The sequence below is a fragment of the Macaca mulatta genome, chromosome 5 (genome assembly GCF_049350105.2).
Source record: "Macaca mulatta isolate MMU2019108-1 chromosome 5, T2T-MMU8v2.0, whole genome shotgun sequence".
Taxonomy (NCBI): Eukaryota; Metazoa; Chordata; class Mammalia; order Primates; family Cercopithecidae; genus Macaca; species Macaca mulatta.
Window position 1 is genome coordinate 28021367 of NC_133410.1, and position 72089 is coordinate 28093455.

At 35.2% G+C, this 72089-nt stretch overlaps 1 long non-coding RNA gene across 1 annotated transcript; it reads left to right on the forward strand.

Annotated features, from left to right (window-relative positions):
- The first annotated feature begins 41902 nt into the window (after nt 1-41902).
- On the forward strand, nt 41903-59203 carry LOC144340900 (uncharacterized). The gene is made up of 3 exons (XR_013417445.1): nt 41903-41990; nt 53246-53329; nt 58933-59203. It is a non-coding gene; the product is annotated as an uncharacterized LOC144340900 (long non-coding RNA).
- Nucleotides 59204-72089: the final 12886 nt, after the last annotated feature.

Below are 72089 nucleotides of genomic sequence, written 5' to 3' on the forward strand. Positions count from 1 at the left end.
CTTATGGTGTAAATACTCCCAACATAGCATAGTTTCGACTGCCAATGGTAGATATTATTTCCACTAGATACAGCAACTAGATATAAACAACTTCATAGACACAAATATTAATAAAGAATAGAAAACCATTAGGACATGATGGGTTTTGAGAATTCATTTCCTTTTTAAATATTATATGCTTAATCATAAGTTTCTATAATTAATCTTTAATGATGGCTGTATTTAACAACTAGAAAGCAAAATGACTGAAAAATGAATGATTGGCTCTTGTGAGCCAAGATGAGCTGGCTTCAGCACAACACTGATTTTGTGATATAATCCATGGATCCGATAAATGTAAACTCTTGTTCGAAAAAACTATTTAATCAATAGTAAATATATTCAAACTATTTAATCAATAAGTAAATATCTACTATTCATGATATTTCATACTGTATTAGATTATTTGCAGAAAGAGAAATAGAAACAATGAAATACATAACAGGTTTTTTGAGAAAGCTGCATAAAACATGTTATACGCCAATATATTTTTCAATTTAAGAAATCTTATTTATAATCTAAAAATAACTTTATATTTGGTAATAAGGTATAAATAAAATTTTTAAAATATATTTCAAATCACTCTACAAAGAAAATCTCAATACAGAGTATTTTCTCTTTTGATATTGCACAATTCTTTATGAAATGAGTTAATTTATAACATTAATGCTGATACTTTCTCATACATTCACATTTTAAAAGTGATTTATAAATTAAAAATTATTTAAGAAGTAGCTTTTGTTAATCAACTAATTTTCAAGTGTTTTATAGCTGCCAAATTGTGTCACAAACTGGTATCATTCTATGGCAGAGTTACAAAATAAAAATAGAACAGAATGTTTAAGTATTAGAAGTGTTGATTAGTCAGTCTTCAGCAAAGGCTAAATCTAAATTGATTAATTTTCTTAAAATTTGACTGTAAAAATTTTTTTACAAAGTTAATTATAAGCTACATCTTCTAAAACCAGGGGCACAGTTTCATTTAAGACATGAAGTTTATTTTTTATTTATTGATGTGCCATCATCCCTTTCTCCATTTAACAGAACATGCTGCATTTCCTGGCATATAAAGATATTTTACAGAATATTTTTATTTATTTCCTTATATCTCTGTCTTTTCTAGTATATCAAATGAATTGAATCACATAGTGTGTAGCATTTTTTCTGTCTGGCTTTTTACATTCGGTATAATACTTTTGAGATGTATCCATATTGTTGCACTTATTAGCAGTTTGTTCTTTTTAATTGTTTAACAGATTTCCATATTATGGATGTACTTCAGTTTCACAATAGTTCATTCATGATGAAATTGAATTGATTTTGATTTTTGGTAAATATGAATAAAGCTGTTGTAAACATTTGTATAGAAGTCTTTGGGAAGACATGAGCTTTGATTTATCTTAGATAATAAAAAGGAACAGGTTTACTTGACAGTATGGTGAGTGTATATGTCTAATTTTGCAAGATACTACCAAACTTTTTCAAAGGGGTTGTCTCATTTTCACTTTTATTATTATTATTATTATTATTATTACTTTAAGTTCTGGGGTACATATGCACAACATGCAGGTTTGTTACATAGGTATACATGTGCCGTTTTGGTTTGCTACACCCATCAACTTGTCATTTACATTAGGTGTTTCTTCTAATGCTATCCCTTCCCCAGTCCCCCGTCCCTTGACAGGCTCTGGTGTGTGATGTTCCCTTCCCTGTGTCCATGTATCCTCATTGTTCAACTCCCACTTATAGGTGAGAACATGCGGTGTTTGGTTTTCTCTTCTTGTGTTACTTTGCTAAGAATGATGGTTTCCAGTTTCATCCCTGTTGCTGCAAAGGACATGAACTCATCCTTTTTTATGGCTGCATAGTATTCCATGGTGTATATGTGCCACATTTTCTTTATCCAATCTACTATTGATGGGCATTTCCTCAAGAAGAACAAACCAAGACACGTAATCGTCAGATTCAGCAAGGTTGAAATGAAGGAAAAAATGTTAAGTGCAGCCAGAGAGAAAGGTTGAGTTACCCACAAAGGGAAGCCCCTCAGACTATCAGTGGATCTTTCCGCAGAAACCTTACAAGCCAGAAGATGGTGGGGGCCAATATTCAACATTCTTAAAGAAAAGAATTTTCAACCCAGAATTTCATATCCAGCCAAACTATGCTTCATACGTGAAGGAGAAATAAAAGCCTTTACAGACAAGCAAATGCTGAGAGATTTTGTCACTACCAGGCCTGCCTTACAAGAGCTCCTGAAAGAAGCGCTAAACATGGAAAAGAACAACCAGTACCAGCCACTGCAAAAACATGCCAAATTGTAAAGACCATCAACGCCATGAAGAAACTACATCAACTAATGGGCAAAATAACCAGCTAGCATCATAATGACAGGATCAAATTCACACTTAACAATATTAACCTTAAATGTAAATGGACTAAATGCCCCAACTAAAAGACACAGACTGGAAAATTGAATAAAGAGTCAAGACCCATTGGTGTACTGTATTCAGGAGACCTATCTCACATGCAAAGACACACACAGACCCAAAATAAAGGGATGGAGGAAGATCTAGCAAGCAAATGGAAAGCAAAAGCAAAAAAAAAGCAAAGGTTGCAATCCTAGTCTCTGATAAAACAGACTTTAAACTAACAAAGATCAAAAGACGAAAAGAAGGGCATTATATCATGGTAAAGGGATCAATGCAACAAGAAGAGCTAACTATCCTAAATATACATGTACCCAATACAAGAGCACCCAGATTCATAAAGCAAGTTCTTAAGAGACCTACAAAGAGAGTTAGACTCCCATTTTTACTTCTATAAGGAATGTTGAAAAGTACAAGCTGTTCTACATCTTTGCCAGCACATGGCAGTGCCAGTGTCAGGAGTAGTATTTTTGGTATAAGTGTAATTGTATTTCATTAAAGGTTAAAAAGCAAACAATCCTTGTTAATTGTGTACTGTATGCAAACATTGTTATGTATTGTATTACTTCTGTATGGGTTTGTACTAATTAATGCAAAACTGAATTTTTATATCTCTTATGACTAATGACAAGAATATGTTCATGAAACCATTTGTCATCCATATATATATTTAACTGTCAGTTCAAGTTTTTTGTTTATTCTTAAATGGAATTGTTTATTTGCTTATTATTAGGCCTTGAGATGTCAGTATATATTCTGGACATAAGCCTTTTATCTTATATGTGTTTCACAAATATTTTCTTGTATTCTGTGGCTTGTCTTTTCACTCTCTTCATAGTGTCTTTTGAACCACAGGAAATTTCGATTTTAGAGAGTTCCATTTATTTACTTTTAAAATAGTTGTTATTATTTTTTTTATATAACAAGATATATAATGCAGTTCAAGTTATTTTTTTACATGGGGTGTGATGTTAAGTATATCTTAGAGTTTGCGTGTGTGTGTGTGTGCGTGTGTATCGATACTTGAATGTTTTTGGCTCTGTATGTTGAAAAGATTATTCCATCTAGCCATTAACTGGCAACAAATATGTGGTTCTAATTCTTGACTCCCTATTCTACTCCATTGATCTCTATATGTTACTCTTGTATAAACTATTGTACGCTTATAAGATATTTTGAAATCGGGCAATATACAAACCCAATATTATTCCTCATGTTAAAAACTATTTTTGGGTTATTGTAGGCCCTTTTTTTTGATATAAATTTTAGAACCATTTTGGCAATTTTTAGAAAAAAGATATGTTGCTCTGATTGAATTGAACCTGCATTGACCCTGTAAAGAATTTGGAAATAATTTACAATATTATAAGAGAGAATTGAAGATAATTTTATGATATTGATTTTTATGATCAGGAACAAAAGATCTCTCTCTGCTTACTTAGATGTTTGATTTCTCACATCACTATTTTATGGTTTGCATCATATAAATCTAGCATCTGTTTTGTCAAATGTATTTCAATGTATTTGATGTGTTTTGATGCTATTACAAATGGTGTCATTTCAAATCTGTTTCTGATTATTTATTGCTAATATAGAGAAACATAATACAATATCTCACACACCCATGCACAACAATACAGCTGTGGGTCTCCTCTTGACCAAAACCTTGTAACTTTGTGAATTTAGTTCTATTATGTTTTATTGCATCATCAGCCTACTTATGGTTAAACATATTATATGTATTTTTTAAATGAATTCTAATGTAAGTACATGAATGAATATATAATTTATCTGTCTCTTTTTTATTTGTAGGGTCAAAATGGCAGTTTCATTTTTTCTAGACCAAAAGATTATAATTTGAAGCAAATATATCACTTACCACTTGAATATTATGTCAACATTTTAAAACTGAAGATTATTAGTTTATGTTTTTCATCTGACTTTTTTTCTCATCGCTTGGTTTATCTAATATTTGGCCTCTGTCTGATAATTCTCAGAAACACTCATTGATGAGTTTTGTTAATGCTGTTATTGATACAAAGACAAGGTTACTGAAAAGGGAAAAAGAAAGAAATGACTGCAAGATATGATTTATCACACAATTGATCCTGAGTGTTTAATGTTGCATCTTGCCTGATTCATGTTGTATTTTCACCCTTTTAATGTTAGTCTTTATATTAAATGCCACCAATATGCACAACATCCAATACACTAGTTTACTAATTGCAATTTCACTGAAGATGATTTCACCAATGAGGCCTTAACAAGCATATTCACGATTATCGCTAAAATTCAAAGCATGTTGTGTAAGAAAAGGAGTATTCAAATGAGGAAGGCTGACTCTGAGTTTAATGACGATAGGTTTGAACTTTTTGGAAAAATAAATAAGAATGTTGAGGTTTGGGGGCTCAGAAAAACAAAATTCCAAAATATGCACTTTGGTGTGCTGAGTACTTTCGACTAAAGGAGATTGATTGGAAGGCCTCAGAGGCAATGTGTCTCTTCGATCTTCTCCAACCTTCCTGTCTCCCAAGCCTCTTTCTCCCCTGAAACGAGTCACACAAACCGGAATTCTGCTTCTACAGGATGAGTCATAGGAAAGAACTTCTCTCCCACAAAGCAAGCCATAAAACCTAGAAAGGTGATTCTTCTCCTTCTCCCTTGAAGACCATTATTCTACACGGATGCTACCCCATACCTGGGAGGAAGGAATCTCACCCAAAATGACCAGAAAGAATCTTAATAGATAAGTCTTGTTGGAGTTTCCCCTTCAGTCTAATAGATTATATCTTGTCCAATCACATTTTCACATGACTGTTCATTCTTCATCACACCTAAGCATAACAATTGCCAGTTTTTCCTGGATCTTTAGGTGTTCATTTCTGAAGGCCCTGTGTCACAAAAAATTTTTTGATTAAATACATTTATTATATTTGTCCTTGTTTACCTGCTTTATGTTATAGGACTGTTGGCAGTTCCCCTTATGATGTTGAGTAAGGGCACCACACCTTTCCACTCCAACAGAAGCAAATGTCGTTAAATACATTCTCTTCCTATCAGCAAGCAGCTGGTTAAAGGGACAGTGAAGGAACTCGTACGTAGAAAGAAACTAACTTTTATTTGAAATCATTGATTATTCATTTATTTTACTATTTGCTAAAATTTATTATTCTTTCAGTTCTTAAAAATGTGTCATATTCTGAAATTTGCATTTATTATCCAGTGTATATAACAGTAAGATTATCATTAATATTAATTGTAGAATCCCACAATAGATCATCTTAGAACAAGTCTGAGAACTATTGAATTTTTAATTGTATATAGGCTAGCTTAGAAACAAAAATGATGGAATAGTAACAATGCTAACTTCAGAGACTTGTTAGATTGCTGTTATATTCTGAGATTCAAGTTAAAATGATCAAATGAAATCACTAGGACATCTTGTTCTTATAGGACACAATGTTTGCAATTTTAAACATCACTTTTTTCTCTAGCACTCCCATGTGTAAGAGAATCTATAATACAAGAAGAATTGAGCTATGAAAAAGAATGAAATCATGTCCTTTGCGACAACATGGGTGCAGCTGGAGGCCATTATCCTAAGCGAATTAATGCAGGAAGAGAAAATCAAATACCACATTTTCTCACATAAGTGGGAGCTAAACATTGAGGACACATGCACACAAAAATGAGAAAAATAGACATTGGAGAACACAAAAAGGAGAAGGAAGGGAGGAGGATAAGGGTTGAGAAACTACCTATTGAGTGAAGTGCTCTCTACTGGAGTGATGGGATCATTTTTGTCCCAATCCTCAGCGTCACAAAATACACCATGCAACAAACCTGCACATGTACTACCTGAACCTAAAAGTTGATTTTTTTTTTTTTGTAAAATAAAATAGTAAAATAATTGGGACAAGACATTTTGTTTGTCATTACTCATTCTAGTTGATCATGATTCAATTATTGAGTAACTATATGATGTCTTCTTGGCTGCTACATAGAAGATACGCATTGAGGTATGAAACAATTTATACTCAAAGTCCCTTTTAGTTTACTTGACTTATCTCCATCTTCCTTAACCTACCTCTAGTGTACCAGAAATTTTTGTCTACTTCAGCTTCTTGACATATCTGACTTTTGATTGTTCATTGTGACCTCAGTGGCTACCCAAAGTCACAATTAGCCTTGTCAGAATTTCATTAAACTCTTAGAGCCTCTTGCCTCTATCCTTGCTCTTATACATTCTATTCTACTAGAGTCTCTGTCTCCACTCCTACTCTACCCCTTGAAGATAAGCAGAGATTTGTTTTATTTGCTTCCTAAGTCCTCAATACATAGAACCGTGCACAACTAGTGTATGTGTAATAAATATTTGTTGAAAAGAATAAATGAAAGATTTCTAGTAGAGGCTGAGGGGGAAAAAAAAAATCCACACACGGGATTGTAAACTCATCAAACTGTGCCTCCCATTTACACCCTAACAATAAAGAGTAGATCATCAATTATATCAATCACAAAACTATCTCAGTTTTAGCAACTGCAGTTTTTGGTGAGAGAATAAACAGACATAATATTAAGAGGGAAATGACACATATTTCAAATTTTGTAGAGTGGTAGTAGATGTCTCTTTCTCATTGGCCAGGACTACACTATTCAAGACCTACAGTATCGCCTTTACCATTCATAGTTTTATATAAAAAAAGGCAAGGGATATGAACGGCGGCGTCACTTTAAGGATGGAGCTCTTAACCATTCTTAGCTAGTGTTTCTTAAGAGAATTAAGCTTTGATATCCTAAGACATCCATTATATATAAAAATTACTAACTTGTCTCCTATACAGTTAGTGTGATATTAGTTACTACTCAACCATATGGGGAAATGAGAACATAGTCATGGAATCAAATGTTGGGTAATTGAGAACATAGTTATGGAATTCATCATCTCTTTTCTTTGTTTCAAAAGAGAAACTCTAGTTGATAAAGGCCTGATGGAAGTGGTAAATTATGTCATATCAACATTTATTGAAGCCTACTCATCTACTGGAAGAGCGTATAAAAAGGTTCAACATGAAGTACCAGTTTCAAAGTTTGATTGGCATTTTATTGTAGAAAACCTTTACATTACAGCTTGTAGCTACCTTTCCACATTTCCCTTATATAGACGGGGCTTTTTTTTTTTTTTTTTTTTTTTTTTTAAGACAAACACATTGTTGTACAGAGAAGATCATAAGTATTTAACCCCCCTGCAGGCTTGCAGAAGACTTGCAATTTATACTTGCCATAAAATTGCTCTCATGCATGAGAATCACACCAATATGTATTTTCTTTAACTATATACAATTTTATCACCGCAAATATTTTTCCTTAATTTACTTCTACAAATTTTCTCTTTTCTATGTGCTGCCTTTTAACAAGTCTCAGGAGAAGGTAAATGCTGTTTGAATATCTACCACAATTGCCCCCTGAAACTGAGTCATAAGAAATAAAAATTTTCACAGCATGTTTCTAGTAATTATTTAAAAATAGGTAAATCAGTGTAGTTCAAACTCTATTGTTATTTGTGTCAGTAAGCATCCTAGAATAAAAGTTTGAAACTGTGCTTACAGTTTTATTACAAAAAATAAAATTAGGTAATTTGCAAAGGAGGAAATGTATAATATATTTACTTAATGAAACACACACATTGGCACACACATTCACATTTTCCTTTTTCAGAATTATTCAGCTTTCAATAATTAAATTATACTTAATAATACATCACAGAACAAAAATTTTATTTCCCCAGTAATGAATGTGCATGACCAAAGAATCAATCAAAGAGTATTCTTTTAAATTTTAATAGACATGAAACATTCTAATGAACGCGAATACCAGATAACAAAGATCCTTAACCCAGCGTACAAACAAAAAATGTAAATTAGCAAGGCATGCGACATAATTATTGAGTGAAATTTCATCCAATTATCAAAGGTACTAGTAGTCCTCTATAAATTAGTCAGTTTCAGGAATTGTGTGGTTTCTTTTCTGTTTTGTTTTATTTAAACACCAACATGATTTGACTATGAAACATATGTGACTTACCAGCTATTTCTTGTAGTTGCTTTCCTGTCTGGGCTGCTTTGATAAAAGTTAGTCCTTTTATTAATCATCCACCTCAAAACTCTTTTACTTTGAGATAGCTCTTCTATTAATCCACAATGTCAGTAAACGTAACATCTTTAACTTCATAACCCAAAGGAATTGGCTAACTACATAAAAAGTGTAAGGCCCCAAGAAAAGGCTAGACTCTACTTTCTTTCTTGGCTTTTTCATGCTGAGGAAATAGTCCTCTCATTCTAGCTTAGGAAAAGACACTCAGAGACCTAAACAAATGTGAAATTATACCGGACCCTATGCATACGCCATCTGAACAGTGAGTGGTCTGCAAGCTCTGAATGGTTTTCCAAGGACAAACAATAAGTGACCTTGTGGGTTTGGTGACAGCCACAATTTGAGATTTTGGTGGAGAGGAGTGAGACCAGCAATGCCTTTAATAGTTTTAATTTTATTTCAAAATGTTATTTTTTTTTTTCTGTGAATTTAACTCTGACAGAGTTCAAGAGGACAATTCTAAACCAAGGGAGTCGAAATAAGGAACATATTTATGGCAAGATGTAGTGAAAGCCTTATCTAATATGTTAGAGAGATATTGTATAATCACAATTGTTATTGGTTGATTTAGCATATAGCAGTGTGTTACTCTCTTAATTCTGTTTTCTATCATTTAAAAATTTAATATTAACATGAAAGATTTTAGCATATATAGGAAAATCTTTTATCATGCTTTGTTAATTTGATTAAGTACTATATAGCAATGAACAATCCTATATTATGTTACTAATCTCTTTGTAATGTAAGACAGAAGGTCATGGTACTTAATCCTTATCATTAATGAAAATACATGGAAAAAGTAAAAATAAAACTATTTTGCAAATCTGCATTTTATTTTCTTTCTTAATTTATTTGTTAAACATACTAAACATTATACAGAACATATTTTTTGAAACACAGTTTCACTTACAAAATAATTTTTGTTCCCCTTTTATTCTCACTCTGCTATTTAGCATAATCATAATACATGATTACTTTGGCTTAAAAATAGTCCCAGCTACTTGGGAGGCTGAGTTAGCAGGATAACTTGAGCCCAGGAGTTTGAGGCTGCAGTGAGCATTACAGCCCAAGTATAACTGCACTTTAGCCTGAACAACAGAAAGAAACACTGTCTCTAAATAAATAAATACAAATTTAAATAGAGACTACTTAATAGTTTATAAAAGTTAGTTCTGTAAATGTTTATATGACTGTCTTTTCTGTTTCATAAACTCCCTAGTCCAAACAAGCATAATTGAGATAATATCTTTACATTAGCTATTTCTTTTAGTGGTAGACATCTAGATACCAAATCTAGTATTTCAATACTTCCTTTTCTTCAAATCAACCTAATGAGGTTAAACAATATACAATTTTATGTTTATTCCTCAAATATTTGAGATGTTTCTTATTAAATAGGTTTTTGTCCTATAGTTTGAAAAGTCAGAAAATAGAACAAAAAACAAAATGACAGAAAAAGAATTTCATTCTTTATGGCAGTCATTTCCCTTTACATAAAGCCATATTTCAATCATAAATAAAGTGAACAGTCTGTTCCATATGATTTTCATATTCATGTAAAATTGACTCTTCTTTCCTAGAGGCAAATGTGTTATATATACACTATTTGCTGCATATCCCTGGAACCAAAGTATTGTCAAGTTCCTGAGTGGTTTTATAACAGTTAAAATATTATATGTATTAACTGTAACTACATTGTGATAACATTGTGACAAATGAAAAATTCTTTTTCTGTAGTTTCCAATTTTTGTTTTCCCCTGTAGAAAACTCTTCATCAAGCTCTAGATTCCCTTAAGGGTAGTAATCTCTGGGTCTTATTGACTCCAAGGAGGATGCTGTTCTGTCCCCGTGCTCATCTTATTGAGACAACAGGTACACAACTCTCCCCTGCCGCTGTTTCTAATGCAGTGTGGCGTGATGGCAGTTGGGTATTTTCAGTGATGGTTAGCAGCTTAGTCATCAGAATCCTTCTCATGGGGAGCTAAATAAATGAACAGCAGCAGTGCTTAGACTTCCTGAGAGAAACTGGAAAACAGTGTACTGTAGAGACAGCAGTTAATCACATTCCATACCTGTGACTCCATTAAACAAAGTTGACTCGGCCGGGCGCGGTGGCTCAAGCCTGTAATCCCAGCACTTTGGGAGGCCGAGGCGGGCGGATCACAAGGTCAGGAGATCGAGACCACAGTGAAACCCCGTCTCTACTAAAAATACAAAAAATTAGCCGGGCGCGGTGGTGGGCGCCTGTAGTCCTAGCTACTCAGGAGGCTGAGGCAGGAGAATGGCTGAACCCAGGAGGCGGAGCTTGCAGTGAGCCGAGATCGCGCCACTGCACTCCAGCCTGGGCAACAGCGTGAGACTCCGTCTCAAAAAAAAAAAAAAAAAAAAAAAAGTTGACTCATCTGTGTAATCTCAGAGTTACCTTCCAGAGAGATTCTAGAAAGCTGTTCAAGTCTTGGAGTTTTAAACAAGGCTCAGGGTGAAAAAAAGAGAGAATCAATACCCTGTGGCGATTTAAAATATATATATAATTTTTAAAATTGTGATCAAATGAATAAATATTTCTTTTAATATATTTTTTAAAACAAATGCAAGGATGATAATCATAAACCTTCCTTAAAATAGCATTAAAAGTATAACTTTCATGGGACATAATACTTAATTATATCATTCAGGGAAATTGTAGAGTATTTTTCAAGAGGATCATTATCTTGAACTCCACACTTGCCCAAGGACTACAGACATCCTCTAGAAGCCGGACATGAGAAGGATATGAATTTGCCTCTAAAATCTCCAGAAAGAAACACAGCCCTACTGACACATTGATTAGCCCAGTGGCACCCATTCTGAACTACATAATGGTCAAATAATAAATGTGTTGTTTTCATCCACTACTTTTGTAATAATTTGCTAGAGAAGTGATAGAAGGTGGTTTCTGATTTCCTTACTCTGTTGTTAAATCATTGCATCTTAGAATTGAAGAAAATAGGTTACATTATATATGACTAAAATAAACATATGTGTATATATACAAATGTCTATATATGTGTGTATATATATGTCTATATATGTGTATATATGAATGTCTATATATGTGTATATATAAATATCAGAAATTTAAAATTATATATATGTGTATATGTATAAATGTCAGTAATTTTAAAAACATGTGTATATAAATGTCGATAATTTAAAAAATATTTGTGCATCAATTATAAAATAATGATTATATGTGCATATTATACATGCATGCATATATATCAATGTCAGTACTTTAAAAATGTATGTGCATCAATTATAAAACAATCTTATTTTAAAACAACTTTAATTCATTTAATAATACTTCTTCATTATTCCTAAGAATTTGAAAATTTAATATGATTCCCAGGATAAAAATTATTTCATCTGAAAATAATGAGAATTTTTCAACTTACTAATGATTATGCTTCCAGGTTTTTTTTTTTTTTTTTTTTTGAGACGGAGTCTTGCTCTGTTGCCCAGGCCGGAGTGCAGTGGTGTGATCTCGGCTCACTGCAAGCTCCGCCTCCTGGGCTCAAGCCATTCTCCTGCCTCAGTCTCCTCAGCAGCTGGGACTACAGGCACCCGCCACCACGTCCTGCTAATTTTTTCTATTTTTAATAGAGACGGGGTTTCACCGTGTTAGACAGGATGGTCTCGAGCTCCAGACCTCGTGATCTACCCGCCTCGACCTCCCAAAGTGCTGGGATTACAGGCGTGAGCCACGGCGCCTGGCGCTTCCAGGTATTTTTTAAAGAGATACAGTGGCACTTTATTGTTTCAGGTATTGTCACTTTTGAAGCAGAATTAGATAATACTAGCTCATGGCAAACGAGTTGCCTTATTTCTGTTTCCACTAGAATGCCTCAAAGCTTTTAGCATGATGCGTGGTTTACACATTTAATTCTCTAATATTCTCTCTTTCTGACATTTTTATTGGTTGATTGATTTTTAAAGCAATATTTTTATTACTTTTAGTAACATTTTTATTATCCCCTAATGTGAGAATGTAGATATTGTCTGTTGAATATAGTAATATTATGAATTGTACTGTTAAAAAATAATAGTAAAAAAAAATCCCCGAACTCCGGAAACGATTTCTATTATCATCTATTTTAATTATTGCTAGACTGAATTTGCTTGTATTTCATTAAATATTTTGTTTATATCTATTTTTAAGTGGCCTGGAGGTAATAACGATATTAGCCAGCACTCATGTAGCACTGACCACATGCTATAACTCTGATAACTCTCTTACGTTTATGACTTCCTTTGGCCTTCAGAACAGCCTTTAAGAAAGTATTCTATTAATACCTCTATTTTACAGATGCTGAGTGCTACGGATTGCATTGTGTCCTCCCCATATTTATATATTGAAGCTCTGGAACTTCCAACAAGATGGTTTTTGGAGTTGGGGCCTTGGGGAGATAATTAGGTTTAATGAATAATGAATACCAAATGATGAATTAATGAATAGTCAAGTCATGAGGTTGGAGCCCTAATGATGGTATTAACATCAGGGCTCTCCCGCTGCAAGATGAAGACACAGCAAGAAGGAGGCCGTCTGCAAGCCAAGAGGTGGGTCCTCACCAGAAGCTGACCATGCTTGCTACTCTGATCTCAGCCTCAGCCTCCAGAACTGTGAAAAAACAAATCCCCGTTGGTTAAGCCACTCAGTTTATGGTATTTTTTTATGGTTCTTTGGGCTCACGAATACAGTGAGAAACAAAAAAGAAAAATGACTTACCTAATATTACAGAGCACATAAGTAATGAAGACAGATGGAATCCAGTCAGGTTGGTTCCAAAGCATTTACTATTAACCACTTTTGGTGTGAGGACTATGCTTACTTCAGAAAACACATTGGAAAGATATCCATATATTCCATAATCATGTAAGTACATACATTACAAGGAAATAAACTGATTCCATAAAAAATCATAGTGCAGACTTTAGTGCTTGTTTTGCAATTCTTTTTGATAAACTATATTCCTCCCTGTATGTTGGTGAAATACATGTGATTTCTTTCTTTCCTTTATAAGTCAAGTATTTTACTAAGATACAGTGTTTTGTTTTTTTTTCTAACATAATTTGTCATATAAACCAAGGGCACTTTTTTGTTGTTGTTGTTTTGTTTTGTTTTGTTTTGTTTTGCCTTCAGAGTCAGTAATTCAGTTTAGAAAATATTTTCTCTATAATAATTTGAATAGTTTATTTGCTCATTTGTTCCTTATTCAAAGTATTTTATTTTATTTTATTTTATTTTATTTTATTTTATTTTAGACAGAGTCTCTCTCTGTCACCCAGGCTGGAGTGCAGTGGCACGATCTCGGCTCACTTCAGCCTCTGCCTCCCGAGTTGAACCAATTCTCCTGCCTCAGCCTTCTGAGTAGCTGGGATTGCAGACACATGTCACCATGTCAGACTAATTTTCGTATTTTTAGCAGAGATGGGGTTTCACCAAGTTGGCCAGGCTGGTCTCAAAGTAATTTTAATTATTGGCTAATAGAGTTCTAAACCTAACTTTAACTCAACACTTGCACTAATTCTGAATTCAGTTCTAATTCTCTTCCTAACATTAACCCATTGAGGTTTCATCCTCTTTTTTCTGTTGATCTGTATTTTTCGTCTCCCCCTCTTGGATTCTCAACTAGGACCAGAAGTTTGTTCATTACATCACATATTTTAGTTTTTATGTTATTTATTTTATTCTTAACATCTTTAAATATTTAAAAACTATTTTTACTATATTTTAGTTTTATTAAATAAATTATGTCTCTTCCCCTAATATCATTTCAATCAAATCTTTGATCTTGTCATATTGTCTACAACAATTATGTTGTAGATTTCATGTTTTCTCTCAAATTAATGAAAGCACAAATCAGAAACTTTGTTTTACTTAAGTTTTTCCAAGTTATTTTTATTATTATTGTTGTCTTTTAAGAGTGCTTTGTTTTATGTCCTTATCATCCTGGAATCATTTTATAACCTATACTTTAGTTTTTATTTTGTTATTTTTCATTGAGTGATGAAATCTTATTCAAACTTAGTATCTTTTACCAAATCAACAGGAGTATCTTATTGATTTCCTGTCCTTCTTTGTTCTCCAATTTCAGATTTTAAGCCACAGGCTGATTATCAGGTGGCAAGAGAGTCTGTTGTTTAGAAAGTGTTTTAAAAGAACTTGAACTGGGATAACTCAGTGGGTAAACCAGGAAATGAACTACTAGTTTCACAGTGATTCTCTTTCTTCTTTTAATTTGAACTATATTGGATGATTTGCTATTTTCATGAAGAATCAAACTCTTCAGTAATTCAGTCTCTTTTCAGGTACTTTTTTCTCTCACTAAAAATGTTCTTGCCATATTTCAGGAACCAGTTAACTCCCACTCATCATTTAAAGGTAATTTTGACCATTATCTTTTGCTAGAATTGTTCTGTAATGTCTCTGTCTGTGCCAGGTGATAATCTCAAATTCCATGGCAACTTGTGTGTGCTTATTTCATGTACTATACCATGAAGGCTTTTATCACTATGTACCTTCCTGTAGACCATATTTGGTTTACCATTTTTTTTTTAGCTTCTGATTAAAAATAGTTTTTCCTTAAAAATGCTTTATTAAAAATATATTAACAATTTTACCTGGAATTTCAGCAGTTTCATGAATTATCCCAAGCATATCTGTGTACAACCTAACATTTCAAAAACCTAGGTAACCACTCCAGGTAGGTGCCTTTTGTTACAGAGGCCCATACAGACATGCACTTTATGATTTTGATTTATCAGAATAAAACGAAACAAACAGGACAAACCTCAGCAAGAAGTGAGGTGACTTCCAGACATGCAGTTCTAGGGACACTCACAGTAATATCCTGTCTCAGAAACAGACAACTTCATTGTATCTTTTCTTTATCTTTGTACAGACATGCAGCTCTACTGATACTTAATAAAACTTGGAATCAGTGAGGTTATATCCTCCAAGGGAGGGGAAGTAGTGTCAACCAGCAGACAACCAACTCTGATAGCTTTCTAAGCCACTGCAATCTAGTGTACTTGAATGAGGTCCCCCATGATGGCATAAAGATGCCTGTAATACATTATCCTATTTCTTATTTTCATCTTATCTACTGTCTGTCTCATACATACATGTTCAAAATATGTTTTCTAAAGAATGTTTTTAAAGTTCATTCTGCCTATTTCCCTCAACTTCCACATACAAAAATTGGTATCTTATTTACTGCGAATTATTTTTTAAATTTGTAAACCCTTTGGCCCTCACTTTTAATTTTATGTGGAATTGGTATAATGTCTAATTATCAAGGCCACTGTACAGCTTACATGTAAAATATGTGAAAATGTAATCATTGAATAAAAAGTGTTAAGATTGTTGTTGCTATTGCAATTGTTAGAAGCATTTAAGTCCATCAATATTGAATTGAGTATCTACTATCCACTAAGCACTGTGTTAGGTTGAGATCACATGCCTATCGACTCTACATTTAGAAGCATTCCTATTCCTGACATGATTATACTTTTTTCTTCTATAAAAGGATAATCTGTTACTATTACAAATGCACATTTAGAATCAGTTTATCAGCCCAAGGAAATCTATGGGTTCAATTTTAGGTCTTATCAAGAGAATGGTTTAATTTTCATACCATGGCCTGGTCACACATTTTAGAGCTAGTACAATTTTAAATAGCAACTTTAGAGGTTGCCTGGAAACGACACTGGTTGCACATTAAGCATCAGTGTCGAAATACTTTAAGTGAAATCATTTGTTCTTTTCCTCTTAAAGAACTTTGTACCACACTCATAAAAGAAATGCTGGCAATTGTTTACTTAGATTCTTTTATCTGAGTATTGTTTTTGAAAATTTATTTGTTTACATTTATCCAAATGTTGTATTTATTGGAGATTTCTAAACAAAGACAAGTGCATTCTTCATATTAATTTTTTATATTGGCTTCTAAAAGAAAATAATTAGAATATCAACAAAATGAGGAAAATCATTTGAAAGGTATAATACAGTATGGTTAGCTGAAATTGTCCTGCAAAAGAGGAATATAGACCAATGTCAGAAAAATGTCTGAACTTGGTCTCTTATCATCTCATACATTTAATACTGACAGTCACGTGTCACATCTCTAAGACTCAGATTTTCATCTGCAAAATGAGGGTAGAAATTCCCCACTATATGCTTCACAGAATTGATTTATTAGACTCAAAACATGTGACATGCTTAAAAAGCACTTATAAACTGTGAGCCTCATGAATGTAATATATTTTTGCTCATATAGTCAAAGTCATACATTTGTTCATGAATATAACCAGTAAGCTTTCCTGTAACTCTGATTGACTGTATTGAAAAAGTTGCACTATTACGAAGTAGGGAAAAATGATTGAACACAGATGAATCAATGTAAATCTACTTCTGCAAGTGGAGAAAATTGAAAGTGTTCACACATCCAAGTTTAAGCAGTGTTTTTTTTCTGCATGAAGAACTGTCCCCTGAGTGTCTTTACAGTCCCTAGCAGCTAGAGATTGCCCAATAAATGACAGTTATTACTGCTATGTGCCAGGTGCTATGGTAACAATCAGTAGATGGCAATCTAAGCTGTATTATTACACAGTTGAAATAATAACTTTAACAAACCTACAAGATTCTTAAGCCAATGTTGTAGCTGAGGAAAGTGAAAAGCAGAGAAGTCAAGAAGATTGCACATAACAACCTGGAAACTCATTGGCATTAAAAAAAAAAAAAAAAAAACTACCATTTTATTTCACAATTTGTAGGTCATATCAGCAGGGATTATATGGTATTTCTTTGTGTTTCATATGATGTAAATTATAGTCACTTGGTTATTTATCTGGAAGCTGGCCTGGCTTGATCGCTTCAAGTAGACTTCACTCGTAAGTCTAGTGCCTTGTGGGAACAACTGTGAGAAAGGGCTCAAATGGGTTATATTTCTCCGCATGTAGTCTGATATTCTTTCCTCCTGGTCTCTGTAGAAGGTAAATCAGCCTCTGTACACAGTGACTCAGAGCTCTAGGAGAGCAAGACAGAACTTGCCTAGGGTCTAGATCTGGAATAGCATCATTTCCAGTGTGCTTTACTTATTCAGGGATTCACACATTGAAAGGGTGGTGTATTAGTCTGTTTTCACACTGCTAATAAAGACATACCCAAGACGAGGTAATTTATAAAGAATAAGAGGTTTAATGGACTCACAGTTCCACATGGCTGAGGAGGCTTCACCGTCATGCTAGAAGGCAAAGGAAGAGCAAAGTCCGGTCTTGCATTGCGGCAGGGAAGAGAGAATGAGAACCAAGCAAAAGGGGTTTCCCCTTATAAAGACACCAGGTATCCTGAGACTTATTCACTACCATGAGAACAGTGTGGGGGAAACCGCCCCTATGATTCAGTGACCTCCCCACTGGGTCCCTCCCACAACATATGAGAATTATGGCAGCTACAATTCAAGATGAGTTTTGCGTGGGGATGCAGCCAAACCATGTCAGATGGAAGGTAATCCTTTTGCATTTTCCAAGGGATGGGGCAAAATATTCATCTTTCATTGGAAGAATTTGTAGCTGAACTGAATCTACCACAATGTTCAAGTCATTTTGGTCAGAATATTATTTTGTCCCAAATTGCTGTGTATTAATCAGGGTTCTCTAGAGAAAAGAGCCAGTAAACTGCATAGAGATATTTAAAAGGAAATTTATTATGATAATTGGCTCATGCAATTGTGGGGGCCAGAAAGTTCCATAATCTTCCATCTGTAAGCTGCAGACCCAGGAAATCTGATCGTTTCATTCCATCTAAGTCCAAAGGCCTGAGAAGCAGGGGAGCAAATGGTGTGACTCTCCATCCAAGGCCAAAGGCCCAAGAAGGAGGAAGTATGATGTCCAAGAACAGAATAAGATGGAATGTCCTAGTTTAAAAGGACAGAGAGGTCGTTTACCTTTCCTTCACCTGTTTCTTCTGTCTGGGCCCTCAGTAGATGGTAAGATGCCCACCCACATTGGTGAGATGGGCTCTTCTTTACTCAGTCCACTGATTTAAAAGCTAATCTTTTCCTGAAACATCCTCACAGATAAACTCAGGCCTAACGTTTTACCCGATATCTGGGTATCACATAGCACAGTAAAGCTGACACATAAAATTAACTGTCATATGTTCTTGTATGTATTTAGTGAAATCCTTCCATCACTTTATCCAAGATATTTTATTGGGTGACACATAAGACTAATAACTTTTAAAAAATATTTTGTGTTATTTTAAAGTTATATCCCTGCCTTAGTCGAATGATGTGTCCTGGTCATATACCCTGCTTTTGTCACTAAGAACTTACATGAAAACATGAAGTGCTCACTCGGGTTCATTTGGCCAAAATGTAAACGTCCTTAAAACTGATTAATCGGAAATAAAATTTCTAGATTAAATGTTATTCTATACATTTGTTCATAAGCATCCCCCTTATGGTCACAAATACATAGGATGTTTTTCTCCATAATATGACAAATCAATATATTTTAAAAATCAAGGCCGGGCGCGGTGGCTCAAGCCTGTAATCCCAGCACTTTGGGAGGCCGAGACGGGCGGATCACGAGGTCAGGAGATCGAGACCATCCTGGCTAACATGGTGAAACCCTGTCTCTACTAAAAAATACAAAAAACTAGCCGGACGAGGTGGCGGGCACCTGTAGGCCCAGCTACTCGAGAAGCTGAGGCAGGAGAATGGCGTAAACCCGGGAGGCGGAGCTTGCAGTGAGCTGAGATCCGGCCACTGCACTCCAGCCTAGGCGGCAGAGCGAGACTCCGTCTCAAAAAAAAAAAAAAATCAAGCCTTTTTTATACTATAAACATTAAACTTACAAAAACATTCTATAAAAATTTCAAAATGCTCTTAAAATCTTTTTATTACTTAATATTTTTAGCCTCTGAGAGCAAAACTATAGAAGATTTATAGACAAATTGCTATCAAATCAAATTAATCAAATAAAATTAATTTTATAATATGTTTTTAACCAGTCTTTATTCCACAAAAATGTCTTGAACAAAATCCAGAGACTCACTGCCAATGATTAGCTATGTGCTTCTTTGGAAGTTAGGATACTAAAATGTATTTACTGTTTTATTAAATCTTTAATCTTGACACAACCTTGTTCTAGAGGATAAACCATATAGATTTCCTCTTTCTTGATTGTTCTTTAATATCTTTCATTTCCAGAAAAATATGTGTGTTAAATGCAAAATTCTGTATGGCATTGCATATGACCCCAGTGCACTATGAGTTCACAACTGAAGATGACTTTTAAGTGTGGATTAGCTAGTGTGTCACATAATGGAACCTGAGGAAGCTTTTTACTATGTCACTCCCTAGACACTCACTGTCTCACAACTTCTCCAGGCATAAGGGATAAATACTGCCTTTATGATTGCTTGGCAGTCCTTGGGGACTCTGTTTCTGGAGACTGATATTTTCCCCAAACTTACATATTTCTGCGTATTTGTATTAGCAAGGGAGACATTATGCAGACCCAAATCCTTAGAGTATTTGGATATTCCTATCCTTTCCTTAAATAAATAAGACTGTGTTTCTGTACACAGTGGCACTATTGTTTGAGCCATTATTTTTTCATTCCTATCAATAATAGCCTATTAACACTAAAGTTCGATTGCTCTGTCACTTGGGTAAGTTACTTTGCCTCACTAATTCGCATTTTTCTTTTCATAAAAATACTTATCTTCAGCTCATAGCTGGTATAAGAATCAACACAATACGTGCAAAGTTATTGTTACAATACATACCACATAGCAAATGTTGATTATATTTTATATATCACATTTAATATCTTGGAGATCTCCCTCTCATTAACATGACACATCCATTATTTCAACCAATTTGACAACTATAGTTGGTTTAATGCCTTTTCTCTAAAATGTCTCTTCATCTCTTTTCTCATTGATGGATAATTTAAACTAATTATTGCAAAAGCCACCTATTTTTTCTAACATTAAACTTTTCTCTCTTTCTTTAATTAAACCTTTATACTTCACTCTGCTTTCTAAAATGATGATTTGGCATATTTCTCACTTGCATTCCAAGTGTTAATAAAGTTCCTTTTCCTTCTAGGGTACACGTGTTAATTTTCCATTACTGCTTTATCAAATTTTCACAAATTTAGTGGATTAAAACAACACATCCTGTAATGCTGGAGGTCAGAAATCTATAATCAAGGTGGTAGCAAATCTGTATTTCTTTTGGAATTACTTCAAAGGTGAATCCATTTCTCATCTTTTTCAGATTGTGGAAGCAGAACACATTGCTTGGCTCTTGGCCTCCTCCTGGTATCACTGGTGCCACTTGTTGCTGTAGTCACATTTCCTATCAAAGACTGATCCTTCTGCTCTCAGAAGGATTCTTGTGTTTATATTGGGACCATTTGGTTAATATAGGAAATCTTCCCATTTCAGACTCTTTAATTTAATCACTTATGCAAGTCCTTTGTACAACATAAGGTGACATATTCATAGATTTATAAATTCACAGACATCTTTTAGGGGCCCATTATTCAGCCTACCACCATATATATTCCAAAATTTTGTCATGTTTTTAAGGAACTTCATCATCTTCTCTCAAGCTGTCTTTGGATGCTGTCCCATCAGTCCCTTCCATAATAATTGTATTCAATGACTTTTACATTTCATGACTACACATCGAACTGTGAATATATAATTTACTTTCCATCTGTGTGAGTTTTTTCATGCTTTCTTTTCTCAACATGCGTTTCCTCTTATTTTGTGCCTGGTGAAATAGTACTCAGTTTCAAAAAAAATCAGCCAGAATGTTTGGCATCTTCTATGCTTTCATAATACACTAATATTTGTGTCATATTAGGACACATTTTGCTGTATAATCAGTATACATGTATTTGTCCACTTTTCTAGATTGTTAACAATTTGAAAACTGAAATCTTTCTTATTCTGTGTTGTTATTCTCATGTTAAACATAGAACCTTGCAAAAGCCTATTGCTGTTTATGAGATTAATGAATCCACTTGCCACAGCTTGCCTGAAAATTTAGACCTGGAATGACAGCTTTGAGGGCCACAGTGCATTGATTTGTTATTCTTCATATCAATTAGGGGTCTTAGTTGCAAAACAGCAGAATCCCCTACAGCTGTTTTATGGAGAAAGTGAATATAATAAAGAATGTTAGATAGCTCATAGACTTTCCCAGAAGACAAAGAAATAAGCTTGGGGGTCATGCAGCCAGGAATAATAGCCAAATCATACTGTCAGGCTGCTCCTGTGGGGCCCAGTAAGATGCTATTGCTACATACAGACACCTAAAATCACACACCACAAATGTTACTGCCAGGACCTTGGCTACTGTTGCCTCTGAAAAATAGACTCTCCCTGCATCCTTTATAAGGAAGGATATCACAAGGTTGGAGGATCTGAGTTTTTCCATGGGAACACCTGATACACAGAACCAAGGGCACATGTCTGCACCCCTAGATGTATAGAAGGCATTCAAAACTGTTAAGTTGTTAAAGAGTTGGGGAATTTCAACTATGCCTTTTCCAGAAATAATGTAGAATTAGATAAGCCCATTGCATATATTTGTTTTAAAGAGAGAACTTGAGAAATCAAAACTATAGCCTGTAAAATAATGACATTTGTCATTTGCAGCAAATTTCGTTTATAATTTTATGAAATACTCATATTTATGTAATGGTCCAGTCAACTAGGTAATGCTGTGAGACACACACTTAGCAGAAGTATTGAACAGTGACTGATTTGCATTAAAATATGATAAAACTTGTCTAGAGTAGTAATGTATAGTTCATTAGATTAGCAATAGAATTGTGGTCCATTTCCCTTTAGGTTACCAATCAAAATCCATCACTATGTTTTAGACATGAAATCGACTCTTTTTCTGACAGGGTTAATCACTTAGTCCAGTCCGAATTGAAATAGCTTCCTTTTTAAAGAACCAAAATGCAGTAGGAGGATAGGATTAAAAACACTGGGCTTCAAGTCAGGAAACAAACATTCTGGTGGGCCAGTGAGAAGTTAAAGGACATAGGAAAAAAATTAAAGTTCTATATCCTTCATGTTGTCATAGGTAGAATTTAATAAGTAGACTACAAGTCTTGGGTCTCTGATTGGTTTAATATTATGTGAGTAATTGGAAAGCTATTTCTCAACATATATTATATAGACTGGAAAATGAAACGTGTAATGCATTGAGAATAAAATGTAAATTTTACAGGAAGTAGTGTTCTATTTTCTGCACTCAATAAGGCTACTTTTATTTCTGGAAAATCTGATTGTAAAGTACACAGAAAGTTTTGGTTCTTTGTCCCAATTCCTCTGACCTTATGCAAGGAACTGATTTCTCTCCTTCTCAGCATTATCTTAAAAAAGGGTATAACCATGTTGCTTTCCTTATACCACAGGGCTCTGGCAAAAAATCACATAAAGAATGCAGAAAGAAGTTATTATCTTAACTGAAATGTTACATTGTTTTAAGAGTCCTTTCTGGGTGTGTTGCCATCATTGCTCTGCTACTGCAGGACTTCAGTGCCAAACAAATGCACGATAGCTTAGTTAAGATATTGCCCTGCAAAGGCCAAAATATGTGAAGGTATTCAGTTACAAATAGCTGGTGAGTATCTTTGGCTGACAAAGATTTGAGAAATAAGGAATGTGGGGAAAATTTTAATTGTTAGTGGAATTAGTAGGTTACAGAAGTTTTATATTATGAAAATATAGCAAGACACAAAATTTTGTAAAATGCCAAGCACATACTGCCTACCATTAGGCATTACCATTACACACACCCACACAAATACACAGATCTGAATGTCTGATATTATATATAAAACATATGATATATATTATATATAAAACATAATATATAATATATAAAACAACATATGATATATAAACATATGTATTTATATATTACAACATTTATATAATGTTTTATATATATGTTTATATATAAACACATATATGCGCACACACAAAAGAGATAAAATAGATAAAAAAGAGATTTATACATACACACATACACATATAAACATTGACTTTTTCTTATTAGAAAAAAAGAAGAAACAAAACAAATGATCATCAATACAAGAATGGTTACTCACATTATGGCATGTATATGTATGTATATACATATGTATAAACTTTATGTGTGATTAAAAATAATTGAGAACTGTATCAGTTGATTGTGTGTATGTGGAAGGGGAACTGTTCACAAGGAATATTTTAAGTGATAAAGGAAGATGCAGAAAAGAGTGTAAGATAACCAACAATTAAAAGGGAATGTGTATTTGACTTTTAAAAATCAAAACATCATGTTGTAAGCCTTAAATATATATAATAAAAAAGAAAATAGGTATAGTTGTATATGTGCAGGAGGCACCATGGGCGATCCCTGAAAGATAAAGCAAAATGGTAAAATAATCTGGGGCCACAACCTAATGGATACATTACACAACTAAGGTTAAAAATAAATAGGACTCATGCAAATAAGAGGATATAGCCGCATTATTGGACCAGGGTTTACAACAGATAGTGAGTCCAATCATTCTTCCAAGGATCATGAGGTTCCGTTGTCTCTAGACCAGGCAGGAGGCAATGAGGTATCTGATTGAGAGATGAGTAGAGTAATTTCCGTGGTAGTTTTAGAACAGATGAAAAAGATGAGTTACAGGAAGTAAGTTTCAGTTAGTTTCTTAATCTCTTCTGGCTCCTGTGATAGAATACCACAAGTTGTGTAATTTATAATAAACAGATACGTATTCAACTCACCAATATGAAGGCTGGAAAGTCTAAAATCAAGGGGCTGGCATCTGACAAGTGTTTTCTGGCTGTGTCATTCCACATCAGAAGGGTGGAAGGGCCAGCAAGTGGGTGCAAAAGACAGAGCCCAAAGGTCTGGGCTTACTTTTACAGCACCACACTCCTTAAACTGATGACTACATGAATCCATTCATGAGGACTTTGTGCTAATCACCCAGTCACCTCTTATTAGGCCCTACCTCCCAATACTGTTGCACTGGGGACTAAGTTACCAACATATACATTTTGAGGGACACATCAAAACCATAGCAATTAAAAAGGGTGTCATTTTGAAAGTGATAAGTAGGTCGTGTTCCCCATTCTATATACTGAGGTTTAGAGCTGAGCTCTATATGCTGGTATGAAAATGTTTGGTTTCACCATTCATTCAACTTTCTGAGTCCTCCTAGATTTATAATTCAGTGATAAACTTTTTGTAAAACACAGGGTCAACCCTAATAGAATATATTTATTTAAGATTAATTTAGCTTTCTATTGAGTTTTCTCCTACTTCTTGTAAATATTTAAAAACTTATGTTAAATAAAAAGATTTTGTATTCTGTAAATTTTCCTGGGAAAAGTGGAGAAAAATTATTTAAAAAATTAGATAGCTAGCCATACTTTATTTGTGGGTAGTGTTTAATGAATAATAATTTATTACCTTTATTAATTAATACTTATTAATTACCCATGGTGCCTCCTGCACATATACAACTATACACATAATAAGTTATAAATAATATTTTATCCAGGAAATCTATAATTTGGACCTTCATGAACCTAAATGCTATGACCACTTCATTGAGTGGTTTATAGCTCTGACTCTGGAATTACAGAATCTGATGTTCTAATTCTAACTCTACAATTTACTAGTTAATACATTTAGTATATTCTAATACATTTAATATGTTCAAATTCCAGTTTTCTCATTAAAATTATAACTTCAAAGGGATGTTGTATTTATAAAATAAAATAATGTAGACGAACACTTACAAGAACTTGTCAAAAACTAAATAAATGGCAAAAGTGGTTATTCCTAAATTAAATTATTAAATTATATTTTCATAATTATTTTAAACTTAAAAGTCCATAAAAATAGTTTAATTTTAGGTACAGAGGTAAAAAGAATTAGCATTAAGGCAGCGTGGCCAAAAAAAAAAAAAAAAAAGTGAGATTTGGAATAAATTAGTCAAACAAATCCTGTGTATATTTTAGGACTGAAAAAGTCACTGATGTGACTTTTTTCTTTGAGGTGATGAGAAATACATTGTTCATTTCTCAGCTTTAACTCAAGAATCAAATGACACAAAATTTGTTAAAGTACTTTTAAAATTGTAAAGCAAGATACCAATGTAAGCTTCTTATGATTATTTTATGTTTCAAATGTCTCTAGACTGACTTATTAGAACTCTACACTTTCTAGATCTTTAGAAAGTGCATTCATTTGGTTATTACATTTTTTAGAAAAGTTTGGGGCTAGGCAACACAAGAGAGACATGACTAAAAATAGCAGCAATGCAACAAACCTTACATGAAAGCCAGCATTTTGAAGATAGCAGGAGCCTATCTGTTAAAATTAAACCCCAGGGTGGTCTTGAGAGGCAAAGATTAAATATGATGAACTGCAAGAACTTCTCATCCCGTCTACTTATCCATTTCATAAAAACATTTTCCTTTCATCAGTAAGAAAATTTTAACAGGGATTGATGCTTAACTGTATATTATTTTCAGATAGTTCTATATAAAAATCTGTAATACCGCCCGTACTTGAGGTAAATGTTTGGTATATTGATTCCATTCTTAAATGCCAAATATATGTTTCATCACAGTCAGGTAAAAGGAAGAGTCAGCTGCATTGGCAAGATATTATACATAAGTATGTCACTTGTGATAGCATTAGCGCTAAATTCATCCCTTGAAAAAAGTTCTAAAATGATAGATGAGCCTTCTGATCTTGAATGGATGGGCTAAGTTTATTTTAACAAAATACCAATTAAAATTGGAGTGTCTTCCAAAAGGACATGGGTATAAACTGGGTGTACTCAAAGACCTTCACATTTAATTTATTATGTCGTATTGAAAGTCCCAGGTTATACTGCAAAGTTCAATCATAAAATTCTGGACCAGGGCCCTCTGCCTAGTCTTTTGACTAGGATTTGCATGATCAAAATGCAAACAAGTGCAATCTGAATGAAAAAGTAGATGAAATGTGGAAGAATATGCCATAACAGAGACTAGGGGAGAAAACATGCTAAAATAAACAATATTATGCAAACAGTGATAATGTAAATACAAAATCTGAGGTTTCCAAAGTGCTATAGAAATGTATGTAACCTTGATCTATTACAGATAGTTTCTTTACTTTCACGCGTGTTGTGCCTACTTTTATTTTTCTGTTTACTTTTGTTTTCACATTATTTAAAATGAAGCACTAAGCAATTACTATAAACTGAAAACACTAGAACAAATACCATGAAGATAAGAGAAAACTACTTGTGATATATCCAAACAAAAAGAAATTAATATGTAGAAGAGATGTCTCCATTCCCATGTTCACTGCAGCGTTATTCAAAATAGTCAAGATATGGAATCGACCTGTGTCTAGTAATGGATAAATGGATAAAGAAAATGTATATACAGTGAAATATCACTCAACCTTATAAAAATAGGCTGTCACTTGTGACAACACGGGTGAACCTGGGGAATATTATGATCAATGAAGTAAGCTAGGCACAGAAAGACATATCCTGCCTGATCTCACTTATATGTGGAATTTAAAAATGCCAAACTCAGAGAAGCGGAGGAGAATGGTGGGTACTAACGGCTGGGAGGTAGGAGTATCGTGGTGTTGGTTTAAGGGCACACATTTTCAGTCAGACAGGAAAAGTAAGTCATGGAAATTCATTGTAGAGCATGGTGATCATGCTTTACAATATAGTTAATCATAATGTATGTTTTACATAAAAATTGCTAATAGAATAGATGTGAAATGTTCTTACTACAAAAATGATAAGTATGTAATGTAATAGAAATGTTAATTAGCTTGATTTAATCAATCTACAAGGTATACATATATCAAAACTTCATGTTATACTTCATAACTATATACATATTTATTTCTCAATTAAACCTTAATAAAGCTGAAAAATGAAGACAGAGCCATTACAAATTAACTATAAAGAGTTTACAAATCCTGATAAATGAAGTCTGTGTGTGAAAAAATCCTATGCATGCCCTATTAGATGGAGCCTGAATAATGATGAAGAATCCATGGAGGCTGTAATTCAACTGGCCTAGGATTTTTTTTTTTTTTTTAAGCCAGAGTCATGAAAGACAAAAAACGAATATATATAAATAAAAATAAAAACAATTTTTTCTTGGTGAATCACTGTAGATTAAAATAACTCAATAGACGTCGCAACTAAGATGAAAGTATTTTCCTTTAATTAAGATCATCTTTAATAAAAAAATAGAGATCGTTGAGTATAGACTGCATATGAGGACTGGTAGTATATTGTAAGGGGTTAATTATATTGCGGTTATGTGGAAGAATGACCTACTTATTGGGCAATACAGGGTGAATATCTGTAGCTAAACAAATATTATAGCAAAAGTTATATATATACACATATATACACACACACACGCACACACACACATGCTTATACACACATATATATACATACATATGCACACATATGTATACACATACATATATGTTACATTATTTTAGCTATATTTCCTTTTAGTAGGGAAATATCAAAGTAATATGTTAATGTAAATTCACCAAAACCCTTTATGGCAGACTTGTGGGTAAATTGTTGAAATCTGATATGTGTGATAAAAGAAGTACTGGAAGTCTTTACAGATCCACAAATGCATAATTCTGTATTTTTCTCCTAATTCTGTCAGTAAATATAACTTCTACATTTAATATATCTACTTGTTTTCTATACAATGAAGACAATAGATTTGGTGGTTTCTCTGAGACCACTTATTTCTAGAATTCTGTGACTTATTTTATGTGTGACATTTAAACAATAGTAAAAGCGTCGACAGAAAGCAGTTAGTTATGATTTTGCTATTCAGCTTTCTCTGCATATTTTAAGGTTCCGATTACAATGCTACATGTGGACAAACTGCAAGTAAATCACATTTAACATATGCTTGTGTTGACTAAAGGACAATTAAAAGCCATTAAAATGACAAACAATGGACTTGGCATTATTAACCTAACTACAAACTGGAAAAAATCCATATTCTAGCAATTTAAAAATAACTTAAATAAGAAAAAAACCTCATGCATTTAAAACTATATTGCTCTGAAGTCAATACAATTCACTCAGATGGTGAAAATTAAAGAGAATTTGATATTTATTCTGCAGCTGAGTAAATTCTCTTAGATTCCTGGGCAAATAATAAACTGAATTCTAACTTATTTAGGAAAGAAGTAAAGAACAAAGATTTGTTCAGTAAATGTTCACTTATAAGGGTGAAGGAATTGAAACTTAAGTAGATTAAAAACTTTGATTATGGACACATCTGGTTAGGAAAAACACAGGATTTGGACTCCGATGTATTGGACCTAAGTGTCTGTATCCCTTGGTACTGTGCTATATACTACATGGCACCTTATAAAATTTATGTTGTAAGTTTTTAATCCTGATCCATATGTTTACTATGTGAACTTGGAAAGGTCTCAGTTTTTTCCTCTTTAAAATAGGATAATAAATTCTGCATTTTGAGATAGTTTGTGGTATTCAACATTGCACTATCATTATTAAGAGTTGAAAAGAATACAAAGCATGGCATCGTTAAATAATTTTAATTCCCAAAATGTTCACAATGATGATTATATCCAAATATATAACACCTTCATGTTACACATGAAAGACTCTTAGTCAAGTACGCTTATTATATATATTTTTTCAAATTCAAACAGTGAAACAAAATGTCCCAGCAACGTAGAGAAAAAGCAGTTTGAATACATTGAATGGTATTTCACACCCACATAAGGGCTGTGTCATTACAATACAAATAAAAACATTTAAAAAGGATTTTTCTTGGAAGATTGCTCTGGTTATTTAACAGTAAACAGTAAAAAATATAAAACATATGAAATAGAAGATATAAGTAAAATGATTATAAGTAATATATAACATAAACTATACAACTGTAAAAACACAATCCAGAGGTACAATAATATATATGGATAAATGAAGTATTTAACACGTTTATGTTATATGACATATATTTTATACATACAAATTGTTAATTATGTAATATATAAACAATAATGACCACAACCTAACAGGAGACTGCTAATAACATTTGGCCAAAACCGAAATGTATTATAAGAAACTTCTCCCTTTCTCCCTCCTCTTCTACTCACTCCTAAATCCTAGAATATCTTACAGCGCCTTACCTCTTGTGAATATTTTACCCCATTATTTGTTTTCTTTCTCGAGTGTAATCTGGACCTTTAAAAAAAAAAAAAAATTAGCCGACTATCCTCTCACCAGCTTGCCTCCATCAAAGTGTATGAATAATTTTAATTTCTTCAGAATCTTTGTTGCTACTATTGCAGTAACTTGCCATTCGAAATCACACTGTGTGTCTTATAATTTCAGAGCACATTTATCTGGGGCAGTGACGTCAGGTGGTTGCAAGAGAGTAGAAAATGCAATGCTTATGTCTAGCCTGGAGAAGCAAGCAGCATTTCAACCCATCTACTTTGTTGGTATTCTTTTATTACCTTTACGACTTGCATACCATAATTTACACTGGGGATTCTGTGCAAGAGAAAACAAAGGGAGAATTGTTGATGTTTGACTTCGGTTCATGGGATGACATTCTTATTGCCCATTCTTACTCTATAGTAATGTATGATCAACCACACTTATTTTCGAAGACTCATCTGGGTCTATGTGGAGATGCTTTTCAGTGTTTCATGGTTCTTTCTCTACCTCTAACGTAGCAAATATTACATTAATAGTATTTCACATGTGAGTAAATAGACAAATTCCGCCGTTAATAAAGTAATTTCATAATCACAAAAAAAGGATTATGGTAATTTACAGAAAAAAATTCACATATAGCTTATAGGATAATAGCAAATAAAATATAGTTATCCAGGAGAACAAAAAAGGAATAGACTATTAGGCAAAAAGGGTATGGGTTTGAAATATGGTAATGCCCTCCTTACCCTTGAGATATACATTTCAAGAACCTCAGTAGCTGCCTGAAACCGTGAATAACACCAAATCTTATATACACTATTTTTTTCCTATAAATATATACCTATGATAAAGTTTAATTCATAAATTATGTACAGAAAGAGATGGACAATAATAACAAAATAAAACAATTATAACAGTACACTAACATCAGTAGGCTTGTGCTTTGGGGCCATTATTAAGTAAAATAAGCATTACTTGAACACAAGCACTGTGATACAGTGACAGCTGATTATCAAAAAGGCTATTAAGTGACTCAGGGAAGGGGAGTTTAGACAGCATGGATATGCTGGACAAAGGGATGATTCATGTTCCCAAGCAGGACATAGCAGAAAGGCACAAGATTTTATCACAATGATCAGAACAGAGTGCAATATGAAATTTATGAAATATTTATTTCCAGAATTTTCCATTTGATATTTTATTTTTTCTATTGTTCTGTTTTTCATGGCATTTTTCGAGACAATGCCATTTATCTAAAGAAATAAAAACTAACCATGGATTCAGACTTCTTTTGAACAAATAGGTCTCTGAACATTTTTAAAAAGTCAAAAGTGGCCACAATTCTACCCTTGTCTAAATGATTCCAGTATATTTATTTCTATTTACACACATATTTAATGAATCCTTCTATACTTATGAATGAGACTCAACCCAACTGGAACTGTTAAAGTTTCCATAAAAAACTATGGATACAGTTTTTAAATCTAGGTTAATATTCAAACATAGGTTTCTAAAAGGATGTTTTAGAAACCTATGTTTGAATGAAATTTTAACCAGTTCTGAAACGGTCTGAAGCTATGGTTGACGTTTCGTAGTTAAGGTATACAGAATTTCACCTTTGCCTTACAGATTAGCAAATCACGGAAAAGCTAAAAATGGAAAGGTACTGCATTTGTCTTCAATTCAGAATTAAATTTTAAAAAGAGATTTTTGCTCAGAATTGTGTTTCTTCCACCAACCATATAACTAAAAGAAAAAGCATTTTCCTTTCTTAAATCTTCATCACATCTCTTTCTTTACTCCTTAAAATAATATATTATTTTCCATTAATATAATTGTTTTGTTTATAGTTTTCAATCATCAGATTGTCACTTAGCTTCTGTTTTTAATTTACTCAACAATATAAAAGTTTCAGAAACCCAAGCTCTAACTCAGATAATGTAAACCATGATGACATGTCCCTGAGTCTCATTTTTTAATAGACTTTATTCTTTAGAGAAGTTTTAGGTTCACAGCAATATTGAGCAGAAAGTACAGAGGTTCTCTACAAACCTCTACCAGCCCCACAACATGCACAGCCTCTCTACTCTCAATATCCCCCACGAGAGTGGTGCATTTGTTATTATCAGTGAGTCTACATTGACACATTATTGTTATGTAGAGTCCAGAGTTTACATAAGGGTTCATTCTTGGTGTTGTGCATTACACAGGTTTGGATATATATGTAATGACATATATCTATCATTAGTGTCATATGCAATCGTCTCCTTGCCTTAAAATTCTCCTGTGCCGTGCCTATTCATCTCTCTTTATATATACACACACAATTATTATTATTATTTTTTTTGAGACAGAGTTTCTCTCTTGCCCATCCTGGAGTGTGGTAGGGGCTGATCATGACTATTCATTTCTCTTTCCCCCCAGCTGCAGATAAGTATATATGGAAGATATATATATCTCTCTCTATATATATATATGTATATGTAGATTATATATATATGTGTATATACACACACACACACACATATATATATTGCACACAGTTGAAGACAGAATCTCACTCTGTTGCACAGGCTGGAGTGCAGGGGATGCTGATCATGGTCCACTGCAGTCTCAACCTCCTGGGCTCAACTGATTCTCCCATCTCAGTCTTCTGAGCTGAGCAGCTGGGATCATAGGCATTTGCCATCATGTCTGGCTAAATTTAATTTTTTTCTCTTTTTGTTTAGAGTTTGGGGTGTCACCATGTTGCTCAGGTTGGTCTCAAACCCCTAGCCCCAAACAATCCTCCCACCTCTGCCTACCAAATGGCTGGGACCAGAAGTCTGAGCTGATATTTTTACTGCCTCTAGAGTTTTGCCTTTACCAAAATGTCATAAAGTTGGACTCATACAGTATGTCGCCTGTTCAAATTGGCTTCTTTGACTTAGTAATACGCATTTAAAGCGTCTCCATCTCTTTTCATGGCTTTACAGCTCAGTTGTTTTAGCGTTGAAGAACGTTCTGTGTCCAGAGTTGGTTCCTTCTGATGGGTTCGTGGTTTCTCTGACTTTAAGAATGAAGCTATGGACCTTTGCAGTGAGTGTTACAGCTCTTAAAGGTGGCATGGACCCAAAGAATGAGAAGCAGCAAGATCTACTGTGAACAGCGAAAGGGCAAAGCTTCCATAGCATGGAAGGGGACCGGAGCAGGTTGCTGCTGCTGGCTGGGGTGGACAGCTTTTATTCCCTTATTTGTCCCTTCCTAGGTCCTGTTTCTATCCTATCAGAAGGTCCTTTTCTCAATCCTCCCCACAATTGGTTACTTTTAGAATCCTGCTGATTGGTCCATTTTACAGAGCACTGATTGGTGCATTTTACAAACCTCTTGCTAGCTACAGAGCGCTGATTGGTGCACTTTATAATCCCCTTGCAAGACAGAAAAGTTCTCCAAGTCCCCACTCCACCCAGGAAGTCCAGCTGGCTTCACCTCTCAATTCCATTATCTGAATATACTACAGTTTATTTATCCATTCACCTACTGAAAGATATTTCAGTTGCTTCCAAGTTTATTTATGAGTAAAGATGCGGTAAACATCCATGTGCAGGTTTTTGTGTGAACGTAAGTTTTCAGCTTGTTTGGGAAAAGTCCGTATTGTAAGAAAATGTTCAGTTTTGTAAGGAATCACTAAATTGTACAATTTTGAATTCCCACCAGCAATGAATTAGAGTTTCTTTTGCTCCACATCCTTATGAGCATTTGGTGTTTTCTGTGTTCTGGATTTTGGTCATTCTAATAGATGTGTGGTGACATTTCATTGCTCTTTGTAAATTTTCCTTTTCTAAGGTTGGCTAGTCTGTCATAAAACCTCAATTAATTAGGCTAATAAAATAGTTTTTCTTGAGGCTTGGCTTTGTTTTTCAAATGGTGATTTTTCCTTCTCCCCCTGCCTGAATCATCCGGGGATTTTTCTCTGACAGTCACTGTGTAACCTGCTAGGGCATCTGGAGGTAAAACTCACAACGTGTGGGGATCCACCTATGGCTAGGCCTCCCTAGTTTGCTCACAAACTTTTCCACACTGATTCTCTGGAAGTTTTTCAATTACAGTTTCTATTTTCCTACCACGGTACTAGATCCCAGGAGGTTTCTCTTTATAGGTTTCTGCTCTGGGAAGTAGTAATTTTTTTATATCTGCCTGTCTCTCCGATTTGGGAGGCATCGGTTTACCCTGTGATATCACTTCTTTTAATGAATCTAAGAAGAGTTTTTTATTGTTCAGTTTGTTTCGCTTTGTTTTAAGAACAAACTGGAGACTCCCAAGCTCCTTACCTGATTGACTGGAAAGGCCTCCATGATGTCATATAAACATTTTTGGAAATCCCAAATATTACTGCAGATGACAATAATTATCTCTATTGATCCAACTGACATTTGTAAAGTAAAACTGAATTATGCATTGAGAATAAATATATTGGTTTAAAATTATAAAAGCAAACTTTTATATTCACAGGTTAACAACTCTGCATGGTTTCTGCTTCTAAAATGGAGAAATATTTCATATTGTATTTTTTCAATTGCATTTGTTTAAATGATAAAAATTAATATTCTGAGAATAATTTTATTTGATAAAGATGTGTTTAGTCAGAAATCCTATAATACATTTCTTTTTGCATTTATGTCAAATCCATCAAGTCATTCTGAAAAGCTTTACCCATCTCCTTTCCAAAAAGTGACAAATGTCTCTGATTTTTTATTTTTTTCCAAAGTAATTCACTAGACGGAATTTCCTTAGGAGCAAGTTTTCTTTTAATCTATTCGTCTATCTATTGATCTATGTATTTATCTTTAAATGACAGCTAGACGTCTGGGAATAGATTGTCTAAGTCTGTCATGTGAAGTGTGTATTAAAGATTACACATAGGGATATTTTCATCACCAGATATCTGAGTGCCTATTCAGCACGTACTGATACTATGTGTTTAAAATAATTAAGTCACAGGCTAGGGAAGTAGGAGATCTGGCTAAACTTTTCAGGTTCAATGTTTAACAATTTTTGTGAGTTTTTCCAACAGCATGTATATACAAATGTAAGTGAAAGACTAGCTAGTGTTAATGTTCAGACAATATTTCCTTTCTTATATTATAAGAATATAGATAAGGGTTTATTGGCATGCCCAAGATAATTTCTTGGGCATTTCTTACTTTGAAAATATAGATAATATCTCAACTAACTTATTCAGAGTTTTAAGCAAAACCAAATGATAATTTAATAGTTTTGGTTAATTTTTTGGATTATGCTAGAACCTCACCTAATTCTCAGACTCATATGTATTAGCTTCCCATAGTTACCATCATGAAATTCCACAAACTGGGTGACTTAAGACAGAAAATTTTATTGTCGCCCACATTTGAAGGTTAGAATTCAGAAATCTAGGTGTCAGTAGGTCTTTAGCCCTCTGAAGTCTGTAAGGTAAGATGCCTTCTTTTCTTCTTCCAGCTGGTAGTAGCCCCCAGTGTTCCTTGGCTTGTGGCAGCGTAACTCCAGTCTCTCTCTGTCCTCCCATGGTATCCTCCCTGTGTCTCTTCACATCATCTTCCCTCTCTGTGTGTTTCTGCATTCACATTTCTTCTCTTTAGGAAAACTTCAGTCCTATCCGATTAGGCCCTTGCTAGTGGACTCATTTTAACTTGATTACTTCTGTTACAAACCTTTTCCAAGTAAGGTCACTTTCTGAGGTACTGGAAGTTAGAACTTTTTTGTGGAGGATACAAAAGGCAACCCATAACTCTTAGTATTTCTTTGAAACCTTTTGCAAACTCTGCTAACACAAATCAAATAGTATTTTATTCATTGTTATGTTCAACGAAATACATTCAAATTGTATAATTAAACCATAAGAGGTGGAAAGCTGGCTGACAAATTTGTTGTCTAGAATATATGTTATGAAAAATCAACTTAGAAGGATGTTTTCTTTTTCTATAATGCTAAGTTACATTAAATTTTGGTTGAACTGAAAATCTCAGCCATTTCTCTAGGTAGTGAAATTTCAATTCATTCCTAAAGCAGTTACATAATGTTGGAAAATCAGTGCATGCGTGATAATGAGGAACTGCAGAAAAAACTGTAGTTCCAAAATACACTTTTTTTCTTTTCATTATCTGCGAAACTTCACCTATTTCACAGTTCAGTTCAAAGTCCTATAGCTTAGATGTCAGATTCATGATCATCGACCGGCTTGCAACCTGTGATGCCTGTATTCCTTTAGAATCGTTAAGTTCAGAAGACCAATATTCTGGGTGAAAAAAGGCTCTTTATTTCTTTTTTATTTTTATTATCTATTTTAATAGGCTGGAATGTAATAATGAGAAATAGTAGTAATTAAAAATATAATGGTTGCAATTAAATCAAAAACTTATTGTAGTAATTGTAATGATCTTGGATGTATGGGTAAGACATATGAATGCTACTATACAAAGGTTGTAAAAAAAGAATTGCATCTTTAAAATTTAAATAGAACACAGTGTACTTTTTCATATATTCATTTTGTTTTCTACTATAATTCTATTGTTAAACATGAAATTGATTGCTTATTGAATGTTTCTAAAAGCACAAATGTAATCATTCAGATAAAATTCCCCCAAATTTAATTGGTTTAGTTTTTATTTAGTGGCTAACACTTAATACACCATCAATAATTACTTCAACAGTTTATTATCCTGTCTAATAGAATATTGAGCTTTTTTTCTAAAAGTAAGATTATTGATGTATTCCAAATGATTAGGACAAAAGTAAAAAATACTTAAAATGATTATTTTCTATTAAAACTAGTTATTTATTCAACTGGACATATCATTTAAAACTTCTCACTTATATGATGGTCTTCCTAAAAATATGTTTAGTCAATATAATATTCAGTTTAATAAAGAAATTGTATGGTAATGAGAGTCATGAAGTGAAATAATAGAAAAACTTCAGGATATGATTTTCCTCTGTCACCTGTGAGATAAAAGTCTATCTACAAATTTTACATATATATTGACACTTGATTGTGTGCAAGACACTGTTCATGATGAAATGCATTATTTTATGTCACAAGACACTGCCAAAAACTTCTCTTAATGTTTCATATGAAACAACATATGCTGCTTCCAAGAGTGGCACAAATTTTAAACGTATCTTTCACATATATAATAAATGGGATTTGCTCTACCACTTACAATGTGCAAAAAAGTAAGATGTTTTAAGTATGTCATTTCAAATCAAATAATTTTTCTAATTTCTCCTAACATGAGTGTGAAGTTCATTTGAGGTTTAAAAAAATCAATTTTGTATTCTTTCCTTACCTTCACTTTTATCTTAAAACAGATACGTTAACAGAGTTTAGGAAAGGGTTTGACACCCCTTTTCACACTCACCTGTCCACTTTGAAACTTCTTTTTGATACTTAGTGTAAGACTGAGACATCAATAACAGAAGTTTATTAACTCTCTTAAAAAGATAAAATTTAAAAGGATAATATCAGATTATTCCACTCTCTGTTTTAAATTATTTTTAAAACTCTCCACTCCCATTTAAGATAAAACTTAAACTCTTTATCCTGGCCTTCAAAAGCTTATCTGACCTAGCCCCTACCTACCTCCTACACTTCATCTCAAATCACTCTTCTAACCCACCAGATTACAGCAGAACTGTTCTTTCTGTTCCTGGAATATGCTAAGTGCGTACCTTTGCAATATCTACTGGAGTAGTCTTCTCATTTGCATTTGTCTAATTGATATACATGTTTTTAAAATCTCGCACAGACCCTCCTTATCAGAATGTTGCACCCATACACATTTACTGTGGGGTTTTGTCTGTTAACCCTGGAGAGTTATCCCTGGCAATGGAAATCATCTTACCCAATTATGCTTTCCGTGGAAAGATAGCCCATACCTGATGACTGATTGATACAAGGGTGTAAAAGACTAGCCCCCTTGTCTCAAAGAGGTAACACTCTGTGATACCATTCATGGTCCAGAGCTTTGTGAGTAATCAGTCTGAGGATGCACACTTTTCCTAGCTTCCTATCTTGGCTTATTGTGATTTCCTCCCTCCTTTCATCTTTCACTTAAATCACATCTTCAAAGAAAACTTCTTGCACAAAAATGATCATCTGAAGCACTGCTTAAAGAATAGGATGGATTTAAGATAGTTGGTACAAGATTCAATGCAAAGAAATGGACGTTAAGGGTGAAAGTTTAGAGTTACACAACATGTTGCCTGGATGGCAATGATCCCCTTGATAAGTGTTAGGTGGAATTTGGGTTGTCCTTGGTGAGTTCTAACAGGATGACTGCTGAAGCTGTCCCTTTTTGGAAAGAAGGACAAACTACAAATAGAAAAGACACATTAGTTTATGCAATGTTTCTGATATTTGAGAGGTCTGAAGGAGATAACCACAAGGACTACGGAACTGAGTAGATACTGCCACAGTCATAGATGTGTTGTTATCTATTATACACAAATATTTAAGTCAGAGGACCTCGTTGGAAACTTTTAAAGCAAGTTTTAGTTTTCTCCAGGTTGAAGCTGATGGTGCAGGCACTCTACAGAAATAGAATGTACCTCTATCCAACATTTGGTTTGCCAGTTAAAACTGGTGATGCCACACATTTACCCACAGAGTATAAGAAGGTTTATTACTCACACAATAGGGCTTTCTGAAGAGAGAGTGTAACACTCCAGCAAGTCTAAAATATCTTGAGAGAGTAAAGAAAGAAAAGACTGGCTTGGGATTTTTATGGTAATTAGAGGTGGGGCCAGGCTTAGAGTGATAGCATGTGATTTAAACTTCCCATATGTACAATCTGAGGGAGCACCCAGGCTTTCTTACCAGCAATCTCAGATGTGGGGTGTAAAAGGGAGAGGAAGGGGTTAGGCATAAAAGATGTCAGTAATCAAACTTCCAAACCTAGATTCAGACTCTCTATTAAAACATATGAAGCTAAAAAATAATGTTCCTTATTGTAAAATTGAAACAAATTCGGAAAAGGTTGAATTTCTTAGACTAATCAAGTCGTCCATGCCAAAATCAGGGTCTTCAGAGGGAAGAAGTGAAATGAGATTAGAAAGGATATGTCTGGGGACAGTCACTTGAGAAACTTAAAACTAAAGATTTTCCTGAATCTTTAGTTTGCAGAAGGGATTGCAGAAGTGATTCACTCTACTTTGTTTGAAAAGAAAGATTTCTTCAATCCCTTTGCCTAAAGACTATGGGGAAGTTTCAAACGAGGCAAGTGCTTTGCAAAGTTTACTTTCCTAAGGATATGCTCCCATCTCTTCTCATGGCCTAAAAGCAGTAACTAGCATTAAATTTCAGCATTATTTGACTGGGAAAGTGCTGAACCTGATAAAGTAGTAGAGTAATTTTGTACTAAATAAGCTGCAGGACACAGCTAACATATACTGCCAGGGTGCTCCTGAGTAAGACTGAAAGAGACTCTTTAGGGTGCCCAATAAAAGGCAGAATGAAAGGAAAGCCAGATAAAGGAGATTTTGTTGATAAATGTAATACCTCATGCCTTAGGATGTGACATCTCAGTGAGCATCCCTGGGACAAATTTTTAATATACTGTTGAGATGACTCTTGGAACTTTGAAAAAAGTTCATGTTAAAGGCAGTATAGGATGCCAGATCTACTATAGTAAGATTTGGAGGAAAATAGCAAAAAGTTTAAGAGAAATGAGTCTTCCTAAATTAATCTATTATATAGCTCTGGGGAATTAAAAATGTTTGACTATGATTTTTTGGATAATGTAGGTGAGAATTTCTCAACCTTGGCATTATGGATATTTGAGAATTGAAATTTCTTTACTGTGGAAGTGATGGGATGTCTTGTGCCTTGTGGAATATTGGACAGTATCCCTTCCACACTAGACCTCAATAGCCTTTTTAGTTGTGACAACCAACATGTATCCAGACATTATCAATTGTACCCTGTGGTGCAGTGGAGACCATTGCCACAAGCTGGGAATCATTGTCCTAGAGGCACTTTATTTAACAAGTTAGTAATAAATATGCAAGTGAAAAACGTTCCAGTATTGCTGATGTGTTCAGTATTGACCGTTCAAGGTAAGCTGAGAATGACAGGAGATTCTGTTATAAAGCTAGGCTCCCTTATAGCATTTGGGATAATAAGATTCTTAAATACCAGATGACAAAGAGTAGAGGCAAGAGAGACAATACCATAATGGACAGCAAGGTTGAGGTAAAGAATGTTAAAAAAACATGGAGACACATGGGCCAAGATGAAAAAAAACACAGAAAAGTATATTTCTTAACATCTATGATTAAAATATATCAAGACTGAATGAGCAAAAGGTTGAAGTCAGTTACCTCAGTGAGCTTTCACGGCCCGTTCCCCACTTTTCGTAGCTTATATACTTTTTAGCCCAAGGAACAACTGGTTGTGGGGGGAGCAGGGCCCCATGAAGAAAGACCCTTTGATAGCACAGCAAGTATACACAGTAGTGATTTTTCACCTTCCTTTACTAAACACATTTGTATGGCAATTTACTTGGGTAATTTTACACAGAGGTAAAGGAAGATCTCATATTTCAATGGCTAGTTAGAAAAAAATGCTATGGACACAGATACTAGATACCTAAATTCTCATTCTCTCTGCTATGGTAGACCATAAGCACGTACACTCCAGTCATAAAGGGAGTCTTGGCGCGGATCTGACTCACAGAAGATCCACTACATCCACAAGCCCTATTTTCACAATCTATAATTTGAATGAAAATCTTCAGTAGTTGACAGAACCCACACATTGGTTTCTGTGGGATAAGAACAACTGCATTAGGAAATGCCAAGAGGAAGACTCTGAAACTGATCTCTTCCATAAAATATAGTAAATCCTGAACAAAATTATATCACAGAGTGATTATTGCTACTCACAAAAACTTAAAAGATGCAGGGATTGTGATCCCCATGATATCACCATTTAGTTCACAACATGATCCCCTAAAATATAGTTGGTCTGGCTTATGATATCACCATTTAGTTCACAACACGATCCCTTAAAATATAGTTGGTCCGGCTTATGAAGCAGGACCACTGTAAACTTAATTGCAGCTGTCGTGCCAGATGTGGTACATTTACAAGGGTCTCTGATATATACTATTAGCTATTGATAAAGTGAGTGCCTTCTTTTACATACCCACTGAGAAAGAGAATAAGAAACAGTCACATTCACAATGGATGTATGACAACAAACATTGTGGGTCTTTCTCTTGAATAAATTTATTTCTCTAGCTTGCTGACACAATATACCAGTAGACTCTAGTACCATCTAAACAAACTACAGGAGATAAAGTTGATCCACTGTATTAAGGACATCATGTTGATTGATCTGATGAACAAAAAATGGCTACTAGTCTGAATACCATGCTGTAGAGGGTAAATATAATCCTTAAAATTATTCACGTGCCTATCATATTTCTCAAAATTTTTAGGAATCCAGAGCAGGCCAATATATTAATAAATGAGCTACATCATTCATAAGCCTCTTTGGGAGTCATGTGCAGCATACCATAGTTGGGAATTGTATTCTGACACATTTATTGCACAATAATGCTATTACATGTAATGCTATTCTGACACATTTGTTAGGTAACATGAATGGCTTTGAGTGGGACTTAGAACTAGAAAAGACTCTGAAACAGATCCAAGATGTTGTTTGAGCCATGCAACTAGAAGATCTCATAGAACTAAGGTTATCTGATTTAGGGAAAATGTTTTATGTGGTGTCTAACATACAGATTCAGATGAAAACTGTAGTTCAAACTCCAAGGCTTAAGAAGTAAGAAAGATCATGACATTTGCAGCAGAGATGCAAGCATATTTGAAAAACGACTCTAAGTATGCTATTGGACACGGGTAAAGATGGAATATCTGACCATGGCATATCAAGAAACTATGGAATGAGTATTACTTATCAAGATCTGGGTGTGAGAAGACTTCAAAAGTCATATAGTCAGTGGGACCTAGCTAGAATCGATGGTAAGATGGAAGTGGTACATCTAGGATCAATCTCAAGTTTCATGGGTAAAAATAAGATACATAAATGAATGTCACAGTATCAGATGCCACCCACCACTGTTGGAGCAGTACCTTCTTTTATACTTACATCTGTTTTCGCAAGCTGGATCTTTTTTTTAATGGCTGGCAGAGGAAGAATAGTACAGAACTTACCTCATGAGTAAGGTCACCTCAGTATGATTGTATGAGCCAAAAATGGACTTTTGTAGTACAACTTTTTTTTTCTTTTTTTTTTGAGTCAGGGTCTCAGTATGTCACCCAGGCTGGAGTTCAATGGCGCAATCTAGGCTCACCGCAACCTCTGCCTCCTGGGTCTAAGTGATTCTCCTGCCTCAGCCTCCTGAGTAACTGGGATTATAGGCACTTGTCACTATGCCCAGCTAATTTTTGTATTTTTAGTAGAGATGGGTTTCACCAGGTTGGCCATGTTCGTCTCTAGTGATAGCTATGAGACATAATGGTGAGAAGGAATCTTTTCAATAGATATAGGGTTGGCATGTACATCTTGTTGTCCATTTTATGACAAAAGAGAATCGATATGGTTTGGCTGTGTTCCCACCCAAATCTCATCTTAAATTGTAGCTCCCATAATTCTCATATGTCACGGGAGTGACCTGGTGGGAGGTAATTGAATCAGGAGGTGGGTCTCTCCCATGCTGTTCTCGTGATAGTGAATAAGTGTCATGAAATCTAATGGTTTCATAAAGGGCAGTTCCCCTGCATTTGTACTCTTGCCTGCCACCATGTAGAATGTCCCTTTGCTCTTCCTTTGTCTTCTGCCATCATTGTGAGGCCTCTCAAGCCATGTGAAACTGTGAGTCTATTAAATCTCTTTTTGTTTATAAATTACTCAGTCTCAGGTATATCTTTATTGGCAGCATGAGAACAGATTAATACGGTTAATTGGTACCAGGTATTGGGGTGCTGCTGTTAAGGTATCCAAAAAAGTGGAAGCAACTTAGGAACTGGGTAAGAGGTAGATATTGGTACAGTTTGGAAGGCTCAGAAGAAGACAGGAAGATCTGGGGAAGTTTGGAACTTCCTAGAGACTTGTTGACTGGCTTTGAACAAACGCTCTTTGAACATCTCTATCTGAGATGAGGAACTTGTTGGGAACTGGAATAAAGGTGACTCTTGCTATGTTTTAGTAAAGAGACTGGTGACATTTTTCCCCTGCCCTAGAGATTTGTGGAACTTTGAACTTGAGAAAAATGATTTATGGAATCTGGCAGAAGAAATTTCTAAGCAGTAAAGTGTTCAAGAGGTAACTTGGGTGCTGTTAAAAGCATTCAGCTTTATGTTTTCACAAAGATATGGTTTGGAATTGGAATTTATGTTTAAATGGGAAGCAGAGCATAAAATTCAGAAAATTTGAAGCCTGATGATACTATAGAAAAGAAAAAATACATTTTCTGAGGAAATTCAAGCCCAATGTAGAAATTGCGTAAGTAACGAGCAACCAAATGTTAGTCACTAAGAAAATGGGAAAAACATCTCCATGTCATGTCAGAGGTCTTCACAGCAGCTTTTTCCATCACAGTCCTGGAGGCCTAGGAGGGAAAAATGGTTTTATGGACCAGGTCCAGGGCCCCCTGCTCTGTGCAGCCTTGGGAGATGGTGCCCTGCATCCCAGGTGCTTCAGTTCCAGCCCTGGCTAAAAGAGGCCAACATACAGCTCAGGGCATTACTGCAGAAAGTACAAGCCCCATGACTTGACAACTTCCACATGGTATTGGGCCTGTGGGTGAAAAGAAGACAAGACTTGAGGTATGGGAACCTCTTCCTAGATTTTAGAGGATGTATGGAAATGCATGGATTTCTAGGCAGAAGTTTGCTGCAGGGACAGAGACCTCATGGAGAACCTCTGTTAAGGCAGTGTTGAAGAGAAATGTGGGGTCAGAGCCCCCTACACAGAGGCCCCACTGGGGCACTGCCTAGTGGAGCTATGAGAAGAGGACTACCATCCTTCAGACTCCAGAATGGTAGATCTACCAACAGTTTGCACCGTGCACCTGGAAAAGCCACAGATACTCAACGCCAACCCATGAAAGCAGCAGGGGGAAAGGATGTACTCTGCAATGCCACAGGGGCAGAGCTGCCCAAGACATGGGAACCACCTCTTGCATCAGTGTGACCTGAATGTGAGACATGTAGTCAAATGAGATCATTTCAGAACTTTAAGATTTGGCTACCCTGCTGGATTTTGGACTTGGATGAGGCCTGTAGATCCTCTGTTTTGGCCAGTTTCTCCCATTTGGAATGGTTGTATTTACCCAAAGCCTGTACCCCCATTGTATCTAGGAAGTAAGTAACTTGCTTTTGATTTTACAGGCTCATAGGCAGAAGAGACTTGCCTTGTCTCAGATGAGATTTTGGACTCTGGACTTGACTTTGAGTTAATGCTGAAATGAGTTAAGACTTTGGGGGACTGTTGGGAAGGCATGATTGGTTTTGAAATGTGAGGACATGAGATTTGGGATAGGCTGGGGCAGAATGATATGATTTGGCTGTGTCCCCTCCCAAATCCCCTCTTGAATTGTAGCTTCCATATTTCCCACTTGTCATGGGAGGGACCCTATCTGTGGGAGGTAATTGAGTCATGAGGGCGGGTCTTTCCCATGCCATTTTCATGATAGTGAATAAGTCTCATGAAATCTTATGGCTTTGTGAAGGGGCATTCCCCTACACAAGCTCTCTTGCCTGCCACTATGAGAAACATGACTTTGATCCACATTCTCCTTCAGCTATGATTGTGAGACCTCCCCAGTCATGTGGAACTGTGAGTCAGTTAAACTTCTTTCCTTTATAAATTACGCAGTCTCGAGTAGGTCTTTATTAGCAGTGTGAGAACAGACTAATATAAGAATTAAACCAATATTACCATTTTAATTATTTATTTCATTTTACAAACAGGTTCTCACTGTCATCCAGGCTGGAGTGCAGTGGCATGATCATAACTCACTGCAGCCTTGAACTTTTGGGCTCAAGTGATCCTCACACTTTAGTCTCACATAGTGCTGGGATTACAGGCATGTGCCACTACATCCAGCTTCAAATTTATTATATATAATATTCATAGACAGTAGCAAATGGGTTATCTGTTTGGCCATAGGCTTGTAATAAACAACATTGAAATATGGGTACAAGGAACTTTGGGGAAGATGCACATGGGTGAAGCAATAAGAATAGGCACAAGTGTACAGATCTTTAATTTGTACACTAATAGCTACTGGAGAATATTCACTAAGAAAGAGATTATGCTGCTGTCTTAAATTAGTAGACCACATGGACTCAGAATCTGAGGGATGGAAATCAGGATGCTCTACTATCCTACTGAACCTCTTAGGAATTTTGTGTTTCTTAAACTTGCAACTTTAAATTCTATAGTTCCAAAGTCCTAGTTCTCGCAGAAGGGATGTTTCCTCCTGGGTACACAGTAAGAGATTCACTAAACTTACATAACCACAGCTGCCTCATGAACTCTTTGGCTCCTTGTGCTAGAAGATTATCAGGAAACAAATAGAGTAGTCATAGTAAAGTAATAATTGAACATGATCATTATACATGAGAAGGTTGTTGGCAAATATCAGAGCAGGAATGAATATGTCTGGCACTTTGATGATCAACTGGGACATATCTTGATAGTTTCTATTCAGTTTTAACTGCAACTGAGCAGCTGCAGAAATCTTAGCCTGACCAGTAAATTGAACCTAGAAGCTCAGAATCTCCTCAGAGATGAGAACAAATAATGTTAAATTGTAATGCAGTTTTTCTCAATTTATAATACAATGCAACCTCTTTTAGATTAAGCATTAGATAGCTTACTGAATTGGCATTTTTTTGTAGTTAAAAGTTGATTAATATGCTTTCCAAAATGGATACAATTAGGTAGATTTTTTTTACTTGCCTTAAAATTTTTACTTAAATCTCTTTCTTCAGCAATGTGTATGTAGTATTAGAGTTATTGAAACTATTATAATATGATCTGTAGATTGACAACTCTCTACAGAAGTCATACTTGTAGCACATTCCTTAACTCCTGTATTCTAACAAGGGGAAATTGAGTGAAACTGTATTGGCAAATTGAGAAACCTACTAGACTATTAAAAATAATCTTTACATATCTGTAAATAATAAATGAATATAAAGATGTTGATTTATAATCATTGAATTAGGTTTCTCGTTGACAAGTACTTAGAAACCAACACTTTTGTCATCATACATAAAATTTATCAACCTTTATCTAATATGATAATCCATCCTAACTATGTTACCAAAAAAAAAAAAAAAAAAGGAATTTGAAAGTGCTTCAAATGTAAAAAAAGAAATATTACTGGTATAAAATGCAATATTTTCAATAACCCTACAATCATTATGCAACCTGTAGGTATTATATAAGATCACAATTGAACTGGAATTACAGAAAAAGAAAGAAAAACACAGTCAGTTCTGTAGAACCATATAAAAGTCATTATCTGCCCACTCTTCTAACATCCCTCCCCAACACTTGTCTAGCTCAGCCACATTTTCTGATAGATTTGTTTACATTTGTTAGAGATCAGCCACCACCCCTGGTGCTAAATTCAGCCTTTAGATACAGGCTGGCAGCTCCCCTTGACTATCACAAAAACAGAATTTGGCCTGCAGTGATTCACACAGATGGGGGGCAGAAAAACAAACTTCAAAGAACTAAAGCGGCCATGAAGCTAAGGTTCAGGAGAGGAAATGGTGAAGGGGATTAAGTGGAATGACAAAGGGATTTTGTGCAGCAGCATTGTGGGATCTCTTCCTTACACTTGTTAAACAGTAAGAACATCACAACCCCCTGGAGTTCATAAATAGCATCCTTAACTATGAAGTCTGATATCTCAGTCATTCCTTGGGCAATATAGTATTGTCTTAAAAGTTGTCAGTCAGTAGAAGATACTCTTTAAATGTTGTCAGTGATTGACACTGAGGTTTTTTTTCTTTTATTGCAGGAGAAAAATACCTTCCTTGTCCCCAGTTTTGACTACAATCTCATTCATTGTAAAGTGTTATAAAAAAGGAAAGAGAAAAATGAGGAGTCCATGATGCTGTCATTCTTTCCTGTCTTTTACAAGTACTTAGCAAAGGGATTCAATGTGTTCCTGGGGGGCTCAAACTATTATTGTTCAGAGATAATTATCCAGAGATAATAACTCTTATGAAAACCCAACAGACAAGGTATAATGCTTCTCTCTTTCTTCTTTTGTCCTTCTTTCCTTCCTTCCTTCCTCCTTCCTTCCTTCCTTCCTTCCTTCCTTCCTTCCTTCCTTCCCTCCTTCCTTCCCTCCTTTCTTCCTTTCTTCCTTCCTTTCTTCTGGATTTTTATGTGAAATCCCTACATTTTTAAATTTTGACAATGCATTTAAGTAAATGATAATCAAAGAGAAACAGCCACTATTTGATCAATTGGCAACTACTTGGAATTCTGTATTTTAGTACCTGTCTCTCTGGACTCTAGTTGTTAATATGGTATTTAGCCATTTTTTCAAGATGTGATTCACAAATATGAAATTGTTTTCAGTAAATTCATAGATATGTATAAACATCACTACAAAACATTTCAAAATATTTTTTATGACCTCAAAAACAAACCCCAGACCCTTTACCTATCACTCTCTTGTTTCCTTCATTCCCAAGCAACTGCTAATTTGCTTTTCATCTCTATAGATTTGCCTATTGTGGACATTTGATTTAAATGGAATAACATAAGATCTTTTGTGACTGCCTTCTTTCACTTATAGCATGACGTTTTTCAAGTGAACAAGTGGGAAGATGAAGAATTTGGAGGGCTTTTGACTACAATCTCATTCATTGTAAAGTGTTATAAAAAAGGAAAGAGAAAAATGAGGAGTCCATGATGCTGTCATTCTTTCCTGTCTTTTACATGTACTTAGCGAAGGGATTCAATGTGTTCCTAGGGGGAACAAAGACAAGTTATCTCAACACCAAAGACAGTAGGGGATAGAAGGATATGTCAAGGTTTGAAAACCATCCTTTAGAAATGCGGGAAAGTTAAAGCTAGAAGTAAGTACTGAAAGCTTTCCACAATCACACCCAGAAGACACCTCAAGGATCACACCTTGTGAAAACTCAAGGACCTTAGCTTTTGATAACAAATCTTGACCAGGCATGATAGTCATCTGGTACGCACACGTTTGGCTATATCAGTTGTTTACAGAGACAAGGTCTGATTTGGTTATCTGCATCTGTGATCTACCTGTTGTTAAAAAGTATAAATACTCTGAATTGGGATAGCAATTTTTCAGGATGCTACCCTTGAGGAAGTCATAGGTTCTAGTCACCAGTGTTGTTCAGAATAGGCAACAACAACAACAACAACAAAAGTAGAATAATGTAAAGATCCTCAGTGCTTGGTTCTAACACACTCAGAGCTATCTGGTTGTAATAAGGAGAATTACCCAAAAACATCCTCTGCAAAGAAACAGAGCATTTTCAGGTCTCAGCACATCATTTCTAGAGAGGCTAGCAGGTCTAATTTCAATGGCTTGATGCTAATTCAAATTTTTAAAAACTAGTTTTGAAGAAGACTTTCTCAAAAAATCTTTCAACAGTATACTAGGAAAACATAATTTTGAAATTTGGAATTTTTAGGTAAACCACAGGAGCAGAGGAGAGTCTTTAAAATATGGAGTATGAGTTAGATACATAGCTAAGAAGGATTGCTAGATGACTGGGGGCGTGAACGACACAATACATTGAAAAAACATCAGCAACTTTCTTTTTTTAAAAAATGCTTTAATATACAACTCTACTTTAGCAACATCATTTAGAAAAGCAGTTCTTTTGAATTTGGAGTGTCATTTTTATTTTTAAAGCAGAATAAATTTTCCATGTTTTTTTTTTTTTTTTTTTTTTTAATTCAAAGCAGGCATTTTGTGGGATTTTTTTTTTTTTCCAAGTAATTTTTTTTCTTGTTATGTGCTACGGTAGAAAATATATTTTGGACGGGCATGGTAGCTCACGCCTGTAATCCCAGCACTTTGGGAGGCCGAGGTGGGCAGATCAGGAGATCAGGAGATCGAGACCATCCTGGCTAACACGGTGAAACCCCCTCTCTACTAAAAATACAAAAAATTTAACAGGGCGTGGTGGCAGGCGGCTGTAGTGCCAGCTACTTGGGAGGCTGAGGCAGAAGAATGGCGTGAACCCGGGAGGCGGAGCTTGCATTGAGCCGAGATCGCGCCACTGCACTCCAGCCTGAGCGACTGAGCAAGACTCCGTCTCAAAAAAAAAAGGAACTATATTTTGTAACTTCTAATTTAACAGTACTTCTTAAACACATCACCCTTTATTATGCAAACCATTCTCTGTGAGCACATCTTGGCCGTGCTCACACATTCAAAAACTTAAGCTTTGAGAGATTAGGTAACTTTTCTACGATTCACAAATATCAAATGGTTAAGCTCTTATTTAAATCTAGGTCGCTAATATTAAAGTCCATCCAATTTTCACTACCATTCATTGTAATATAGAAAAATGGTTTTAAAAATGTAAATAATTTTACAATGTTAGAAAGATATCACATTCTTTACAGAAAACTCAAGATAATGTTTTATATGAATAAAACATATTAATGTTTCAAAACTCATTAGCTAGCGTTTTGAACTCAGATCGAGAATTGTATCCAAGCTCTTCACCATAAAAAAGAACCCATGAGAAGTTACTGAGTCGCTCTGAACTTCCATTTTTTCATATGATTTTATATACAGAACATATTTGCAAATGCTATACCAATATAGCCCAATAATGTTCAACTTTTTAAGAAAAAGTTTCCAATAACATTTTGAACAATATTAGTCATAGAATGATTCACCTTCATCTTGTAAGTAGGCCCTATCTCCAGTCTCCTTCCAAGTGAGTTTATTTGTTTATTTTTCTATGTTCCAGTAACCATCACTTCACAGAAAGTCATAACCGTCGTATTATTTCTGTGTGATAAAGACACATTCCACCATTCTATTCTTCAGGGATTGGTATATATATTGTGTGTGTGCGGTCTCTGTGTCGCTTTAGTTTGATTTACTTTCCTGATAGTCAGGACCACTTTGATGTGTATTAAAATAGCTCATTTGTTTGTTATGAGTACAATCCATGTAGAAAAGCAATGATCCCTGGAGCAATGGTTCCATATGACCTTTGCTCAAAACAAACTGTAAAATTCTGGTCTCTCTCCTTCTTGTGGTCTTCATAGGAAAGCTAGCATCGCAGTTAACCTCCTGAGGCCAGAGACAGGAGAGTGATTTAGCAAAGTACTTCATTCATGTCTCTCATCCATAAAGTTTAAAAATGGTTCAGATACATTAAGTCTTCATTACAAATAAAATCCCTGTGAGGCTGGTCATTATTTTAAATGACTTCTCCAGATTTTCTAGTTTTACAGTGTAGGCCAGTGAACAATCTACTGTGTTTTTAAGCTCTTAGGTCTGATTATCTTTAATTTCTTTTTTAGGTTTTACGTTCCATTTTTGACAAGAACTCAGGAAACTGTAGTACCTCCTTTATGTGACATTATCTGGCAATGAGTTTTCTAGTGAAGCAAACTTTCTGGATAATTGATGATTAACTCTTTATATCTTAATGGTTTCATACTTTTTTTTTTTTTTTTTTTTTTTTTTTTTTTTGAGACGGAGTCTCGCTCTGTCGCCCAGCCCAGGCTGGAGTGCAGTGGCGCGATCTCGGCTCACTGCAAGCTCCACCTCCCGGGTTCACGCCATTCTCCTGCCTCAGCCTCCCGAGTAGCTGGGACTACAGGCGCCCACAACCGCGCCCGGCTAATTTTTTGTAATTTTTAGTAGAGACGGGGTTTCACCGTGGTCTCGATCTCCTGACCTTGTGATCCGCCCGCCTCGGCCTCCCAAAGTGCTGGGATTACAGGCGTGAGCCACCGCGCCCGGCCTGGTTTCATACTTTTTAATGTTTTTATACAGATTTGTTTTATGGTACCCAGGATTTGTTTTAATTAAGTTTGATAAGACACACAGGCACAAACATGATTTTGATTAATAAAGGCATTTGTATTATTCTCACGGTCTCCTAAAAATAGGAGGCACAGCGCACCATGCCTGGGAAGCATCTGCATGAGATGAGCAGACAGAGAGGAGAGCTACCGGCAAAGCCTTGACTGGAGTTTTTGTAGGGAGGAATGGATGATGCAAAGCAAAGTAGGTTTAAAATGAGATATTTTGATTAATTTGGTGGACTGTGGGGTGCAGAAGTAGTCCCTAGTTGTCAGTGACCTTGTTCTGGGGTGCTTAGGCCTGGAGGAAAGCGTTCCATAGTGTAAAGATAACAGAAGGAAAAGGGGACATAGATTTGGGATTGGCTGTTTTGCATACCAAAGGCATGTTCTCAAGCAAGTCCTTTACTATCTCTGAGAATAAACTAATCCTGGGTGGGACAATCTGTCTCAGGTCAGCAAGGGCCAGATGCCACCGCATCAGGAATTCAGAAAACAGAAAAAAAAAAAAAAGTTAATTGTTAATTCTAAATGCATTACTTTATCACTTTTGAAATCACACCGTAAGCAAGTTTTTGTTGACAAAATTATTTTTATTAAAAATAAAACATCATTTTTCATTGCAATATGGTTATGGTGAAATAACCTCAAATTATATAAATTTTTAAAATTATTCTTCTTTCTATCTGGTGAGATTACTAAAACTGGTCAGTTGTAGTTTTAGAATTGAAACAAGAAAAAATATATAACTGATATATGACTGACATGCTGAATATATTTGAATTAAAAAAAACAGTAGATAGGTTGTTTTAAAATAGCTTATGACCAGTTTTTAATATGTTGTTTTATATCTCTCTTTTGTGAGATTTCCAACTACAACTTCTTGTTTCTGATATTAGGCCTCCTCCTCTGCTTCACTTCTATGCATTTTTTCCCTCTGATTTACAATGATAAGGAACTTGAGATAAACACCCTTTTCAACATACGTATAAATGAAAACAGTAACTGGCATGATCTTTATAATATGCAACATTTTGCATGGGCAATTTTGACTCTTTTGATCACTTTTGTCATAGTGCCTAAGTCTCTGTGTTGTTTATTTGACTATGCCAAGATGGTGAATTTAGCACCTGTGATTTGCCACTCCAATTTCCAAATTTTTAAGTAGAGTCATGAATCGCTTAACAATGGGAATACGTTCTAAAAAATGAGTTATTAGCTAATTTTGTGATGCAAATGTCATAGGCCATACTTATACACACCTACATGAAATAGCCTGCTACACACCTAGGCTACATGGTATGGTTTATTACTCCTGAGATGCCAATTTGTACAGCATCTTACTGTTTAAATATTGTAGGCAATTATAACACAATGGTAAGGTTTTGTATATCTAGACATATCTAAACATATAAAAGTATAATAAATATACAGTATTATAATCTTATGAGACCACTGTAACATATGCAGTTGATTATTGACTTAAATGTTTTCATTTCAGAAGACTCCTGTGTCACATAAGACTTATATTAAATAAATTTGTATGCTTTTGTGTTGCTAATCTCTCTTTTGTTATAGAGAACTCAGCCATAAACTTAAGATGGGAAAAAAAGATACTCTTTTTTCTACAATACCCATGATATTACCAGATAGAATTTTTTGTCTGTTTATCTTGGTAGTGTTTCTTTCTTGCTCAATGTTCATTTCTTAGTTGTAGATCTAATACACCTCTTTCACTGTAACTGTCATCTTTCCAATCAACAAATATACCAAATATCTTCTGTTTCCCTATCTTATTTTTTTATCCTAGGTTTAAAAACAGATGAACTCCAATGCACACATAGAAAACAAATACACACACACACACACACACACACACTTCAGGTTTAATGTAGGATTTTCTAATTCTGTTATATGGAGTTTGAGGAAACTTAAAGTACAGTACCAGAATTCTACTTTAGATCCCAGCCTTCTGACCCCATAATTAAACAACTAAGATAAATAAATAAGAAAAAATGACAACATTGAAGAAAATAGTATTTTATCCTGTCCAGATCTGTTCTTGGAATTCTAAAGCAGAGTTCCCCTGGTGAGCTGGAATGGACTACGTTCATATTTACGGCCATATTTAATTTTCAGTTAATTATACATAAGAGTGCTGGGCTATTTAATCATCCTCAATTCTCTAAACTAAATTTGATGTTTAATACAGATCTGTTGCGGAAAAACTAGAAGACCAAAAAAAAAAACCAAAAGCACAAAAGACAAGAAAGAAGTCTCTTTTCACGGGAAAGTAGTATGTTGCCCTTGACATATTTGGCTGCATATGGAGAAAGAGAGTGAGAGTTATCAAGATTGCCCCAGAGGGCATGGGTCACATGACCTTTTCTGAAGAACAGGTTAAATAGAGATCACAACATTAGAGGGTTCTATCCATAGGCATGATATTTATGCTACACAGTAAGCATATGGAATCATAATCATGGCTAAATATTTGCCCTGGAATGTGAACACGAAGGTTACTGTACGTTTCTTTTAAGAAGGAATCATGTGAGATAGGGCAGCAACCATGACTGAATCTCTCTACTAGATTCTATTATTTATACTGCCTTTTAAAAAACATGTTTATCAGGAATTAAAGGAAAAGCTACTTCTAAATTATTTGCCTAAAATGGAGTTTTGCTTTTAATTTGCCTTTGATCTTAAGCTGAATTTTTCTTTTTCATAGTCTTGCTTCTACTTTTATTTCTTCAATTGTCAGGTTTGGTTTTTTATCTTTATTTGTAAGAGCTCTTAAAATATTCATGCAACAAATATAATTTAAAGCTTGCCCTCCAAGCTTTTACCATGTATATGCATAATAGTAGTGCTTCACATACAGTGTGAAAATTATCAGAATCAGAAGGGAGTCACTAGTGTTTTAAAAAAAGATAAAGACAAATAGAGCCAGAAAAGGCCCTGAGGAGAAGGTTCTCATGTTTGTATGCCTGAGAAAAAAACTACCACAAACATTGCAAAAACCACAACCTTGTACAGAAGCTATTGCAACCTTACACAAAAATACTTCTGCAAAAAAATCTTCCCAGAAACTCTTCTCAGATTGTTGTTACCCTTGTTATTGATCCTTACAGTCAAGGATAATTACCTGACAAAAATTTTGTAATCCTCTTCATTTTTTCCTTTAAAAAACTTTGTCTTCCTTGACCTCCCTGAATACACACATAGTTTACTGTGGCACTTGTTTTCCCACTGAAATACCTTACTCCTGAATAAATATCTTTTTTCTTTTAGAGAGCCTCTCTCTGTTATTTAGCTTGACAACAAGAATAAGATAAGTTGTGCTCATGCAGCTGACATTCTTGTAGAAAAAAAGATGATATACCACAGACATAATAAATAACGAACTTAAAACTTGTGCTGGAAGATGATATACGTACTGTACAAAGTAAAATAAAATAGAACATAATTAGGGGAATAAGGATTTCCAGACCGAACATTTTAAATAGATTTGTGAGGGTCAGCTTCATTAAGAAGGTGATATCTGCGCAAAGGTAAGGCAGGAAGCGAATTGCAAATCTGGGAGAAGAGTGCTCCAGGCACAAAGATCAGCTAAAGCAAATGCCCTAGGATGGAATGTGCTTGTCAGTTTCAACAACAACTGGAAGGCCACTATGCAGTAACAAGTGAGGAAAAGAAAAGCAAGAACCAGCTGGAGGCAAAGTGGGGGTAATGGAGTGTCATAGCCTGGACACAAATCACATTGTACCTAGGAGACCATTGTGGAAAAATTTGAATTTAATATTATTAAAATGTAGAATTTTGAGCAAAGAAATAATAACGTAATCTGATATATGTTAACATACTGTGATATATATATATATAAATATATATATATATATATATTTCCAATTATTGTATGCCTTTAAGATTTATCCATGCCTATAAAGCAGAAGAATAGCATAAAATAAATGTTGGAATAAAAACTTTTAAAATTAAATTTTAGTTTCTCCTTTCTAAAGTTAAAACAGGACATTGAATCCCTGAAATAGAAATTATAGTTGATTAAAAAAACCCCACAAGAACATGCCCCAAATTTATCTTATCTTTAGATGTAATGTTAGGTAGTAACGAAGTTTTCTTACCAATAGCCTACTGTTACTCAAGTTTTTTATTTATTTATTTTTATTTTTTTTTCCATCTTGAAGACTATTTTGAATTTCTCTGGTCTGACGAGAGAAACTACTTTGATGCTGCACCCCTTTGGAATTCTGATTGTCTACATGACATTCATCACAGTCATAACAATACAGGTAGAGATTCAAGAATATTGGGTTAAAAATCCAAGGCTTATGTAGGCTTCTGTTTCAAACACAAATTCATGTAACTCCAGAAAGAATCATCGCAATTCATACAATAAACAACACTGTCATGAATATTTATTGGTGATGATGACAGCTTCAGAAAACAGGATTTTCCAGAGCTTCAAAGAACCACCGCTAACTTATAAAATAATTGGAAAGCTGTGCAAGCAGGAAAAAGTTCCATCATATGCCAGTACTCAATCCTTCAGTAGAAAGAGATCACTCCAGCTGCTGTTATATGAAAAGCCTGTACTGTAGGCAAAGACACAACTTACGAGGATATGGCAATAACTTAGGCATAGAGATAACCATGGGACAAAGGGCTAATAAAATGTGCTGAGAGACCATCAGAGTCTGCATATATTTTGAAGTTATGGGTAACTAAAATAATAGATTACATGAGACTCCAGGAGAAAGAATGGTATCAAGGAAGTCTTCAAGGATTTGTATTGGCAAGTGGAAAGAGGAAATTGCCATCAATTGTAATGGGGAAGGTCTTGTTAGACCAAGTTTCATGAAGAATTTCAGGGTTAAGTTTTTGGAATTTTACTTTTTCTGATATATATGTAAAACATATTTTTCCTCCTCAATATTTTGTTTTAAATTATGCTTATATTCCCTTTTGAAATATAAAAATAGTATAATTCCTTTAGATTATTCATTTATTCAGAATATTTATTATATATTTCCTATGTATCAGGCACTATTATTTATATAAATAATATCCTTGCCTTCATGGTGTTTACAGTCTATTAGTTGGGAAAATATTAAATACATTAATTGTTATTAGACATTATACATGTATATACATATCTTATTTATATGCTGCCACATAGTGATAAGTATAAAATCATTTTAAAATAAGTTTTCAATTTATGGAGGACTTCTATTTAATTGAGATACTTAGGAAATTAACTTCTGAAGGTAATAAATTTGACTTGGCATTTGTACAAAATAAAAAGTTGTCATAAGGCTATCTAGAGTAATAAGATGAGTGGAGCAATGTGCAATAGTCCCAAGGCAGACGAGTTTTTAAAATATTAAAATGTGTGGCTGGATAATGGGACGTGAGTAGGGGAGGCAGTCAGGAACAAGTTCCTGTTAGAATTTATAAGCCAAGGAGTAAATGTGAGTATTTTTCTAGGCTTAATGGGAAACCACTGGAGAACTTAGATTGCAGGAATGTCATGAACAGATTCCTATGTCAAAATCATCATTTGGAAAAGATAGACAGAGGTATATGTGTACGAGGGCTGATAATACTGGAAAATGGAAGACTTTCAGAGGGCATTGCAATCGTCATATTTAGGTATGTTGTTGGCTTGGGCTACGGTGGTATTACCAAAAAAAATGTTAGATTTCAGGGGTATTCTGGAGACTGAGAAACTGCAAGGATATCTCCAAGATTTTTGACCTCATTCGCTGGAAGAACAGAGGTGCCATGACTGAGGAGAATAACGGAATAAGGATTATACACTTTGGAGAGCAAAAATACTTAGAAAATCATGAAAATTTGACTATAGGATTCAAGGACTAAGTGCTAAGAAGCAAAATGTGGCTAAGTGAGAGGTACAAGAGGTGATTGAAAAACACTCAGGATGCCCAATAACATTTGGGAGAAAACAGAGTCTAGACTGGAGGAAGGAAGGAGCTCTCAGGGCATTTATTGCTCCCTATTAGTTTTTACTTTTACTTACTGCATTAATACCTTCAATCTTACCATCATAGATTCCTTCCTGGACTAACTCTTAGAAGAGCTAGAGTCTAGACGGACTGGAAGTGAAAGTGTTCTTGACAGCATTTATTTCAGAACAAGGGGAAAGAATATGATACTGGTTATCCTAAGTAGCAATAGCCAGAACTAAAAAGGGTGCTAGTATTCATCAAAGAACTATTGAGGGTAATATTTTTTACAGGCTGTGCTAATGGTCTATCAAGATATCCTGAGTTTCCAATAGAGATGTTCCAGCTATAACACAGTCCTGGTAGACAAAGTGTGGTAACTTCTATGTCTTGAAAAATAATATCTGCATTTTTCTTAGTTTTATTTATTGGTGTTTGTTATACAATTTTTCATGATAAAACTTGAAAAAAAGGAAAAAAGAAAGAAAGAAATCAATTAATAGGAAAAAAAAAAGAAAGACAGGAAAGAAGACAGACCTCTGTTTTGCATGGAGATCATTAAAAAGCCCGTGATAAAAGTTATTTGGTGGCGGTAGTAATGTCTCCTGTGTTACAGAAGGGACAGTTCAGTGTATAATGGAGTGGATGGTAATAATAAAATTTTTTTATGGAAAAGATGGATCTTGAAACCTGTTTAATATCTCGGTAAACAGTGAAAAGGGAGAGCACTTTTAAGAGAGGAAATTAATTCAAACAGATGGAGACAAGAATAATTATAAAATGCGTTCATTCTTAAAATTTTTGAATAATCCTCTGATGGTGACTGTTATTTGTCTCTGTTCTTCCTCTTTCTTTAAAACCAGAGAATTTAGTAAAATTCTCTTTTGGACACCAATCTTTTCCTTCTCTGATAAATGTGTTAACTTAATTCATTACTGCTGAAAATCACTCTGACAAATGGAAAACAATTATGTTTTCATCAACATTGAATTACAGATATAAAATATCGTATGGGAATTATAATTTGATAAATGGGAACATTCTGGGTCCCATATTGAGTCCAGATGGTTACAGTGTCTTTAATACATGTATCCATTTGGTATTACCACATTTGTGTACCACAGTCTCCTCATTTATGTTTAATGATGGATAGATTCCAAATAATACAAGATGTTCTCCAACATGTTAAATTTCTGGTGAGTAAGTGATCAGACAGTGAGCTCTCTCTTCCCAGTATACCTTGTAGTCTCAGCGTAACTGTTTGAAGATAATCTGAATTTCAGTCAGATTGCATGATATTTTCCACTCCTGGGGAAAAAAAAAAAAGATAGAATAAAATAAACAATTGCTTCACTCCAAAAGAGGGACATGTTCGTAACCTAAACTTAAAGTTTGCAGTGCATCTAAAATTCCAGAATGCGTTCTTCAAACTGTTGTTAAATAGTAAACTTTGGACAACTATTGGTGAGGTCTAGATTTGGGAGGATTGGATATTTGCAAAGTTGTTTACAGTTAAATTAGGGAAGTAGGCAAATGTTGTTTTCAATATAATTCGGATGTATTTATTTTTCAATCAATCTCTTACCTTTATTGTAAATGCATTACTCACCTACCAGATTTTTGTATATTCATTTTTCTTCTTTTAAAGCAAGTGACAATGTTTCTAATTTGTTTCCTTAAGTGCATCTCAGAATTTTCAACCTATTCTAAAATTTCATGGTTTCCCATTCATTATTCAGAAAATATAAAATCAAATTATTTTATATAACAGGAAAGTTTACTCATAGTCTTCAAATTTTTTATCCTCTCTAGTTGTGCAACATTGTCCTTTTTTTCTTTTCTTTTTACTTTTTAATTAATGAACTTGGCATTCCATCCAAATTAAATTATTTTTTCTTTCTTCATACTTCAACAGGCCTGAAGACAAATACTGCTATGAATGGTTACATCTAGGACTTCTGGGATTAGCCCAGATTCAACTCAATTTTTGCATTTGCTCAGCAATATGACATGTTTCCACCGATTAGCTAAAAAGTTATGTGAGGAATGGGCAACAATATCTCTAAGGCAAGATATGCTCAAATCCAATATAGTTCATATAGACTCATATAGACCTTGTCAGAGTAAATTACCGTGTGCCTTTCAGAACACTAAAGAATAAAGTCCTTCCATATTAGAATGACAAATATATTTTCATAATCAAACTGTTTTATTCCCAGATTTATTACTTCCAGCTGAGTACAATAGAGGCTGTTTTACCATTCTCCAATTTTCCCTAAGTAACAGAACACTGATCAGCGTGCACAATTAAAAGACTGCATTTCTCAACCTTCTTTTGGCATCATGTGACTAAATTTTTGTCAAAGAGAGAAAGACAGAAGTATTGCTTATGTGGCCCAGAAGACTTTGTGAAAGGTAGCGAGGGATTTCTGATTTCTTCTTTTCCTGATATTCCAATAGGCACGTGTGAGACCTTTTGACATTGTCCTGTAGTTCTTGCATGTTCTGTGCTTTGTTTGCTTGGTTTTGTTATTTTTTTTCATTTATTTTTAATTATCCTTTCTGTTTGCCTCTCAGTTTGGGAAGTTTGTATTGATTTCCCTTAAAGCTCATTAATTGTTTCTTTATCCATGTCTAATCTACTGATGAACCTGTCAAAAAAACATTCTTCATTTCTGTTGCAGTACTTTTTATTTCTAGAATTTCCCTTTGAACTCTTCTGAATGTTCCCTTCCTCCTACTTTTATTGTCTATCTCTTCTTAAACATGTATATATTAAAATGGTAATTTTAAATTTCCTATTTGATAATTCTCAAATCGGTGTAATAACTCTGCCTGGTTCTAATGCTTGTTAGGTCTCCTTAGATTATGTTTTACTTGCATTTTAGCATGGTTTATAATTTTTTTGTGAAATCCATATATGTTGCATCAGATAATAAGAACTGAAGTAAATAGGCCTTTGCTATGAGCTTTTAAATTAGGCTAGGAGATGGAGTGTTTTGAACATTTGTTAAAGTTGTAAGTTCCAGAAGCTTCAAATTCCTTTATTTTCTTCATTTATTTTCTCACCTGTTGTGTTTGTGCTTCCCTAAGAATTCCTTTTAAAATAGAATCTATACTTTGCAACTTTCTATTGTAATGCAGTGTTATTATATTAAAGCCCTGTTGATAAGGTGGTAGGCTGTGAGGAAGGCAAAATATTCTATAATTGTATGGTTAAATATCACTCTTTCAGCTGGCCTGTGTCACAAGGCTGTACACTTCACTGGTGTTTCTTAGCTTTCATCCTTCCCCCACTAAGTTGAAACAAGAAGACTAAAGGGGGCCGAAGTTGAAGAAATACTCTTTTCCCACATAGGATAAGGCTCTGGTAAAGTTTTTTCCAATGGAGATAGGTATTGTTGTTTGTTGTTTGTTCGTTTTGCTTTTTGTTTTAATGGAGAACTCTCTAGGTGTATATATTATAATGATTATACCTCCCCAACCTTGCCAGATCCTTGAGAGGCTCTTTCATGGCCCTCTGCTAATAAGAATCTGGTGAGTTTCTGGAAGTAGAACCCATAAAACCGTGAAGGACATTTTTAGAATGCAGCCCTAGGAATTTCTCCAACTCAAGCTAGTCTACATTTCGTTTTGGGCAGTTTGTTAAAATTACTATTTAAGTTTGCCTACCAGTTTATGGCTCCTCGGCATCTGCTCCAGGTAAGCTGATCTCAGCTATGACTATCTGGAGTTCCCTTTCTCTTCAGATTTTAGGCTTGCTATTTACCCTGTGACCTCAGTTGTCTGATGGGTCCAATAAAAGTTATTGACTTTCAGTTTCTGTAGCTTTTTGCTATTGTAAAGGCAGGAGAGATTACTTATAAGCATTTTACATGTTGAACCTGAACCTTGAAGCTGAGCCTATGCTTTATAAAATATAACATATTTTATTTTGTATTTGAAGTCACTATATGTGTGCACCAACATCAAAAGATGATTATGATTTCAAATGCTTCAGAATTTAGGAATTTTGAGGAAAGTGACATTGTTCCAATTTTCTGTTCCCAGGGCATTTGCAAGTGTTTGTCCTAAAACATGAAAATTGCCTTTGGAGCTTGTTAAAAATAAATTATTGAGCCCTTTCCCCATAACAATGAGGTGTAATTTCTTTGAATGGAGGCCAGAAATATGCATATTAACAAGTCCACCAACTAATACCTACATATAGGCAAGCTAAGAAATAATGCATATGTTATCTACCATATTGTCTTTCACATGTACTGAACAGACATTTATCAAATAACAGTTAAATGTAATAGAATAATTTTAATTTGTGACTACAGATAAAATACTTTGTTTAGTTACTATTTTATTTCAGCAGTACTTTTTGCTTTCAGAATTGGTGAACCAATAAGTAATAATATTGTGACAGAAATGATGGTTTGTGTTTTTTTTTTGTAGTGGATATCAATTATTTGTGACTTCACTTTCCATTCAAATATTATTGCCCTCTTCTCTATATGGTTGCAGTAACTAGAAGACTATGTCCCTTGGCATCAGTATTGATCTTCAATAATTTGTCCTTGATATTGAGAGAAGAGGATCAAACCATCTGAAGAGGATTGCTGTACTTCAACATGTAAAGTGAAAATGAAGACCCAATTGGCTATATTTCACTCATTTGGGTAGAAGAAGCAGAAGTTTATTAGCAAAGAAGGAGAATAGCAAAAGAAATATAGGATGAAAAGAAAAGTAAAAAGGAAGAAAACTAAAAAAAAGTAGAAGAAATAATACTAAATCTGAAATACATTTTAGTTCCCAAATCTAATTGGTGCATAAAGCTCAAATGTTTTCCTGATTTGAAATTTGCTTTTAATATTCTTGTATTTTGATGACGCATTGCCTTTTTCTGCAAAAACTCTCTCCTGCTATGTCTGTATTGTTCATCAGTAGAAAAAGAAAAATAGACTATTATAGCATAAAATGGAGAACAAAAAGAAAGTTACAGCAGTACATGTGTGCGCATGTGTGTGTGTGTGTGTGTGTGTAAATCAAAGTAAATACTAAAGTATCTATTTGTATGCAGTTCAGGGGCATGTTTCTTTGATCTCATTAAAAAACAAACCAAATGAAACTCTATATAACTGCCACTTTCACCTACTAACACAAACACCTCCCACCACACACACATACACATGCAAACACATAGAAAGATTTTTCCCTTCCATTTATATTTCCTCCATAGAATTGTAAGTAGTTTTTGGATTTTTGACCATCAGTTGCCATAGGTCTGTATTATTATTAGTAATTCTCATTATGTATCTCTTTGTGGTAGTAATTGTTGTAGTAAGTTTGCTTACATGATGATGAACTCAGAATAGTAGATTATCAAATACTCCACCTTGCCATCGAAATTTGATATTTACAATTTTGTTATTATCAGGATAATTTCTGATAAAACCACAGCAGGCTTTTTCCTAAGGCTATCCATCTATGTAAGAGAATAACATTAAAATGTCTACTGTACTAGTTTTATCATTTTACATTGTGACTATTTGAAAAACATTCCAAATCTCTGTCCTCAAGAAGCTGATAGGCTGTTGATATAATCGTTTGAATATTTCTACCCTCCAAAATCTCATGTAGAATTGCAAAATCCAGTCCTGGAAGTGGGGCCTGGTTGGGAGGTGTTTGGGTCATGGGGCGGATCCCCCATTTGCCCTTCACCTTCTGCCATTATTGTAAGCTTCCTGATGATTCCCTAGAAACTGAGCAGCTGTCAGCATCATGCTTCCTGTAAAGCGTGCAGAATCATCAGCCAATTAAACCTTTTTTCTTTATAAATTGACCAGCCCCAGGTATTCTTTACAGCAATGAAAGAACAGTCTGATACAACTGTCTTAACCTCGCTCCCAAAGGGATTTAGGCTTGAATGCACTAAGGCGGTAATTCTCAAATTTCAGACTGGACCAGAATCATGTGTAGATTTTATTAAAACACAGATTGCCTGGTCTCTCCTCGTGAATATAATGTCTGATTTTGTAGATCTAAGATGAGGACCAAACATTTACATTTCTGACAATTGTTTATATAATGCTGAGGTCATTTGAAAACAATTGCCCTTAGTCATCTCTTATGTATAATCAATTGACTTCTTTTCATCTGGAATGGTACTTTTGACAATAGTCTTACAAATAATTTCAATGGGGCTTATTCTCTCACAAACCCCAGTTGAGAAGGGCCAAAAAATGCCTCCATATTTAATTTACATACCTCTTCCCTATTCCTATAAGCTATGCAAAACCAATATAGGAACCTATCATAATAGGGAATTTTAGCATCTATAAAATTCCTTTGAAAAGCCTCATGCACTGCAAATATCTACTTAAAATGTAATATTATTCAGATAGACCTCTTGGAAATTACTATGACTAGAGTAGCCCAATGAGTGTGAAGGAAAATGTCTGGTAAATATGTTGTTGAATAAATTGTTGAAAAGATGTGTAGACTGAAGGGAATACTGATTTTCAAAATGTGTGGCCATGCCTTTCTTCTCTAACCTGTTTCATGTCTATACAAAATCACTTACGGAAGTTTAGCCTTGATAAATAAACCTGAAATGCTTTCAGCTTTGGAGCCCTTTACTTCCTAAGGCAGTAAAGATGGAACAGGGGCAGTGAGTGAATGTAGTTTTGCAAGCAGCAAAATATTTCTCTATATGTGTTTAATAAAGAATGAGTACATCTCAAGTCTCTCCAACATCTTAAGATTTATGAGGTAGAACTTGCACACTGTATATTGTTCTTTCCATTTTTCTAGGATCTGTTTTCCCTTGTTGTTTTGGTGTATTTTTGCTTACTTGAGAAAATTAAACATGAATTTGGAATTTTTCTTCCTTTCATTTTTCTTCCTTTCATTTTTCTTTCTCCTTGGTATTAGCTTGTTTATTTTTTGTCTTTGTCAATTATTTTCATGATGGGTTACCTTTATTTATTTTAGATTTCCTTTTCCTTCTTTGAGTTTACTTTTCTCTGTGTTTCTGCCTTTATTTCATGTTCAGAATTCTTTGTCAGCTTTTTGGGTTTTTTTCTACCTTTTATTTTCCCTTTGTTGATTCTCTGGTGCTCTTATTTTGCTGCCAGAGTCAGAATGGATGTATAACCAGCATCTCATGTGAATTTACTCTGTTCTGCACGGCATTTTTCTTTCATGTTTTTGTTAGTTAAAAATTATCATGGTTTATAAACCCTTCTAGGTTTCACAAAAGGTTTTGTATTACTAAACATGAAAAATAAAAAGATATGATAGTTTCAAAGGGACAAATTCCCTTTTAGAAGTCACAGAGGATGCTAAAGTAAAGAAATAGAATGGCAATTGGACATATTTTCCAACATTATGAGGTAATACAGCAGCTCTTATAATGTCACAGAAGTTAATGAGGCAATTTCCAGTGGAGAGACAGGAGAGCACAGAGCAAACTTCCTGGCACCTTCTACACAGAAAATAGCAGCCACTTTGCTCACTGGAGATTACAGTTTCAAAATAACTCAGAAAATAGTGTCTACTTGTGAAAAATGGAATCACAGACCCGCATTTACATAGGGCCTCAGACACCTAGTAGAAAGATATGCATATGTTTAGCTGGACATATTCTTTTCTAAGTCCCTTCTGGCCCAAGACTTGAAAGATCCTGACAGTCATCGACCATCTTAAGATCTGTTAGCTTGTCTCCTAGTTTTCTTAGCAGCAAGCCCCAGAACTCACCACTGGTTCATTAACAAGAGTTTACTACAAAAAAAATTATGGTCTACACAGAGAAGTAACAGGAAATTGGTGAACTAGGGTTAAAAAATAAAACAAAATGAACATAAAAAATTGCATCAAAACCGAAAGGAAGCTACTGCTAGAGCGATAGCCAAACCTTTACCAAAGGAAGGGACTGTTGTCACACAGAACAATGTGCTTTGCTGCAACACAAATTCTTCACTATCCTACTTGTACTTAAGATTGGAAGTTCCAGGAAGGATATGTTAATTGACAGAGCCTAGATTATATACTCATGACACTGATGTTAGAATGGTGGCGGAAGAATTCAGCTTCCCATCTGAGAGTTCTATATATCAGATTCTCATGGAGGAAAATTCTCTAAATAGAAGGAAACCAGGATTTCCTTCTAAGTAGATGGAAACCAAGATTATGGCAAATATCTCATATATGTGTTTTTGTATGCATTCCTGAACATTGAAGTATTATTTTCTGTTTTCGAATATCATAGACTGGAAAAAAAGTGTGTTTTTTGGAAAACATTCTTCTTTTGTTCAGCATTCTGCTTGTGAGACACATACCGGCCTTTGTAGTCAAATAGGTTTATTTCCAAAGTGATACTCTATTCCATTTTGTGAGAATATGACTGTGTATACACACTTATTCCACTTTATGAATATATTACTATATATTTATTCTCTCTAAGATTTTTTTCAGTTTTTATTATTACACATTATTTTATGCACATTCTTTTATATTCATCCTGATTTCTTCCAGGTTATTTACCTATTGGTGGAATTTATGTGTTGTAGGGAACTGTATAGACATTTATAAGTAAGGAACAACTATTTTTCAAAAAGTTTGTGCCAATTTGTACTTCCACCACCAGTGTGTAAGAATTCTCATTAAATCTGGATTGGTTAATTATTATCATAATGTTGCTCAACAAACCATCGAAATTCAGTGGATTAACACAGCAATTGTTTATTCCCATCAATCTCTGGATTGTCTCTGCTTCACACTGCAGGTATGTAGGTCTGAGTCTACGAGGTGTGTCCCTCATTCCACTTAGAACAGGAGAGTAGCAGAGTTTCTCATGCTGCTATAAGGACATACCTGACACTCGGTATTTTTTTTTTATTATTATACTTTAAGTTCTAGGATACATGTGCATAACGTGCAGGTTTGTTACATATGTATACTTGTGCCATGTTGCTGTGCTGCACCCATCAACTCATCAGCACCCATCAACTCGTCATTTACATCAGGTATAACTCCCAATGCAATCCCTCCCCACTCCCCCCTCCCCATGATAGGCCCCGGTGTGTGGTGTTCCCCTTCCTGAGTCCAAGTGATCTCATTGTTCAGTTCCCACCTATGAGTGAGAACATGCGGTGTTTGGTTTTCCGTTCTTGTGATAGTTTGCTAAGAATGATGGTTTCCAGCTGCATCCATGTCCCTACAAAGGACACAAACTCATCCTTTTTTACGGCTGCATAGTATTCCATGGTGTATATGTGCCACATTTTCTTAATCCAGTCTGTCACTGATGGACATTTGGGTTGATTCCAAGTCTTTGCTATTGTGAATAGTGCCGCAATAAACATATGTGTGCATGTGTCTTTATAGCAGCATGATTTATAATCCTTTGGGTATATACCCAGTAATGGGATGGCTGGTTCATATGGTACATCTAGTTCTAGATCCTTGAGAAATCGCCATACGGTTTTCCATAATGGTTGAACTAGTTTACAATACCACCAACAGTGTAAAAGTGTTCCTATTTCTCCACATCCTCTCCAGCACCTGTTGTTTCCTGACTTTTTAATGATCACCATTCTAACTGGTGTGAGATGGTATCTCATTGTGGTTTTGATTTGCATTTCTCTGATGGCCAGTGATGATGAGCATTTTTTCATGTGTCTGTTGGCTGTATGAATGTCTTCTTTTGAGAAATGTCTGTTCATATCCTTTGCCCACTTTTTGATGGGGTTGTTTGTTTTTTTCTTGTAAATTTGTTTGAGTTCTTTGTAGGTTCTGGATATTAGCCCTTTGTCAGATGAGTAGATTGCAAACATTTTCTCCCATTCTGTAGGTTGCCTGTTCACTCTGATGGTAGTTTCTTTTGCTGTGCAGAAGCTCTTGAGTTTAATTAGATCCCATTTGTCAATTTTGGCTTTTGCTGCCATTGCTTTTGGTGTTTTAGACATGAAGTCTTTGCCCATGCCTATGTCCTGAATGGTACTACCTAGGTTTTCCTCTAGGGTTTTTATGGTATTAGGTCTAACATTTAAGTCTCTAATCCATCTTGAATTAATTTTCGTATAAGGAGTAAGGAAAGGATCCAGTTTCAGTATTCTACTTATGGCTAGCCAATTTTCCCAGCACCATTTATTAAATAGGGAATCCTTTCCCCATTTCTTGTTTCTCTCAGGTTTGTCAAAGATCGGATGGCTGTATATGTGTGGTATTATTTCTGAGGACTCTGTTCTGTTCCATTGGTCTATATCTCTGTTTTGGTACCAGTACCATGCTGTTTTGGTTACTGTAGCCTTGTAGTATAGTTTGAAGTCAGGTAGCGTGATGCCTCCAGCTTTGTTCTTTTGACTTAGGATTGTATTGGAGATGCGGGCTCTTTTTTGGTTCCATATGAACTTTAAAGCAGTTTTTTTCCAATGCTGTGAAGAAACTCATTGGTAGCTTGATGGGGATGGCATTGAATCTATAAATTACCTTGGGCAGTATGGCCATTTTCACGATATTGATTCTTCCTATCCATGAGCATGGTATGTTCTTCCATATGTTTGTGAGCTCTTTGATTTCACTGAGCAGTGGTTTGTAGTTCTCCTTGAAGAGGTCCTTCACATCCCTTGTAAGTTGGATTCCTAGGTATTTTATTCTCTTTGAAGCAACAGTGAATGGAAGTTCATTCATGATTTGGCTCTCTGTTTGTCTGTTACTGGTGTATAAGAATGCTTGTGATTTTTGCACATTGATTTTGTATCCTGAGACTTTGCTGAAGTTGCTTATCAGCTTAAGGAGATTTTGGGCTGAGACAATGGGGTTTTCTAAATATACAATCATGTCATCTGCAAAAGGGACAATTTGATTTCTTCTTTTCCTAACTGAATACCCTTGATTTCTTTCTCTTGCCTGATTGCCCTAGCCAGAACTTACAACACTATGTTGAATAGGAGTGGTGAGAGAGGGCATCCCTGTCTTGTGCTAGTTTTCAAAGGGAATTTTTCCAGTTTTTTCCCATTCAGTATGATATTGGCTGTGGGTTTGTCATAAATAGCTCTTATTATTTTGAGGTACGTTCCGTCAATACCGAATTTATTGAGCGTTTTTAGCATGAAGGGCTGTTGAATTTTGTCAAAAGCCTTTTCTGCATCTATTGAGATAATCATGTGGTTCTTGTCTTTGGTTCTGTTTATATGCTGGATTATGTTTATTGATTTGCGAATGTTGAACCAGCCTTGCATCCCAGGGATGAAGCCCACTTGATCATGGTGGATAAGCTTTTTGATGTGCTGCTGAATCCGGTTTGCCAGTATTTTATTGAGGATTTTTGCATTGATGTTCATCAGGGGTGTTGGTCTAAAATTCTCTTTTTTTGTTGTGTTTCTGCTAGGCTTTGGTATCAGGATGATGTTGACCTCATAAAATGAGTTAGGGAGGATTCCCTCTTTTTCTATTGATTGGAATAGTTTCAGAAGGAATGGTACCAGGTCCTCCTTGTACCTCTGGTAGAATTCAGCTGTGAATCCATCTGGTCCTGGACTTTTTTTGGTTGTTAGGCTATTAATTATTGCCTCAATTTCAGAGCCTGCTATTGGTCTATTCAGGGATTCAACTTCTTCCTGGTTTAATCTTGGAAGAGTGTAAGTGTCCAGGAAATTATCCATTTCTTCTAGATTTTCTAGTTTATTTGTGTAGAAGTGTTTATAGTATTCTCTGATGGTAGTTTGTATTTCTGTGTGGTCGGTGGTGATATCCCCTTTATCATTTTTTATTGCGTCTATTTGATTCTTCTCTCTTTTCTCCTTTATTAGTCTTGCTAGTGGTCTGTCAATTTTGTTGATCTTTTTAAAAAATCAACTCCTGGATTCATTGATTTTTTGGAGGGTTTTTTGTGTCTCTATCTCCTTCAGTTCTGCTCTGATCTTAGTTATTTCTTGCCTTCTGCTAGCTTTTGAATGTGTTTGCTCTTGCTTCTCTAGTTCTTTTAATTGTGATGTTAGAGTGTCAATTTTAGATCTTTCGTGCTTTCTCTTGTGGGCATTTAGTGCTATAAATTTCCCTCTACACACTGCTTTAAATGTGTCCCAGAGATTCTGGTATGTTGTATCTTTGTTCTCATTGGTTTCAAAGAACATCTTTATTTCTGCCTTCATTTCGTTATGTACCCAGTAGTCATTCAGGAGCAGGTTGTTCAGTTTCCATGTAGTTGAGCGGTTTTGATTGGGTTTCTTAGTCCTGAGTTCTAGTTTGATTGCACTGTGGTCTGAGAGACAGTTTGTTATAATTTCTGTTCTCGTACATTTGCTGAGGAGTGCTTTACTTCCAATTATGTGATCAATTTTGGAATAAGTGCGATGTGGTGCTGAGAAGAATGTATATTCTGTTGATTTGGGGTGGAGAGTTCTATAGATGTCTATTAGGTCTGCTTGCTGCAGAGATGAGTTCAATTCCTGGATATCCTTGTTAACTTTCTGTCTCGTTGATCTGTCTAATGTTGACAGTGGAGTGTTGAAGTCTCCCATTATTATTGTATGGGTGTCTAAGTCTCTTTGTAAGTCTCTAAGGACTTGCTTGATGAATCTGGGTGCTCCTGTATTGGGTGCATATATATTTAGGATAGTTAGCTCTTCCTGTTGAATTGATCCTTTTACCATTATGTAATGGCCTTCTTTGTCTCTTTTGACCTTTGATGGTTTAAAGTCTGTTTTATCAGAGACTAGTATTGCAACCCCTGCTTTTTTTTGTTCTCCATTTGCTTGGTAGATCTTCCTCTATCCCTTTATTTTGAGCCTATGTATGTCTCTGCATGTGAGATGGGTCTCCTGAATACAGCAGACTGATGGGTCTTGACTCTTTATCCAGTTTGCCAGTCTGTGTCTTTTAATTGGAGCATTTAGTCCATTTACATTTAAGGTTAAGATTGTTATGTGTGAACTTCATCCTGCCATTATGATATTAACTGGTTATTTTGCTCATTAGTTGATGCAGTTTCTTCCTAGTCTCGATGGTCTTTACATTTTGGCATATTTTTGCAATGGCTGGTACCGGTTGTTCCTTTCCATGTTTAGTGCTTCCTTCAGGGTCTCTTGTAAGGCAGGCCTAGTGGTGACAAAATCTCTAAGCATTTGCTTATCTGTAAAGGATTTTATTTCTCCTTCACTTATGAAACTTAGTTTGGCTGGATATGAAATTCTGGGTTTAAAATTCTTTTCTTTAAGAATGTTGAATATTGGCCCCCACTCTCTTCTGGCTTGTAGAGTTTCTGCCGAGCGATCTGCTGTTAGTCTGATGGGCTTCCCTTTGTGGGTAACCCGACCTTTCTCTCTGGCTGCCCTTAAGATTTTTTCCTTCATTTCAACTTTGGTGAATCTGGCAATTATGTGTCTTGGAGTTGCTCTTCTCGAGGAGTATCTTTGTGGCGTTCTCTGTATTTCCTGGATTTGAATGTTGGCCTGCCCTACTAGGTTGGGGAAGTTCTCCTGGATGATATCCTGAAGAGTGTTTTCCAACTTGGTTCCATTTTCCCCCTCACTTTCAGGCACCCCAATCAGACGTAGATTTGGTCTTTTTACATAATCCCATACTTCTTGCAGGCTTTGTTCATTTCTTTTTCTTCTTTTATCATTTGGTTTCTCTTCTCGCTTCATTTCGTTCATTTGATCCTCAATCGCTGATACTCTTTCTTCCAGTTGATTGAGTCGGTTACTGAAGCTTGTGCATTTGTCACGTATTTCTCGTGTCATGGTTTTCATCTCTTTGATTTCATTTATGACCTTCTCTGCATTAATTACTCTAGCTATAAATTCTTCCACTTTTTTTTTTCAAGATTTTTAGTTTATTTGCGCTGGGTACATAATTCCTCCTTTAGCTCTGAGAAGTTGGATGGACTGAAGCCTTCTTCTCTCATCTCGTCAAAGTCATTCTCCATCAATCTTTGATCCGTTGCTGGCGATGAGCTGTGCTCCTTTGCCGGGGGAGATGCGATCTTATTTTTTGAATTTCCAGCTTCTGCCCTGCTTTTTCCCCATCTTTGTGGTTTTATCTGCCTCTGGTCTTTGATGATGATGGTGACGTAGTGATGGGGTTTTGGTGTAGGTGTCCTTCCTGTTTGATAGTTTTCCTTCTAACAGTCAGGACCCTCAGCTGTAGGTCTGTTGGAGATTGCTTGAGGTCCACTCCTGACCCTGTTTGCCTGGGTGTCAGCAGCAGAGGCTACAGAAGATAGAATATTGCTGAACAGCGAGTGTACTTGTCTGATTCTTGCTTTGGAGGCTTTCTCTCAGGGGTGTACTCCACCCTGTGAGGTGTGGGGTGTCAGACTGCCCCTAGTGGGGGATGTCTCCCAGTTAGGCTACTCAGGGGTCAGGGACCCACTTCAGCAGACAGTCTGTCCCTTCTTAGATCTCAACCTCCGTGTTGAGAGATCCACTGCTCTCTTCAAAGCTGTCAGACAGAGTCGTTTGCATCTGCAGAGGTTTCTGCTGCTTTTGTTGTTGTTTAGCTGTGCCCTGTCCCCAGAGGTGGAGTCTACAGAGACAGGCAGGTTTCTTTGAGCTGCTGTGAGCTCCACCCAGTTCAAGCTTCCCAGCGGCTTTGTTTACCTACTTAAGCCTCAGCAATGGCGGGCGCCCCTCCCCCAGCCTGGCTGCTGCCTTGCAGTTAGATTGCAGACTGCTGTGCTAGCAATGAGGGAGGCTCCGTGGGCATGGAACCCTCCCGGCCAGGTGTGGGATATAATCTCCTGGTGTGCCTGTTTGCTTAAAGCGCAGTATTGGGGTGGGAGTTACCCGATTTTCCAGGTGTTGTGTGTCTCAGTTCCCCTGGCTAGGAAAAGGGATTCCCTTCTCCCTTGCGCTTCCCAGGTGAGGCGATGCCTTGCCCTGCTTCAGCTCTCACTGGTCGGGCTGCAGCAGCTGACCAGTGCCGATTGTCCGGCACTCCCTAGTGAGATGAACCCAGTACCTCAGTTGAAAATGCAGAAATCACCGGTCTTCAGTGTCGCTCGCGCTGGGAGTTGGAGACTGGAGCTGTTCCTATTCAGCCATCTTGCTCCGCCCCCATCCACCCGAGACTCAGTAATTT